At 36.9% G+C, this 72,089-nt stretch overlaps 3 protein-coding genes and 1 non-coding gene across 4 annotated transcripts; 2 read left to right on the forward strand and 2 right to left on the reverse strand.

The window, feature by feature from the left end:
* Positions 1 to 27,569: 27,569 nt before the first annotated feature.
* LOC145089004 (uncharacterized) lies at positions 27,570 to 30,743 on the reverse strand. Its single transcript, XM_079027509.1, has 3 exons — positions 30,720 to 30,743; positions 28,137 to 29,257; positions 27,570 to 28,023 (listed from the first exon to the last, which is right to left on the reverse strand). The coding sequence occupies exons 1-3, from the start codon at positions 30,741 to 30,743 to the stop codon at positions 27,570 to 27,572; spliced, it is 1,599 nt and encodes a 532-aa protein (XP_078883635.1).
* An 8,279-nt stretch (positions 30,744 to 39,022) lies between these two features.
* On the forward strand, positions 39,023 to 42,942 carry LOC145085944 (NF-kappa-B inhibitor-like protein). Its single transcript, XM_079023640.1, has 11 exons — positions 39,023 to 39,167; positions 39,343 to 39,424; positions 39,708 to 39,871; positions 40,005 to 40,109; positions 40,195 to 40,251; positions 40,339 to 40,419; positions 40,654 to 40,688; positions 41,683 to 41,772; positions 41,854 to 42,004; positions 42,275 to 42,471; positions 42,708 to 42,942. The coding sequence occupies exons 1-10, from the start codon at positions 39,123 to 39,125 to the stop codon at positions 42,392 to 42,394; spliced, it is 930 nt and encodes a 309-aa protein (XP_078879766.1). The 5' UTR covers positions 39,023 to 39,122; the 3' UTR covers positions 42,395 to 42,471; positions 42,708 to 42,942.
* A 3,252-nt stretch (positions 42,943 to 46,194) lies between these two features.
* Positions 46,195 to 50,811, reverse strand: LOC145085945 (U-box domain-containing protein 15-like). The gene is made up of 4 exons (XM_079023642.1): positions 50,127 to 50,811; positions 49,902 to 50,018; positions 48,336 to 48,764; positions 46,195 to 47,415 (listed from the first exon to the last, which is right to left on the reverse strand). Exons 1-4 carry the CDS (start codon positions 50,427 to 50,429, stop codon positions 46,360 to 46,362), a joined length of 1,905 nt encoding a protein of 634 aa, XP_078879768.1. The 5' UTR covers positions 50,430 to 50,811; the 3' UTR covers positions 46,195 to 46,359.
* A 17,497-nt stretch (positions 50,812 to 68,308) lies between these two features.
* Positions 68,309 to 68,415, forward strand: LOC145091155 (small nucleolar RNA R71). Its single transcript, XR_013702042.1, has one exon. It is a non-coding gene; the product is annotated as a small nucleolar RNA R71 (small nucleolar RNA).
* The last annotated feature ends 3,674 nt before the right edge of the window (positions 68,416 to 72,089 follow it).

Consider the following 72,089-nt stretch of genomic DNA (forward strand, 5'->3'; position numbering starts at 1 on the left):
CGGCCCATAACATACATAACACTCAATACAAATACTCTAACACATAAAGCACATATATCATATATCATACCTGACCTTTCTGTCACATAATACCTTGCCTTCCGGCCCATATATAAGCATGTATATCACGCATAGCAGCTAACTTTCCATTCATAGCATATAAACATAACACACAACATACTTGACCTTCCGGTCACACAATCAAACCCTTCCGGGTGAGGTATAGTGAGAAGACTCACCTCGCGGACACTGGAAGATAGCAACTCCTGAAATCCCTTGCACTTGATCCTCCGAGCTACAAGCTCCCTGTACCACCATATATCCCTTAGTAATTCTTCTATCTTCCACGTTAACTGACCCTAAGAAATCACACCGGTCAACTCTGGTCAACAGCCAGTTGTCAGCTCGACTGGACTCGGCGAGTTCCCTGGCGACTCGGCGAGTCTGGTCGTCCTTCAATCCTCTACGAGTCCCCTTCTACTCGTCGAGTATCCTCTTTGACTCGACGAGTTACTCCTGGAAGAATCGCGGGGCCACCCCGACTCTACTCGCCGAGTCTGAAGAACCAACTCGGCGAGTCCCAGTGAATCTTCAAGCTACTCGCCGAGTCTGATCATCCGACTCGGCGAGTCCACGCCATGCAGTCGATCCAACTGCTTCCTGAGATACGTATATTCCCGAAAAACACACCAATGGGACTTCTGGACCTCTAATCATCCTATTACTAGGGTATAAACTTTTGTATAACAACATAATAATCCACCAAATCACCAAATGGGTTTCATAAACCCTAATTCCATAACACATCAACATAGCAGAGGATAATTCGAAATATTACCTGAATAACACCCTCTCTGTGTCTCCAAACCTCAGAACTCAATCCTCTTGATATTCCTTTGGCCAAAACTCTTATTCTTCTTGCTTAACAAATTCTTCAAGGTTCTAAAAGCTCCCTCTCCTGCCCTAGACGTCCACAACGATTAAGGGTCCTTCTCAGTCGGCCAAAAGGCGAACAATGGAGGCATAAGATCCCTTAAGTACTTCCCAAACCGAACGGCTAGGGTTTTCCACTGAACAGCGTCGACTCGCCGAGTCCATACCTGGACTCGTCGAGTCCAGTCGCGAACCCGCGACCAACTCTACGACCCTACTCGGCGAGTCTGGCTCCAACTCGCCGAGTCTCCCCTTTAAAACACCCCAAAATGCAATTTAGCAATACTTGAGATTTTGGGCTGTTACAACTCTCCCCCACTAGAATTAGACTTCGCCCTCGAAGTCTCACTCTGAAAATAGTTCTGGATGCTGCTCCCGCATCACACGTTTCGGCTTCCCTAAACACTTCCGATATCTTCCGAGGTCGCTACTGAACCAATACCAGAGGTACCTCCTTGTTCCTCAGAACCTTGATCTTCCAATCTCCGACGGCCACTGGCCTCCCGACGTAACACAGGCTCGCATCCACCTAATCGTTCTCTAGTAGAACCACTGCTGACTCATCCGCTATACACCTATTCAACTGCGACACATACCAGTGTCATGGATCCGTCCCAATTCCGTTGACAGCTCCAAACGATAGGCGACCCTTCCTACCTTCGCACCTCCACGAAAAGTCCCAACATACCGGGGCCCCCCATATACCCCTCATCCTAAATCGAAACATCCCGCCAGAAATACGAAATCGCCAACCGGAATCGCATGCTCATAACGGCGTCTGCCTGCATAACTTTCCTGTTAACTCTAGACGATCACTAACTCTCTTTAACCTGCTGATTCCGCCCTGCCAACCAAAGTACGAACTCTGAACTGCCCATCACTCCCTGTAATCGGAAATTACCCAAGATGCACTCTGCTCTAAATCTCAACGATCACTCAACCCATAAGGGTTAGGGTACCCCGAACCACCGGATCCCCGATCCAAAGCCCACTTTGTCCATCCCAGACCAACTGAGAGATCCATTCTCACTCCCAGAGTAACTCTCACAAAGTCTCCTCTTGCCATCATATACACATGCTGAACTAGCCCCAACACTCGTAGGTTGGAAGACCCGATACACTGATGATATCCTCGAACATCTCCCAAGATGAACCACTACATCCACCCTACACTCTAATCAGATTCACACTGAAAATTTAAAATTTTCTCTCTCCATGCATCCCTTCTGAGCCTCAACAGACATCCCAACCGGATAGGCTCCTACTCCACTGCCGCGAACACGATGCTCAAAACCATACTCGAAATACTCTAACCATAACTTTGCTCTGCAACTTTCACTTTCGTGAACTTGCACCCCCTTCGGAGTTACATACCCTCCTCTTTTCCTTCCCACGGAACTCTCTTGATCATAATGCCACTCCAACCGGTGCCACGGTGCTCGCCCCAAGCGACACCACCCTTTTTGCGTAACTGCTATTCACATACTCTGATTCTCATTGCAGGGGCTCTCAATCCCATGCACTCTCTCCACTCATCAAAATCACTGCCTCCGCTAAACAAGATCAACAACCCAGGGCCAGACCTTCCAATGCAATCACACTGCAACATACGTGATCCGCAAATCCCAAACTAATCCAGCAATACCAACAGAGTCTCCAGTATGACTGGACCGACTCTCATAACACATACTAGCCACTCGAGGCTATATCTCTGTGGGTCCGTACACCCAACTCTGCGAACCCTCAGGTTCTAACTCTGGGAACCTTCCGGTTCCAGCTCTAGAAACATGCACAACATAATCCCGTGGGATTGATGCAGTACAACCATCACGTACCCCAAACGTACCAATACTCTGATCGCAAACTTCCGTTTACTTACTCAAGCTCGATCCCGACCTCCTCTCAGGCCTCCACAATCAAATGCCCTAGGTCTGTATCTCGCCCTGCATATCCAACACTCGCTCTCGTCGGCCTATACTTTGCGCTGACAAACACTGCTGAATCCCGGCAGCTAAGCACCCTCACATACTTATCGATCTCCCGGAGAATTTTCTAATTCTCCCCCACTAAAGCACTGACTAACTGCCACCGATCGTCATTAACGACCTCTCAGAACAATCCTGCACAAAGAGAACATTTACCCACTGGCTGCTTCCCACAAGCGTAAGCAACCCTCAGCAAAACACATCTCCTCCCTAATCAATCAGCTCAAAAGGATCCGATCTTCCAATTATCCACTCCACAACTGCAGATGCTACCCGTCATTCAACCCAGTGCCGCACCTCCACTATCAACCCTCACGAACGATAACCAACGGAATTCCCAAGCAATAACCCATAACCAAACCCACAACCTGCCAAAGGTTGAATATCGCATCGAAAACCGCACAAAGTTACCGGCACTAAAACACCAGACTATAACCATACCAAACCATCAGGGAACAACGAATGCCAAAACGAAACCTGAAGCACCAGTCCATAACCATGCCAATCCCGCGAAACAACGACTACCGCATCGAAATCCACACTTCCAGCACAAACAATACGCCACAATCAACGCAATCCACTCAAGACATCAAGACAGCATCATACCCGCAGCTGCCTCCGGCACTACTCCGCCTCCCCCTGCCGCAAGCCGATAAGCACAACCCTGAGCCCTTGGGCTCTACTCCATCCCGTCCTCCTCCTGAACTTCTCAAGGTGGCCGGTGCTAGAGCCTGCACCGATCCTGCAAAAGCTGTGGACAGTTGACCCTCAAATGTCCAACCTGCCGACACTGATAACAAATCCTGGAATCCCGAATTGGCACTGACTGCCGACAATCCCGTGCACCATGCCCCTCCTTTCCGCACTTGCGGCATGCACCACTGGGCCAACAAGCTCCGGTGCCATCTCCCTCACACTTCCCACAAGTGTAACCGCTCCGATCCCCCATTCTAACGTCTACGGTCATGGACCGTTTCGGCGCCGACTGCGACTGCATCGGGGCCTGCCTCATCTCACGCTACTGCAACTCAACCTCTAACTCACGCCACATGGCGGCCTCCTGCGATACCAACACGGTCTCGCGTCTCTGCGCAGACACGAACTGTCTGATACTCCCCCTCTTGAGCATGCTCGGATTTCGGGACATCTGAGCCTGCTCCGAAGCGAACTCAGGGCAAAACATCACCCTCTCAATAAACATCCCGGTGCTCTCAGTTACCGACTCCAAATCCTGTCTCAGCTTAAAGAACTTCCGAGCCAATTTCTCCTTTTCATCCCGCGGAACATAGCGAGTACTGAACATCCCTCTGAATTGATCCCATGAAACCGCAGCCCTCTGCGCATCGGAAAATGACCTCGTGGTCAACCTCCACCAATCCTTCGCCCCGAGCCTCAATAGGTTCAGAGCACACCCCACCCTCTGATCAGCAAAGCATAAACTCGTGGAGAAACACCCCTCCATGTCTGATAACCACCTCATAGCAACAATCGAGTCCTGAACTCTATCGAATGTGGGAGGCTTCGCATAATAGAAGTCCCGATACTGAAAACCCCGACTAGTCCCTTTCTTTGCCGTTGCTACAGCCGCTGTAACCGCCGCGGCAGCCGTCTCTGCGAAAGCCACATATCGCTCATCACCCTACTTCAATCATAATGGTCCTGATCGACCCAAACAATTCTGGCGACTCAGCCCGCAACACTACAGCAACCTCATCACACCGGATCTCGCGAATCCTCGCATCCCGCTCGCTCGTGCTCGTCCGATCGATAACCGGATAACAAGATAGCCACAAGCATCATCCACTACGAACCATGGTACTCATCCCATGACATCCTTCCTCAACATGCTTCGGTGTATGGTACCTGAACCATAGCACCATTGCTCAACCTGCTCCAATGTATAGCACTCGAACCACAACATCTATCTCAATCTGTTCCGATGTATGGTGTCCTGACCATAACATCACTCTGTATCCACTCTGATGTATGGTATCCGAACCATAACATCACCCCTCAATCTGTTCCTTAGGACCTTCAGAATGCCCCCTGTATCAAGTATGGGTCCTCTGCTTTCAGTAGTACGGGCCCATACTACCTGCCACATCTACCCATACTTTCCACATGGACCATTCCAGAGTTCCTAAGTAGCTGATAAACCTGCTCTTTCACCAATCTCATCGCGCGTGCTCGCTTTCCAGCGAAATCCTCTACTCTACCAGCGCACTCATCTGGCTAGGTTTACTCCCTAGTCCCTTCCGCTGTCCTCCCACTTCTTTGCTATCAGCTGCTGAAGAGTTCCCAATGATGCCAGCCCTCTACCTCCTGAGTATCGTCATACTCACTTGGTAGCTGACTCCCATCATCGATAACTCCACGAAGCACAAAGCAAGCAGCATTCAAGCATTGAAGCATACATAGGACTCCCCATTTGTGGTAGCTCCACCTTCTCGACTCACCCTCGGAAGTACCTCTGTACTCCGTAGCTTTACCCCTTGTGCGTTCTAACTAGATACTCTCACTCATCACATACACATAAAAGCATAACGCACATATAACAGCAAACCCTAGACTAAGGCATCACAAATCAGGCCACTCTAGTCCTAAGATGTGAAGTACCTAGCCTGTCTCTAGCATGCAATAATGTCTCATAAAGTGCATAATAGATGTTTCATAATACAAAAGTAAGGGTATTTTGGGAAATCACCGTTTGGCTCTGGCTGATTGTACACACTGCTCTTTCTTGCTTTCTCTTTGAACTCTTATTCACTTTTAGAAAACCATTTATTTGGAAAACTTTTTCTTACTTCCTCAGTTTGAGTCCAGATTTACCCGTAGGCGCGTCCGAATCCCTCAAACCAAGGCTCTGATACCAATTTGTAACACCATGATTTCCAAAAACAAAATTTTTATTTAAATAATCAATTTAATATTAAAACACTTGCTTAAAATCTTATTTACATTCTAATTTCCAAAACATAGTTTCTTTTTCATTATAATAGCAGACCAGGATCCTCCAAAACATAACTCTTTCTTCGGTGTGTACAATCGAACCGTTGCCATCCCGCGTTACTGTAAGAACCTGAAACAACATAACATAAACAACGTAAGCACGAAGCTTAGTGAGTTCCCCAATATACCTTACGCACATACGCCTTCCGGCCCGGACCTTTCGGTCCACATAACTTTGCCTTCCGGCCCGGATCTTTCAATCCACATAACATTGCCTTCCGGCCCGACCTTCCGGTCCATGTGTCTCAGGGGACTTCCGTCCCTGCTGGGTAAACCTTCCGGCCTTACCCACGCCGACCTTCCGGTCCATCACACATCATATCGCCTTCCGGCCCATAACATACATAACACTCAATACAAATACTCTAACACATAAAGCACATATATCATATATCATACCTGACCTTTCTGTCACATAATACCTTGCCTTCCGGCCCATATATAAGCATGTATATCACGCATAGCAGCTAACTTTCCATTCATAGCATATAAACATAACACACAACATACTTGACCTTCCGGTCACACAATCAAACCCTTCCGGGTGAGGTATAGTGAGAAGACTCACCTCGCGGACACTGGAAGATAGCAACTCCTGAAATCCCTTGCACTTGATCCTCCGAGCTACAAGCTCCCTGTACCACCATATATCCCTTAGTAATTCTTCTATCTTCCACGTTAACTGACCCTAAGAAATCACACCGGTCAACTCTGGTCAACAGCCAGTTGTCAGCTCGACTGGACTCGGCGAGTTCCCTGGCGACTCGGCGAGTCTGGTCGTCCTTCAATCCTCTACGAGTCCCCTTCTACTCGTCGAGTATCCTCTTTGACTCGACGAGTTACTCCTGGAAGAATCGCGGGGCCACCCCGACTCTACTCGCCGAGTCTGAAGAACCAACTCGGCGAGTCCCAGTGAATCTTCAAGCTACTCGCCGAGTCTGATCATCCGACTCGGCGAGTCCACGCCATGCAGTCGATCCAACTGCTTCCTGAGATACGTATATTCCCGAAAAACACACCAATGGGACTTCTGGACCTCTAATCATCCTATTACTAGGGTATAAACTTTTGTATAACAACATAATAATCCACCAAATCACCAAATGGGTTTCATAAACCCTAATTCCATAACACATCAACATAGCAGAGGATAATTCGAAATATTACCTGAATAACACCCTCTCTGTGTCTCCAAACCTCAGAACTCAATCCTCTTGATATTCCTTTGGCCAAAACTCTTATTCTTCTTGCTTAACAAATTCTTCAAGGTTCTAAAAGCTCCCTCTCCTGCCCTAGACGTCCACAACGATTAAGGGTCCTTCTCAGTCGGCCAAAAGGCGAACAATGGAGGCATAAGATCCCTTAAGTACTTCCCAAACCGAACGGCTAGGGTTTTCCACTGAACAGCGTCGACTCGCCGAGTCCATACCTGGACTCGTCGAGTCCAGTCGCGAACCCGCGACCAACTCTGCGACCCTACTCGGCGAGTCTGGCTCCAACTCGCCGAGTCTCCCCTTTAAAACACCCCAAAATGCAATTTAGCAATACTTGAGATTTTGGGCTGTTACATGGGAAAAGGACGATGAATGACCAGGTATGGTGGGCTGGTCATGGAGTGGGTGTGGATGGTTGTTTGTGTCATAAACTAAAGTGAAGTCAACACTCCACCTCAAGTACTTCACCCACTCTTCTTGGATAAGATTTACACCCAAAAACGTGATTAATTATGAAATAAGGGGTTTTATATGTTAAAATATGATTTTGGGTGAAAATCCCGTGTTAAAATAATTAAAAACGGACTTAAAATGCAAAACTAGTCGAAAACTGGGTGAATTTGGCCTACCTGCGAGACCTCTCGGTTCTGGGCCGAGGTTCGGTCCCTAATGCTACTGGGCCCGAAGGCGAAATGGAGCGAAAGGGGTTAGAAGCGAAGGCGAAGGTAGGGTTCGGTCCGAGAGGACCTTCGAGTTCAGTCTATGCGAGGTTCGGTTCTCCTCCTCAGTTCGGTCCTAGTGGTCTCGGCTTCGGTCGTCAGCAGAGGTCGGTCCCTATAAGGGACCTTCGGTCCGAAGAGGCTTTGCTTCTAATAGGAGGGTTTCGGTTCCTTAAGGTTATTTTACCCGTTTTTACCCCGTTTCAAGTGGTTTTTGACCCGGTTAAGGGTCAGGATGACCTGAAAGACTATAAAAAGTTAAAGGAACTTTTGAGAGAGATTAGGGAGAGATTTCACATACTTGGAGAGATTTCTCATACTTAGAGAGATTTGGGAGAGATTTCACATACTTGGAGAGATTTGGGAAAGATTTCACATACTTGGAGAGATTTCTCATACTTAGAGAAATTTGGGAGAGATTTTACATACTTGGAGAGATTTGGGAGATATTAGAGAGAGATTTTAAATAAAGAGAGATATAGTGAAAAAGATTGGGAGAGGCTTCTTTTGTGAACTTTTTGAGTGTTTGGCTTCGCAACGCAAGGTCCGTAAACCCCGTTAAGCTATATTTAAGGATCTTACACACTCCCGATGAGTATGCAACGTTGTTTTATCAGTTTAGTTCATTACTTACCATAATTTTAGGTTAAGGAAATCTAGATATACGAACTTTTCAATTGATGATTTCTCATTAGAATAGCGAGTTATATAGTAATTACCTAACGTAAGCCCTAGTACACAAGGGTTAATTGAGTCGACCGGTTTGACTTGTTGACTTTAATTGACTTTGACTTGACCGGAAATTGACGGTTGTCACAATAAGGAAACAAGAACATTGATTATCTTCGACCTTGGTGACGGTGGAAAACAATATACTTCACTAGGGTGAACTAATAAATGATAATGGAAGAAAGAAAACAAGGATGGTAAAACACTAATGGAGGGAAGAAATGTTATTAGGGACGATATATTTACTAAGTGAAAACCAAATCGAGTATAATTACTAAGTTAAAATGTCACAAATAGCAATCTAGCTAGGAAATTTTGTACTCTTGTAAACATCATCCGTTTTGATACATGTAATTTTTATTGATATCAAACATTGTGCTCAATCAATGACAACAAATTCAATCAAGGTTCTTCAAGTAAAGTTCAAAACTCTATACTAAACATTTCAGAAAGTCAATTGGGAGTTGAAGATTCTAAGAATCCCGGTTCAAGTTCATATGAACTAGGATTTTTTTATTGGGCCTAATGAACAATAAGCACTCAACTTGACTATTTTGGGCTTAGAACCCTTAAATGGGCTCTAAATGGACCTATATTCATAAAATGGTTTATCTTACCTCTAATGGGCCTTGTTGGACCGTAAATGAATTAATTAGACCTAATGGGCCATAAACCCATTCCTTTATACCATATTGGGCCGTGAACACTTACAAGGGCCCAATGGGCCAAAAATCGTTATTGGGCTCCATAAATTCGAACTAAACCAAGAAAGGGCCCAAATCATTTCTTCCCCACTTTTTTTAGCTCAAATTCTCGGCCCAAGATAATATATATATATATATATATATATATATATATATATATAATGAATGGATGGAGGTTGATTTAAACATTGCTAACACATGATTATCTAGCATGTATCTAGATAATCACATACATCTAGACTCTTATTACCCTTCATGCAAAGCTCCTTATATATTCTCTCTTTTTTCTTCTACCTCTCGGCCGAAACACACCCTCCCACCACCTCTCATTTTCTTTCAAACACTTTCAATATTCTCTCAAGAACTCCTCTCTACTTCTCATAAATTTCGTGACCTTTGGTGGGTGTTTTTAAGAAGTTGCATTAAGTCCTCATCCATAATTGGTAATCTACTCTTACTCTAACAAGTTTAACTTCACAATTTTGTTAAAACTTGTTACTAATTTGCTCCAAACCGTGAATCATACTTCACTAGGACCATCTAAATTCAAAAATCATTCCAAGGAGCTTGCTAGGGGTGAAAATCACATCACTTCCTTCCATATCTTCATCAAACCGAGAAACAACAAGCAATGTGAGTTCATAACCCCTTGTTTTCGGTTTTTACATGTTTTTGGAGGAGAATACAAGTGTTTATGTGTAGATCTATGTATTTATGTATGTTATGTGTGATTTTCTTCGTTTATTGTTGTGAATATGTGGTAAAACTTGATACATCTCGAAATCTCTAACAAAAACGGATGATACTCATAAACTAAAACACACTAGTCACCATACTACAAAGGTAGAAGTGTTTTATAAGTTTAATATGTGCAAAACAAAACAAGAATCTTATATAAGGATAATTTTGACAAACAAAGTAAAGTTTGGGACAAATGTGACATTTTCGATTTTATAAGGACCAAAACGGTCATATTTGCATAAAACTGATTTTTTATGATAATCACACTTTTCAAAGGCCCAAAAGTGTAAAATTTAGCATTATGGGCCTGAATTTGGGCTTTACGACTTTTTGGGCCCAAATTGCAAAAATATCATTTTTTAGGGATTAAAATGTTATTTAACCAAAACATGAGCCAAAAATGAAAGTAAACAAAAATAAGGGCTGAAAATTACACTTATTTCAAAATTGGGCCAAAGATGTTAATTTTATAAAAATTTGGGCCGAAATTGTCATTTTATTTAAATAAGGGTTGAAAATGTAAATTTTTATGAAATAAGGACTGGAAATGTCAATAAATGTATTTTCGACCGAAATTGTAAAATAAATTTATAATCGGGCCGAAAATGCTAATTTTAATGATTTAATGGCTAAAAATGTTAGTTTTCACAAAAAAGGACCAAAAATGTCATTTTATTCAAATAGGGGCTGAAAATGATTTTTTCTGTGAAAAAGGAGCTGAAATTATCAAATATATATATTTTGGGCCAAATTTATCATTTATTAAACATTTGGGCCGAAGATATAAATCTTTATAAGTTAAAGGTTAAAATGGTATTTTTTAAACTGAAATAAACTAAAAATATCGTTATAACCAAACATTGGATTTTTCATAACATTACCGGTAAATGTTTCGACTAAAAGTACCAAGCTATAATAAACATACGAAATACAACAACGTTACGACTATTAGGCTCAGTACTCCCTATACATGCTTATTGAGCCTTCGTGATCCATTTGCACGTTTATTGGTCCCAATATAATCATTACATGTCTATTGGGCCTTAGTAACCTAATTACATGCCTAATGGGCCTAAATTAGCGTTTACATGCTATTAGGCCTTATTGGCCCATTTGGATTGTTGATTGGCCTGGAATACTCATCAAATGTTTGATGGGCTATAACGTATCTGTCGCATATTTAATAAGCCTGGAAATAACATACATGACTAGTGGGCCACAATTGTCTTTTTTCATGTTTGTTGGGTTTTAACCTTTCACATTCAAGAACCATCTGGTGGACTGTAATCAAAATACATATAACGTTATACATATTCATGGGATAATAATTGGGATCTAGTGAGACCTGTCGATTGACACCACTGAGTGTATGGCCATAGCCTGTAGTTATAATCAGAGTCTCCTGGAGGGAGAGAGGGAGAGAGTTTGTGTATAGATCTATACGGGGGTGACTCCCCCACACATGAGTTGTTCGCTACAGTTAGACTAGGTCAGTCTAGGGTGACAAAATCTTGATCAAACCGGCATTTGAAAAAAAAATGCCAAGACATGCGAATTAGTCGCTATCATGCATGGTTATAACGACTCACATAGAGATCCATTACCATCTAAACATCACGAAAATCATATTGATACAGAACAATTCATACGATAATGCAAGGATTACAATGTTTTTTTATAAATCAGAAAATATCGGATTTTCTGGGAAAATACTATCATTCAGTACATTCTACTTACATCAGACATAACACAAGGAAATTTTGGATCTTTTACTTATGCATGTTTTTGCAATGGAAATCACACATACATTTATACTTGACCATTACAATCATTTTCAGACAATTTATAGAAAATATCGGATTTTCTGGGTTATACAAACAATACAAAACATTTCAATCAAACATGCTTATGAACTCACCAACATTATATATGTTGACCATTTTCAAAAGAACTTGTATTCTCAGGTAACCATTAAGCTGAAGAACCTTCAAGTGTATTTTGGAAATCTCTTTTCTGAAATGTCAACCTTCGTACATTTTATGTTTTTGAATATGTAATATTAAACAATGTACTTGATGCGAACAATGTCAGTTGTAATATGTAATGCATGATGATTTTTATGTTATGTTTCATGTATAATCATTGTGATGATATTTCAATTTAAAGTCACACGAGCCCTCGGACGTTTCCGCCGTTTGGTTCGGGGGTGTGACAGGTTGGTATCATAGTTTTGTTTATAGTGAACTAGCATATCTAACAATACATGATATGCAACTATAAACACAATGAGACTAAATAACTCTGAACAAAATAAATAAAATACACACTTATCTATGCATTTTAGAAAATCAGCATAAAAATATCCAACATAAGTCCTTAGGGAAATTCGACGTTGTGATTAAACCCGGACAACATGTAATTGTATTAAAAATGAATGTAGCCTGATCAACTACATTCCTTCAAAGTATGACCAACATATGTCGAGGAATGATTGCAATAATCAATGAACCAAAAGTATACCCTTTTAATACCCAAAAAGGAGAATATCAAACCAAACATAAAATAATTAAAAGTACGATAAACCTACTCTCTTTACACATTTCTCACCCCCAGTTTCTCGCACAGTCACCATGCATGAGGCACAACAAGGTATCCAATTTCATCAGGCCCTAGTGGCCTACGAGATGATTGAAGAAGACCCCGAGGAAGAACAAGAGGAAGCCCATGGCATTGAGCCCGATGAGTATATGGATACAGACTACAAGTTTGATGAAACCGATGAAGACATGGAGAATGGTAGGGACACTGATGAAGCCCCCGGTGAACCACCTACCACTGAGGCGCATCTGGATCATTCCGTACCATCAGGGGACCCCGTTAATGGAACTCGCTCCTTGGAAGAAGAAGTTGCCGCTCTTCGGCAGCATCTATTAGCTATGGAGGCACGAGCCGTGCAAGCCGAACAGGAGAGGGATGAGGTCATTTGAGAAATGATCGAGATGGCCAATTTATTGGCACAACATTTTGGGATATGAATTCGCTATCACTGTTAGGCACTTCTCAATATGATCAGGATCAGTAGTATCCCTTATTAGTGTTAGGTTTCTTACATGTATGCTACTTTATGTACTATCGACCATATGTCTAAGTGATTACATTATTCATGTGGTCGTTATGTTGTCCGAATTTACACTCTTTCCCTATGTATTGTATGCCTTCAAGGCAAAATTTTCATGTACGAAAACGGATATTATTAGTAGAAATATTACAGGTTTTATCGTGATGTGGTTATCTGCTATGTGACTTATTTTTTTGTGATATGATAAATTATGAAATCAATTATATGCATAAATCAAATCATTGAGGTAGTAGTACTCTAAATCCAATATACGCTATGCGCTCATTATCTATCTACTCTATGACAGAAGATGCCTCGAAGGAACCCGCCAGTGAACAACGATGCAACTCCACCACCACCACCGCCACCACTTACTGCAAAGATGAACTCAGCTAGGGGTGAGTGCGGTGCGGTTCGGTGCAGTTGTTGGCCAAAACCTCACCACTAACCGCAAATGCGGTTAATCCATTTTCAAAACCGCTTGGTGTGGTTAGGCGGTTATTTTTGCGGTGCGGTTACGCGGTTATTTTTGCGGTGCGGTTTATTTCTTTTGTGTTTCGGTTATTAACCGCATGGATTTGGTGCGATTATTTTTTGTAGTTTTTAACCGTAGTTTAGAGTTTAATCGATTTTAAGAGTTCTAATATATTACTTGTAATAATAAAAAACTATAAGATATAAGACAATTAACAATAAACATCTTAAATTTGTCAAAATTCACCATTTTCCAAAGTTAAACATAACAAAAAAAGTCAACACTGTTGTCTCCTAGAATTTTATCTTTCTTTCATCCATGAAACTTATCGTATCTTTAATATTTAATATATTAATACTTAATAAAAAAAATGTGTATATAATATATGCGGTGCGCTGCGCTTTTTTTTTGCAGTTTTTAAAAACCAATAACCGCACCGCAAAAATGTGGTTTTTGAAAAACAGAAAATCTCACCATCGGTTTCTATTGCGGTTGCGGTTTATGCAGTTAATTTTAGTTGTGGTGCGATTTTTGCTCAACCCTAAACTCAGCTGCTTATCAAGTAACAGTTTCAGCTGCAGTTGCAGAAGCTCTGACTCACATCCACAACGGAAACAACGGTGAAGGCAACGGGAATGGAGACGAAAGTTCCAATCAAGGAATGAATCAAGGGCCTATCAAGGTCTGTACTTACAAAGATTTCATCAATGCCAAACCGCGAACCTTTAACGGAACGGTAGGCGTAATAACCCTAAAAAGATGGATTGAGAAGGTTGAATCAGTCTTTGAAATATGCAGATGTCCAGAAGAGTGCAAAGTCAAATTTGCAGCATGCACATTTGTTGATCAAGCTCTTTCATGGTGGAATGGGCATGTGGAGGCCATGACACTCCTGATGGCAAACACTATGCCGTGGGAGGAACTGAAGGAAATGCTAAGGGCGGAATATTGCCCAAGAGGCGAAGTTTAGAAAATGGAGCAGGAACTGTGGAACCTCACAGTCCGCAACTCCGATATTGATACCTACATTTCAAGGTTCATTGAATTATCGCTTTTATGCATGGGAATGATACTTTGAAGGAAAGAAGATTGAACGATTCGTTTGGGGATTAACCTCCCTGATTCAAGGAAATGTGATAGCCGCGAATTCGGAAACTATTGACAGTGCCAAGAGGTTGGCTAAGAAGTTATACGACTACGACAACAAGAAGTGTGACAAAGCAAGGGAAATCGAAGGCAAGAAGGAAAGTGATAACAAGAAGGGTAAGAAAAACAAACGGAAAGGACGACAAAGCTCAGAGTCGTCAAAGAAACAGCAAACGGTAGCAGTTCATGCTGCTACTACTCAAATCCCTTCCACACCACATGCTCCAGTCTCATCCACCCCAAGTGCCCCTAGGCAGTACTCCGGGAACCTCCCAAAGTGCAACAAATGCGATCTCCATCACCACGGTGAATGCAGGGAGATGCATGGCACCAGTTGCAACCGAAAAGGTCATACAACAAGATACTGTAGGACTTATCCCCCACAGAACCAACCACAACAATAACAACATTCGTAACAACAACAACAACAACAACAACAACAACAACAACTACAACAACAACAGCGCTGGGGCCAGCCACACCTGCTATGGGTGTGGGAGAACTGGACATTTCCGTCAGAACTGCCCCAACGTTAATAACCAAGGAAACAGAGGATTGGGAAGGGTTTTGACTTTGGGACAAGGAGAAGCAGTCCAGGACCCCACTGTTGTCACCGGTACGTTCCTACTTAACAACACTGCGACATCCCCATTTTTACGGCCAGAAAAGACCGATTTTGTTTATGCTTTATAAAAATCAGAGTACCTCTTTTAATAAAAATGTTGCAGAATTTGTTCCCAGTAAAACATGATAAATACATTATAAAAGCGTTTCTCAAGAAATGTAATTTTTATTCATTTTAAAACATTTAGGATGTCATCGTCAATACATAAACATAAGCATAAACAGAACTTACATTTACACTAGTGATCTACATCTTTTTTAAATCTCTCAGTGCAAAGTAGCTTCGTATCGACACCTGTGATACAAATAAGCTGGAGTTGGTCAGGTTGGGAAACCTGGTTAGTACATAGGGTTTTCAACCCCCAATAATATAATTATTATATTTAATCATCAAACAATTAACCCAATTACCCATCCCCATTATCTTCCTTATTCTTAAGGGTCTAGCCTAAGAATAAGCTATTCCTCATTCATTCATTCTTAAGGATCATCCTATGGAATCGGCACGAAGTCCATTTTTGCCACGGTTTACACAACTGGCACTAAGTCTGCATAGTCGCCAGGGTTTAGGCACCAAGTTTGCATGATCGCCAGGGTTTAGGCACCAAGTCTGCATGATCTCTAGGGTTTAGGCACTAAGTCTGCATAGTCGCCAAGGTTTAGGCACCAAGTCTGCATGATCGCCAAGATTCGAGCACTAAGTCTGCATAGTCGCCCGTGTTTAGAGTACACCGGGTGAACACATCGTTCACAACACCTACAGGTTGCGAGCTTGCTAGTGTTCCATTGGACTACCTGGAGTAGTCCATGGTTGTCATCCATACTCTGCTAGATGACGGGGCCATCATTTGGGAAAAAGGCTTCTCACATCGTTCACCTCTCACCCTTATCTCATGTTGTATATCATCTCTCATCTCATCATCCGACTCACATTTCATCTACCCATGTTTTACCCAACATATTATGTAGATATAAATACATATACATTTTAAATCATTTAAAACTTGTATAAAATCATTCATCCAACATAGATAGAAAGTATACAGATAATATGCACACGTAGCACATAATTTATATAAAATACTTCATATCTATGTGTAAGATGAAAGTAACTATGCACTCACCTGATAAGGTGGTGACTCAGCACTTGGACAACGCTTCGTTACTCTTAAAACAATTTTCCTCGACAAAACCTAGTATCAATATCACTAGGGTTTAGTCCAACGTTAACTGCGACTAATTAATAGTCTAGCTATTATTAATATTATATAAGCGCGACACAATACTCTTCACCCACTATGTACAGACAGGGGCCAAACATGAAACACCGGAGGGTAGGATCATTTTGGCATATAAGCACTTCTGAATCCAGCAACCCAAGCGACCCTCCAAACCAGATTCCCCGTACCGTAAGTGGATAAAAAGATACTATGACGACACTTATATAACCCATAATAATATCCCAAATTATTATTATAAGGTCCTAATAACGTTACTATAATTAAATAAAATCTATATTGAAAATAGCGTAGGCGTAGCTCACTTACATTGAGTTTTATAGAAAATCGGTCTTTGCTTAGAGCAGTGTTTCCGAACCAAAAGACCTTTTTTCTCGAGACTCCAGGAGCCTCGGGGCTTCCTTCGGGTGCTAGGGGGTTTACCTAGGCTTAGGGGGTTAGGGAGGTAGTGAGAGAGTGTAAAGAGAGAAAAAGGGGTTGAAAAGGTGTGAGAAATCGGCAGACTCTCGCAGCCCTTTTATAGGCACTCAGCACCTCGGAACGCTGGGCGTTCGGACTTACTACGCTGGGCGTAGATCGGATAAGGACTACACGTGGCGAGGTCTCGGTGGGGCGACGTGGGCGAAGCTGGATCGAGTAAGAGCTCTTGTACGCAGCGCGTTCTGAGTTCGGATGCTGGGCGTAGCGAGGGTGACGTGTCTTCATCCGAAGCGAGCCTTGTGATCACCATCGAACGGTTGTGGTTCGGCCACGTCATCATCTTCGCACCAGGTCTCGCAATTTCACCTTCCGACTTCTAAAAACCATAACTCTCGTATACGACCTCCTTTTTCGACGTTCTTTATATCCACGCATAGGCGGGAACGTACTCTACAACTTTCGTTTAAACTCTGTCGGCTAATTTTGACTTTATTTTAAAAGTTATCTTACTAACAGGCCGGGATAGGGTTGGTCCGTTAAAAATTTGTAACTTCTTCCTCCGACGTCCGTTTTCATCTATCTTTTTATCGATATGCTACTATTAACGAGATCTTCGCTTCTCGTTTAGGTTGTGTCGGCTAAAAACCGCTCGATCTAATATTCGAACTCCAGGTTGTATACTGCTAAGCCAAAACTTCGAAAAATCATAACATCCTCATAGGAAGTCAGATTTTGGCGTTCTTTTTATGGACGCTCTCAGTTTAACGTATTCTACGACTTTCGTTTAGATCGCTAAGTCTAAAATCCGATTTATCGTAAATTCACTATTTACGCTTCCTGGTGTTGTGCCGATTCCGTCGCGAAACTTCGATGGGTCATAACTTCTTCGTTATAACTCGGATTTCGGCATTCTTTATATGTACAGAATCCTTGTAACATATGCTACAACTTTTATTAAGACTATTCCTTATAAATAATCTTCTATCAAAAAGTCGTTTTAAACGCTTATTGTCTCTAAATTAGCCCGGATCTACGGACGTTACAAACACATATGCATGCATCTTGTTTGATAATGGGGTAGAATGAAGTTTTGTGAGTAATAAGTTCAAACATTTGCTAAAACAACAACCCCAGAAGCTTAATGAAGCCTTCACTGTGGAAATGGCTAATGGGAAAACAGAATCAACTAAGGATATCTATGCCCGTAAATATTAGGAGTTTTGATGTGATAATCGGCATGGATTGGTTGAGCCCCATCATGCTGATATTATATGCCACGAGAATGCCGTTTTCCTTCACCTCCATAACCACGAAATCCTAATTATTTACGGAGATAAACCCGACGTCAATCTTCGTCTTATCTCATGCATCAAGGCACAGAAGTGCCTACACAAGAAGAACTACGCATTCCTTGCCCACATTGTAGATAAGTTCAAAGAAGAAATAAACATTTGAGATATCCCAGTGGCATAGGATTTTCCAGATGTATTTCCCGATGATCTTCCGGGAATACCCCCAGAAAGGTAAGTCGAATTTCGAATTGACCTTGTACCAAGAGTCACTCCAATTGCCAAATCACCCTATAGGTTGGCTCCCGCGGAAATGCAGGAACTATCAAGCCAATTAAGCGAGCTCCTGAATTAAGGATTCATCAGACCCAGCTTCTCGCCATGGGGAGCTCCGATTCTTTTCGTTAAAAAGAAAGCCGGATCCTTCAGGATGTGTATCGACTATAGGGAACTAAATAAGCTCACTATCAAGAATCGCTACCCACTTCCACGAATCGATGATCTATTTGACCAACTACAAGGGGCTAGCTACTTTTCTAAGATAGATCTGAGATCTGGATATCACCAACTCAAGGTCCGAGAGGAGGATATCCCAAAGACTGTTTTCTGAACCCACTACGGTCATTACGAATTTGTCGTGATGCCCTTCGGTCTAATGAATGCCCCCGCCACATTTATGGACTTAATGAATCGAGTCTGCCGCCCATTCCTTGATAACTTCGTAATCGTTTTCATCGACGATATTCTTGTATATTCTTGAAGTGAAGAAGAGCATGGTCAACATCTTCGTTAAATATTGGAAACCCTATAAGCTGAAAAGCTATATGCGAAACTCTCCAAATGTGACTTTTGGCTCCGCAATGTAAACTTCTTAGGTCATATTGTCAGCAAGGAAGGGATACATGTGGATCCTTCCAAGATCAAAGCCATTGAAGGCTAGGCAACCCCAACAAACCCACTAGAAATTCGTCAATTCTTGGGTCTCGCAGGCTATTATCGTAGGTTCATTCATAACTTCTCCAAGATAGCCAAACCTCTCGCAGCACTAACACAAAAGGCGTACCTTTCCATTGGACCGAGAAGCAATAGGTTGCCTTCCAAACCTTGAAGCGAGCCCTCTGTAGTGCGCCCGTACTCTCATTACCGGAGGGAACCGAAGACTTTATAGTCTACTGCGACACCTCAAATCAGGGTTTAGGTTGTGTACTTATGCAGCGCGGGAAGGTGATAGCATATGCATCCAGACAACTAAAGGCACATGAGCTGAATTACACCACACATGATCTCGAGCTGGGAGTTGTGGTCTTCGCTTTGAAGATTTGGAGGCACTACCTTTATGGTACAAAGTGCATCATCTACACCGACCACAAGGTTTGAATGGGAGTGGGTTTGTCACTAAATTCTTTAGATTCTAAGTTTTAACTGTCACTAAATAGGGAGACCTCGAGGGAGAGCATTGATATTGTGTTTTCGGAACCATTTGTGAAAACTACATATAGTGATTATAATCAATAATATCCTACAAAAGACAAAATTGGTAGTAGGCTTGTTGTACCAGGACATTATTATATTCTTGTTGATAGTTTGGGTATTATGGATATTGTGTGTTTTGGGTTTCCTGAAAAGGAATGGAAAATCTTGATTGGTGTTTTTGTTTTTCCAGATGCATCTTTGGCTAGAACCACCATGTTGGATTTGCCAGGAGAATCCATAGAGTCGAATTGGATTAACTTAGAATGTAATTGGAAAGGTGTGAAATGCAATTAAAGATGTGTGTAATGGAACTGGAGAGGTGTGGAATGGAATTTGAGATAAAATGGAATTATTTGTCGTTTGTTTAAAGATTGATAGGTATTTATATTGGTGGATTTTTTTTAAAATAATAATAGTAATGATATTTTTCAACTTTGACATTTTTTTTGAACCAGCAAATACAAATATAATAATCACTCATAAATTAACATCTAATTCCACCTATTGTCCACCACGAGACTTGAACCCTCAAGGAGGGAGTGCACCACCTGATACCGCTGGGCTAGAATCCCTTTGGTAACTTTGATTGGTTAATGGTGAAAAAGGTAGCATTGGGTACAAAGACAATGAAAAAAATATCACATTTTGAGTAACCTGCGAAAACTCCCCATTCAAGGAACATATCCATCATCTATTTCATTCCCATGGAGGTATTAGGGTATCGTTAGCCACCTTTCCTAGCCAGAGACCGACTCCGTCTACCCTTATGTTTGGAAAATCAGGGTAGAGTATTGCTATAATTGACGAGAAACATGTGGAAAATGATCAAATCGCAAGTAATGTAGGTTTTAACTATTTTTTGGGCCAAACGTTCAAGTTGAAACCTTCGTCTAGTCATGTATTTACAAAATGTGTATGTTAGGAAACTTTCTTGTGACTAGTAGATATATATGACTCATCAAAAAAGTCCTATAGTGCATAAAGTTATAATAGTTTTATTATTTAAATGTCTATGGATGGTATATAAAATCTATATATAAGTGGAATCACATTATTTGGGCAATCAATACATAAGTTGGTTGGAACAAGTTTGATAGATAGTTAAACATGACTTAAGTGTCAGGGAAAATAGAAAGGATGTGTACCGAACAAGGTCTAAATTAAAAAAATAGTCTCTTAGGTTGTATATTTTCCCGAATTTCCACATAAAAGGAAAAGTTGACTTTATCTTGACCATCAATTCCACGGACAATAAGCATACTTTTAGTTTATACCACCCCATACTAGTGTATGCAATAAGGTATGATTCTAGTGTTTGTATTCTTAAGAAAATTAAGAGGAAGAAATAAAACACAAATTACAAATGGGATATCATAAAACAAGGTAAAAGTCTATAACTCATGTTGTGATTTTAGTGTCATCTATATTTTAGCATAGCCAAGTTTCTATTTGAGACAAACTGAGTACCTTTTTGTTATATTCCGAAGAAAAAGGTACATACGACACACTCGAATAACTTAAGAAGAATCGGAACACAGTGGTCCGGGGGCAACGCCCCTTGTAGGATTCTAAGAGGCATCGTCAATGGCGGGGTCTAAGGGCAACGACCTTCGCATGATCCAAGGGGAAGATATCCTAGCGCGGGTTTAGGGCCCAAAATATAATCTTTATAGGGTGAGCTGAATTTTCTAACCAAAAGACCCAATGTTTGTGTCCATTAAAAAGAGACTTAGTTTCACCCCTAAAACCATCATCTTCTACATATAAAAGAAGAGTTGAACATTGCAGAACATTTATAACATACAAAAAACTGTTTCTTCTCTCTGCGATCATTGTCTCTACATAACACAACACAAGTATGGTATTTAGTGTTTTCCGATTTAAATTAGGCCTGTAAATTCAAGTTGATTTTCTTGGATTATCTCAAATTAGGATTTTGTGATACTCTAGTTTAATTGGGTTGCAATCACAAAATTTTGAAAGTATTTTGCATACACGATCCTTGAATCATCCAACTTTTTATATTGATATTCAAAACTTAAAATATAACAAATCATCTTCATGTTGATATTCTAAGCAAGGGTTTAATAATGCCGCACCCCCAACCGACGGCGAAAACGTCGGGTTGTGTGACGTTAAGACGTTGGATCACAGATACAAATATGTGTACACGAAAATATCATACCAACATTACTTCTTCTTTATTAAGTAATAAATATTACATAGATGTTCGAGGTACATGTACATCACAAAGGCAAAATACAACAACATAACACATAGTTTTCCGGTCGTTCTTCCGTCCTCTTCCGAACTCATTGTCCTAAGAATACATGTGGTTTTGAAAGACCAATATAATGTTGGTGAGTTAATAGGTTTGTATGCTTTAAAACATTTTATAGGGTTTTTTGTTGTGTTAGTATTGTTATAATCCTAAACTCACATCATTGAGTTTATGTAAGCTATTACTACTTTCTTAGCTTTATTCCTAGCAGTAGTTTTTAGATACTTAATGCCAACAATGTTACGATGAGTTCCTGCGATTGAGCTTATAACTGTTTTACTCCTCGAGATGACACTTCATCAGAAGTCGCCAAAGTTTAGAAAGTTATGCCTGCTTCGACTTGACCTTCAGGTTATAGCTAGCAACTATAGGTGGATGTGTCAACCTCGTATAGATCTATAAATATCTTTTCCTGTTCACTCAAGATTTAATGATTATAGGGCGGGGCTAGCTAAAGGTTATTTAGATAAAGATGAAGAGTGTCTCATCTAACCATTATGTTGTCATCATATCGCGTATTGTTGTTTTACTCTTGTTATTTTATAAGTTATACTTATTTTATATATATATATATATATATATATATATATATATATATATATATATATCCCTCTCTCTCTCTCTCACTTTCTCTCTCTCTCTCTCTCTCTCTATATATATATATATATATATATATATATATATATATATATATATATATATATATATAGGGGCGGAGCTACTATGTAGCCCGGGGTATCCCGGGCTACCCCTCCAAATTTCCCGTCAAATGTAAATTTCGTGTTTTTTTTTTCGAAAATCCGTCACAAATGTGTTGGTAATCCGTCACTAATCCATCAGCAATCCATCACAAAGACCGATAATTTTAAAATTAGTGTAAATTCACCGGTTTAGCGACGATTTTGTAATGGAAACTTCATTTGGAAACAATTTTTTTTAGTAGTTCAACCCCAAAAGAATTTGTGCTACCCTTAATTTTTCTTTCTGGATCCGCCAATATATATATATATATATATATATATATATATATATATATATATATATATATATATATATATATATATATAAGTTATAGTAATTTGTTTCAGCTAGATATTTTATGCAGAGTAACCAATAGGTACTATGTTATCTAAAAAGTTTGGTGAGGGCAACAACTAGATATGATGTTCCTTAATAGTTTGGCTAGCGTAACGACTGGGTATTATGTTTCTCAGGAGGGTAAGTCAGCATGATAACTGTCAATATATTATCCATAAAAGTTCGACAGGGTAACTATTAGGCATAACATTACCCTAATATACCATGGATAATTTTATAAATAACGTTATACAATTAGTAATAATTATGAAATCCGTAGTTGTATAACATGTATTCCCTGTAAAATGTTTACTAACAATATGAGAACATTATAAAGCCAAACTAGATTGTCGTTCACTACATACTACAATATTTAGACATCATGCAAATAAATTTTGATATATGTGTTTACTAACAATAATTAAACATGACATTTTCTCTTTGTTCTAAAAAATCAATTGTTTTCTTTGGATTAAAAACACCACCAACAACAACAACATGAATTATGAGTCAAAAGAGAAAAGTTAATTCAAAAGAAAAGTTTGTGATATGTGATAGTGGTTAGGTTTTGGCTAATAACTGCATCAAGTGGTTTTGAAAATGGATTAACTGGTTTTGAAAATTGATTAGCTGCATTTACGGTTAGTAGTGAGGTTTTAACTAATAACCGCACCGAACCGTACCGCGCTCACTCATAATTAACGGTAAAAATTAACATGTTATAAACCATCGATATCATATAAAAGCATAGAAAATCGGCTATGGATACTTTATGCAACTTATATTCTAATCATGTTTGTTATTAACGATAAAATTATGGATCATCACTATGATCTTGAGCACCAAAATTTCTACTAAAAGACAATAATGGAATAATCAGCATCTCCATTTACTGCAACAAACGGAAAATGACATTTTCAAATCAATTGGCCTAAAAATGCAAAAATTAAAATGAATGTTAAACCATCACGCAAACATCGACTGCACACTCTTCTCTTAACCTATTTTAGTCAACTTCTTAGGAGGTTGATACATTATACACGTTAAAAGACAGTGAAAGAATTATTTTTTTCATTTAACACATATTTTCTTACATAAACCACACATCATTTATTTATATAACAACTGGATAATAATATGTTCATAAATACCATCGAAACTCATACTTCCCAAAAATCTACCACCACCCTCGATATATACCAAGATGTAATATTATTATCTTTTAGGCTAATATCATAAAATTCTTCATTAACAAGCATACAATATACATATAATAGAGCATCCAATATACTTATAATATAACATAGTTTTTAACATGATATAGTTGTTCGTAAAATATCTGTTATACGATCTCCTAATTATTTATTTATTATCATAATGACTTCATTAAGTTGTTTATAATAGTAATTGGGTGTGATTTCGGGGAACATGTCTATGAAGACGTGTGCACTAAGTTCATCAAGTTGTTAATCTCAATAAAAAAAATCAGTATATAAAATTGGAAATTAAAAATGCTGAAAGAATCCTCCATATTTAATCTTGGGATTAGGTGTACTAATCCTCTAGATTAGCTACTAATCTCTTTTATATTGATTTTTTATGAGAAAATATATTTTATTCAAATTTAAAATTGAATAGAATTTATTTTAATAGTAGAAAAAAAGTTTATAAATATGTCAAAGTACCACCAAATAGAATATGCTTAGAGTTAAATATTATAAATATATAAACATTAATATCATATTTGAGTTTGTAAGTATTAAGAATATTATTTAACTAGTAATAGAATAGCTTTCATTATTGAGATCACCATAATCAATTATTAGTTACTATGATAATTATATAAGGAAGATAGATGATTCTTGATTCATAATTTCATATGTTTACGTAATCATATAGAAAATACTTGATTTTACATGAAAATTCTACAAGTACGGCTGTGAATCTATATTTATGCATTTAATAAACTGGTGAGACTTTCATATGTGAACGATCTAACAACTGAATATTTTTGGTTAATGCACCATTATGTATAAATGACATCATAAATTTTCTATTTAGATTTCTTTCTGAATTGACATCATAATCTTTCTATATTACATTAAAATTTAGATTTCGGCTCTAGAATATATTGAGGTTACATATGTTAGTCAAGTGGTCGTTAGACGAGGGACATTTTTGTCAATTCATAATCATTATTTATTTTTTCAACTTCTCTTCACCTTGCACCTTCTTCGTAAACTGAGGTTTCATAAACTCAATAATATTGTAAACAAAATTGAGAAATCTAGACAACATATTAAATCAAACCAACGATAAATAATGTCCACCATATGCATATCGAAGACTTTGCAAAGCCTTCATGAACAAATAGGACAATAACAAATTAATGGAGAAAAAACATAACTTAAAAATGTACAATTTTTTTGTACCCATTAGGGGTTTGGAGGTCCGTTTTATACTATTAGAAACCTCTCAACGGACAGAATCCCTATCAATTAGCCGAAAACGGTTTGACAACCCATCGTCATAGAATTTCAACGTTTAACCCGTCAATTTTCAATTTTCTCCCATTTCAACTTAATTGCTTATTTCATTTTATTCTGTTTTTTTATAGAATATTTGATTTTAATGATTTCCGTTTTTCTCATATTTACTTAGAATGATAATTAGGGGAATTTGCCACCATTTTTTTTCCCGGAATCTAGCAATATCTGCCAAATTTTACATCCCCAATATATTGGATTATTGTAAGTTCTATTAAACAAATTTATTTATCCGTTTCTTGAACAATTATATCCTTATGCGTCAATAATATTTGAAACATATATAACAAATCATATTCTGAATTTTACAAACAATAAAGGCAATTAAATTTGCATATTATCATATATTGCCAATAATGTTTTAATAAACATACAGGCGAAATTTACCATTTCATCATAATTAACTAGTTTTTTAATAACCAAAAAAAATCTAGAACGAAGTGGTCCATTGTTAGCTCACTTTTTCTTGGATGTGCACCCAACCACAAAATATGGAAACCAACCATCTATCTATCACGTTCCACTGGAATTTGTGATCTGTTTACACATTTTCGTTTTTTTATGAATAATATAAATATTATTTTAGATATGTTATGACTGTACAGTATCTTCCTTCATAGAAAAAATTATATTAAAGTTATATCTATATGTCAGTAGTTATCGGAACTGATAAATCGGTTGAACCGAATATAATACATAAATTTAATTTAGCTTAGTTTTGTTGAGTTTTTAACCATAATAGGATGGATAGAAATTTTTTTTTACCATTTTACTATTCTTTCAAAACTATTTATCATTTTAGTGTTTTTCTTATTTTTCTTTATTTTTTAGTTTTTTTTTCAGTTTTTTTTTTTTTTTTTTTTTTTTTTTTTTTTTTTTAATTTAAATATCTTATTTTTCTTTTTTATTCCACCTTTTAATTGTTTTTCTTATTTTTCTTTACTTTTTAGTTTCTTTTAAGTTTTTTTTTTAATTTAAATATCTTATTTTTTTTCTTTTTTATTCCACATTTTTATTGTTTTTTTTATCCTTTTTTTACTGTTTTTTAAATATATGTTTTTTTTATTTATTTTTTCAGTTTTATTTAAATATCCAATTTTCTTATATAACCTTTTTACCATCAAATTTTAGCCTCAACATTAAAAAATAATCAAAAACCACCACTATAATCAAGTTTTAAGATGCAAAAATTCCAACATTCACATACAATGTTTTTAAAGTGAAAAAAAAAATAAGACATCTCAACATTGTTTCTTACAAAAAAAAAACACCACAAAAAAAAAACTCCAACATTGTTTATTACAAAAAAAAAACATCACAATTAGCTTCATCTTGAACCAGTAAAAAATCATTACCCGTAAAAAAAAATAATAAGAGAATAACCATAACAAATGCCATAAAAATATATATATATTTTTTAAATTGCCTTGAGATAGACGGACATCGTTTTCGATGATGTCCCGGTTGCCTACAAATTCCACAAAGATTGACATTTCTTCCTTCTTTAATATCCATGCCATTTTTTAGTCTTGTTGAACGAGGACGACCTTTTTTATTTCGTAATAGTTCTAAATTTGGAAGTAATTCATTAAATTGTGATTGTGGCCGGTACGCTTCATGAGGAAGCTGGGAGAACTCAGATGCCCAAGTAGCATAATAGTATTCAATCGAGTAACATCTATCAACATATTGCCAACTATTCAAAGAGAGTTTGGCATATACACTCAAGACATGAGAACAAGGATATTTTAATGCCTCCTATTTACCACATGTGCAAGTTTTTTTATCCAAATTAACTACTTGTACGTTTCGACCTCTTTGAGTTATCAACTCAAATATACCTTTTTCTCAGTTAAAAGATCTTAAGGAATGTGCACTTGATTTTGCCATCAAAGCTAGTTGTTTTACAACAACATGTGGAGTATGTGCATCTCCATGAGCTTGAGAGCTAGATCCTAAAGGACGTCTCACCTCAAAATAATGCACCATTCTATAAAATGTAAGTTGTACACAAGCTGTGATTGGTAAGAAACGGGCACCTTTAAGTACACTTATGAAAATCTCTGACAAATTTGTTGTGAGCAACCCATATCTTCTTCCACCATCATGTGCAAGTGTCCATCTATTAAGTGGATGACTCTCCAACCATTCTCGAGCATGTGGATTTAACTTCCCAATTCCTTCCATAATGGAGTTGAACTTTCGAATTTGATTCTGACTCCCGGCACGATAAGCTAAAGCTTTCAATTCTGAATTACGAAACTTGTCATAAAAGTTGTTGATGAAATGTCGTAAACAATACCTTTAAAATTAAAAAAAAAAAATAATGTAAGTTAATGAAGCAAGTTATTGAAATGTCCTAAAATAATAGTTAAAGAAATATAACAATACTTATGAAAACCATGTGGCTCTAACCATGGAGATCCATGCTCATTGACAGCCTTAAGAATTCCACCATGACGATCAGATATTAGACATATGCCTTCACGGTCTTTCACCACATGATTCTTAACATGAGAAAGGAACCAATCCCAAGTATCATAAGATTCATTTTCTACAATAGCAAATGCAAGTGGCAAAATTTGATTATTGCCATCAACTCCCATTGCAAATAGCATCTTACCCTTGTATTTACCATACAAGTGTGTACCATCAATGGTAATCACTGGTCGACAATAGTGAAACCCTTTGATAGAGGGAGCAAAGGCCCAAAAAACACGCCTAAATTCAACTTCATCCACATCGTTCGATCTTGAAACACACCATTCAACTATAGTCCTTGGATTGAACTTTTGAAGTGCGCCTAGATATTTTGGTAAAGCGACATAAGACTCTTCCCAGTTTCCAAACACATGTTCAATTGCTTTTTGCTTTCCAACCCAAACCTTCTTATATGAAGGAGTATAGCCCAACTTTTCAACTATTTTAGCTCTCAAAGTCGGAATACTTATAGAAGGTTGCTCTTTTATAAGGTGTCTAGTTTCCATAGCAATTAAGGTTGCATTTAGGTTCGGATAGTCTAGAGAAAGCTTAGAGTGTAAACAAGTGTGCGGACCGGTATACGTTGTGATTTCAAAATAACCACTACGTTTACGTTTACTTGCATGAAGCTTCCATTTGCAACCAGATTGTAAGTACAACTTGCATCTTAGAGTCCAAATAGTTGGGCGTGACTCAATGACCTCAAATTGTCTATGTGTCCTAATGCTATGGATCTTGATTGCTCTAACAAGTTCCTCTTTATCCTTGAAAGAATCTTTTCCCAACTCTCGGGTAAAATCATTCTTACTCATTGATTGTGTCATACTCCAATTTTCATTGATAGTCAAGTTTGTTCCTTCCATATTAGTAAAAGTCGAAGGTAATTCAACATTATTGTCAAAAGATGCTTCATCATCATCTTCATCTCCAATTTCATCTTCCAATATTTCATTTAACTCAACATCATTGTCTATATTCATCACAGTAGTCACAACAACAGCTTGAGAAATTATAGAAAAATTCTCATTGTCAATCATGTCTATAATAGAATTCATCTACAAACAAATAAAAACAAGTAAAAATTGATCAAAAAATGATCATATGAATTTGTGATAACAAGAAAAAAGAAACATAATAATATTATTGCAATCAATTCCATCAAAGATTTTGAAAAAAAAAAAAAAACAAATTGTGACGATAGAGGAGGTTTCCAGAAAAACAAGCTATAACATTATTTCAGTCAATTCCATTCACAGAAGGAAAATAACATTATTACAATCAATTCCATTCACAGAAGCAAAATAATCAAAACATAAATTGATCAAAGCAAATAATCAAAACAAAAATTGATCAACAATTCGTCCTAACTAGAAGAAAAATCGAGACAAATAAGAATAGTGAAGCAAAAAGCAACCATAAACTTAACAATTGGAATCCAGAAGCAAATAGAAAACTTAAGAATCGGAAACAAAATCGATAATTTTGCATACCTTGCAGGTTGCCGGCGAAGAGGGAGGATACGCAGGCAGCCGGCGACGATGGAGGAGGTGCAGCAGCCGACGATGGTGGAGGATGCTACGACAGAACTGGAGGTGGAGCCCTAGTTGGGTTTACGATTTTTTTCTGATCTCGTTCCAACGTTCCAGGGACAAAAAAAGAGTTTTTTTAAAAAAAAAAACAATAATATTAGTATTAAAATTAAGGTAATACCATTTTGGTAAATATTTTTGAAACAACACTAATATGGTAAATATTTTTTCCATTAATAAAAACTCTAGTTTTGTTAGAAAGCTAGGTAGGCACTCGTAAAGTAATATTAATTTTTTTTATAGAATTGTGTGCCACATCAAATGTTACATACACACCTTATACTAGGGTGAGTATTTTTTTTCAGTTCAATTTTGTCTTAAACGAAAACATATACATTTTTCTTTTGGCTTTTGGGTTTAAATGAATCGGTTTGGAGTTGCTAAATGTGTTTAAACCTATGTTTCTCTCAAAATAACAATATAAAAGGTCGTTTGATAGTTGTTGACTAGATTAGAGTTAAATGTATTAACTTCTAACCGAAACTTTTTGTATGATTTTGTATTTGACTGACTATGCAAAATGACTATATTATATCCAAACAACATTTTTTTATAATAATTTTTTTATGATTTACCATTTAATTTATAAAATTATATTTTTTATAAAAACATTCAAAATGATGTAATTTACATCAATTCTTTAAAAAATATGCATACAAGTGTATAAACATATAACACTTGGATAAAACCATAAAAAAACTTTCAATGATGGATAGTTTCATATTAATAGTATGGTTTATTTTTACCTAATAATCAACAATATATTACATTTATAGATAAAGATCATGCTATTGATTTCCAATTTTTCAAATATGATCAAATTATTATGACATTGATTCATCATCACAATAACAACACATTCAACCACTGCTAAATGGAATTTCTTCCGTGATACACAATGTATGGAAAATATCACCTTAATACTTACACATTCTTTTCCATATCCAATCATTAATCTTATCATTACCCATGACAACTTGTAATGAACAGTGCTAAGAAGTTAAAATTAGTAAAGGGAAAACTGAAAAAATTGCATCATATTGAAACCATTAATCTTATCATTCGATTAAGTAGAACAAACAAAAATCATGGAAAATAAGCAATACTTGAAACATATTGAAACAAAATTTTATTTAGCATTCCTAAATCTTAACAAACTCTTTTAACTTAAAATAACTTATTTCAATTAGGCATTTCATTAAATACTTTATGTGTTGTACAACAATGCAACCCTTCATCACAATCAAACACCCCTTGAATATCGAACCCTTCTAGAACTTATACATCGTCTTCTCCACCAATTAAACCTGCATAAAACATGAAAAATAAGAGGAGTAGACGCAAAAAAAGGAAGAACATCAAAATATGATATAAAAACAATCTTAAGATAGAGAAGTAATATCGGAAAAATGAAGCATGGTTTTTTTCTCCGATTTTGCATATCAAGGAACCGAAATCAGTTACAATCGATCAAGTTGTTTAAAAAAAGACGAAACAGATGCTTACATGTTAACGCAGCTTTGGTCGGAGAAGGACGAGGTTTGACTGAATCGTCGATCTATGTTTTGTTCTCTATCTGAGAAGGGAAGCTGGAGTGAAAGAATTGTGTTTTGCTGTTGCATTTTTTCTTTTAGGTCATGAGGGAAGATAAGGGAAGAAGAGGGTAGCAGGCTTTTTTCCCCAATCAACCACATATTTGGAGTAGACCGAGTAAGCTCTTTGGGCCAGCCATGCTGACTGAGTCAGCAAAATTTCGGATTTACCAAAAAGCCTGATTGCTGACTGAGTCATCAATCAACTCTTACTGTACCTAGTAAGTTTAAATCAAACAACCCCTAATACAATTGAAACATATATAACAAATCCAAGTGGGCAGCTCCACAAGGTCCAATCTGTTTTGGATATATTTTTTTATTATATTATATTATATTATATATATATATGTATGTATGTATGTATGTATGTATGTATGTATGTATGTATGTATGTGTGTGTGTGTGTATATATATATATATATATAGAGAGAGAGAGAGAGAAAGAGAGGTAAAAGATCAAATGAGAACCATACACCTGCTGTAGATCCCTATGATGCAATATTTTTTGTTTTTGATTTTTTTTAAGGTGTGAATTTAATGTTTTAATCTCTCATTTGTTGTTTAGTATTGATAATCTTAGTTTTAGCTGTTATAAATTGTGAATACAATTTTGTTTTCATATTTGAATAAATTGTTGTCGCAGCTTAGGGTCTTTATATTGTGTGTTAATATTTGTTATATTATTTTCATAGAACGGTTCTGGTTATTTAGAATGTGTGTCATTATGTTAGTGTTTTTTCAAATGATGTCAATTCAGATTTTTTTAAGTTGTGAATTGTGATGTTTTAATGTTTCACTCAAGGTTGTAGCACTCGTTACTCGGTATCTGTTCGGCCGATTACCGAGTAGCGAGTACTCAAGAGTACTCATAGAGTACTCGAATTCGGTAATTCATGTAGAAATAGTTTTAGGGAAATTATATATGTCAAAATCATAAGTTAAAATAATAAGTTGATTAAAATATATAACAAAGTTAGATACATGAGAATACACAAAAGCTAAAAGACACATAATGGTTTCACTTCGTGAATAATTACTGAAAGTTTAAGATATATATATATATATATATATATATATATATATATATATATATAGTAATAATCACATGTGCATGTTAAATAATAAATCATTAAGTAAGTTATACATATTAATCACCGAGTTGACCGAGTTTTACAACACTACTTAGTTCAACGAGAGGTTGATCGGGCTGTACTCGGGATTCTATAACTCGTCTAGGTAATGGGCCGTGTAGCAAGTACTCGGATAAGTTGTAACATCCCGAGTTCAGGAGTGCAAGTTCAGGGTTCAAAGTGAAAATGTGGATGGTCAAATCGGCGAGTAGGGTCGCGATTCTGGTCGCGTGTTAAGTGGCCAACTCGGCGAGTTGGTGCTGTGTGGAGAAAACCCTAATCCCGGGGGTTGAGCCCTATATAAAGAACATAATACCCTCTCCCCAGCCTCTTTACTCTCCCTTGAAGTCCAGAAACCCTAAAATTCGTTTGTGAGAGAATTAGAGAGCATTTGGATCTTGAAGGAGTGTTTGTTGAAGAGATCCTTGAAGATTAAGAGGCTTGGCGCAAGGGGATTTACAAGGTTTTGGCTTATTCTTCTGTTGGAGTCTTCTCTTGAGGTAATGATTCGTTGCTTGAGCTGTTATCCATCTAGATCTATCATTTGTGGGATTTTTGGGAGTATATCTAGTGCTATCTTGAGTTTGAAGGTTGGATATGAGGTTGCTACCTCGGATCTAGAGTAGTAATGATCCAAAAGAGCATAAAGTCCCTATTCAAGAGTTGTTGATGAAGCCTTGTAGTCCCAAACCCTAGCCCTAGAGTGTATTATGCTTAGATATCCTTGGATTCACATAAAGTTTGCCACTTTACATGATGTATGTCTTGTATAAGAGTAGATCTATGGATTGGAGACCCTACATGGCTTGGAAAGCCTTTGTATGGGTTAAGAGCTAGTGGTACTCGGCGAGTCACATAGGTGTACTTGGCGAGTTGGTTGAAGATAGGCAGCAACTCGACGATTTGGAAGAACAACTCGGCGAGTTGGTTGAAGATAGCCTTGGACTCGGCGAGTCTGGTCGTGAGGTCCTAACCTGTCCTGGTTGAGCTGTGAATCGGTGAGTCAAAGGATGACTTAGTGAGTTGAGTACGAATAGACTTAGAGTTCTGGGACTCGGCGAGTCTTGGGGCGACTCGACGAGTTGAGTCGTGGATTGGGAGTTCTGAGTATAGGGACTCGACGAGTCAGCGGGTTGACTCGGCGAGTAGAGTCATTCAGGAAGTTTGGCTTTGACCAAGAGTTGACCAGTTGACTTACAGGGGTATTTTGGTAATTGTTGGCATTTATTTTGAGTTTAGTGTCTTAGTGTTGGCTAGTGGTGGAGATCATGTCAGTGGTCAGAGCAGCTTGGACTTATCTTTTCAGTCGGCAGTTGCAGGTGAGTTATCGTCACTATATCAACAGGGTCTAAGGCACCAAGGCTGGCCCTTTATCGGATTGTAATCCAGGTATCGTTGTTATGTTATTGCTTTGCTATGTTTGCATCCTGGTAGTTAGGATGGTATATGTTAGAGACCTGGTTAAGGTCGGTATCCTGGTATATAGGATGATGCTATGCTAGTGACCGGTTAGGTCGGTATCCTGGTTAGGATGATGTTATGTTATGTGATCTGCTAGATCGGTTTGATTGGATGCGAATTGTTATATGATTGTATGTTTATGTGCGTATGGTTGTTGGACTGGGGTTGGGTTGAGGCGGGTCCTGCTTTATGCTATAGGCCAACATACCCATGGCGGACCGGTTATCCCGAAGGCCCAGCGAGCGGTCCGGATAGGTTGTAGGCCCCACGAGGGCGGACCAGACGTGCCAAGGCTCGGAGAGTGGATCAGGCCGACTGAAGGCCCGATGTGGGTGGACCAATCATACTGTAGACTCAGGGAGTGGACTAGGTGGATTGAAGGCCCGATATGGGAGGACCAATCACACTGTAGACTCGATGTATATGGCTAGACTCGGAGGGTGGAGCAGGTGGGCTGAAGGCCCGGTACGGCGGACCAGTCACATAGTAGACCCGAAGTGCATGGCTGTTCTGTTTTGTTATGATATGTTATGTGGTTGGTATTTTGGGGGTATCTCACTAAGCTTTCGGGCTTACAGTTGTGGTTTAATGTTTTCAGGTACTTCAGGAGACCGTGGCAAGGCGAAGGCGTGATCGTACCGCTCCTCCTGTTTATGTTTTATGATACGGTTCTGGGAAGACTCTGATAATAATTGTTTTGAAAACCCTTTTGTAATGACTTAACGAACTGGGTTGTTTTTGAAAAGTTTAAATTGGCTTGAATTTTTAGAGTGTTACATAAGTAATCAATCAACTCGGCGAAAGTTTTACAACATTGGTTTCACTAATTGTTTAGTTATGTTAATGTTAGTTTTAACTGTTACTAATGAGAAATTATAAGTTTTCTGTAGTGAATACATGATTTTTTTAAGTTTTAAGTTGTGAATATATATATATATATATATATATATATATATATATATATATATATATATATATATATATACTCCTCCGTCCCAAATTAATTGTCTACTTTTGACTTTTGAAGTCTTTTTTCTTCAACTTTGACCTTAAATATTTTTATTTGTGTTATATATTACATGATAAAACTTATAACAATGAAAAGAGATTTAAAATACAACTTATTCATATATTTTGCATCAAGTATTATCAATCAAAAACAAAAATATTTAAGGTCAAAGTTGAAGAATAAAGACTTTAAAAGTCAAACGTGGACAATTAATTTGGGACAGAGATAGTATATATATATATATATATATATATATATATATATATATATATATATATATATATATATATAAGGTTAGGATTAAATGTGAATCACAAATATAGTGTGAATGTATGACCAATTTGTATCCATTAGATTAAAAAAATTAGTGGTTAAGATGATGTTGGCATTATGGTAATTAATGTGAAAAAAAATATTAATTGTTTTAACTTTGAAACAACTAGTAAGGGTTCAATAGTCAAATCTGTTTAACAGCAAAATACGAAGATGCATATTTTAAGGAATACATTTTAATTACTGTGAACGTTTTCATCTCTCTGCATTTTTTTAATTGTTGTTCCTAAATTCTTTAAGAATATAGTTTAAAATTCTTCATATTAGAAATTTCTTACACCTAAAATTCTTTAAGAATACCTTAATCTAACAAAAGAAATATCATATTTTGCAAAAGAAATAATACAATATAATTCTTTACGCATAGAATTCTTTTGAAATACTCATTCTTTAAGAATGTGTATTTTAATATCGAAGTTAGCAAAAAAATTACACTTATTACTAGGTACTATAAAAACAACAATTTGTATATAAACAAAAGGATGTAGAAAATGAGATTGTTGAAAATAATATAATATTATTGAAAAAATAATAAATGTGAATTACATACAACATATGTTCTTAAAGAATAACATTGTTCATTTTATAAGAATAAGAGTATTACATATGGGTATGTGTTCTTGATATTACATTCTATAAGAATGACAAACAATTTTTTGTTAAAATCCAACAATTCACAAAAGTTCAACCCGCATTATTCTTTGGACTTGATGTATTTTGACAGGAATATCTTGTTCCCATTTTGATGGTGTAGAATTTAGTATAAAAGATACAACATGCCTGCAACCAATAGTGGCAAAAAACACATAAACATTATTTGTGAAAATGAAGTAAAATAAGAAAAAATAATATTTGAAAATATGATAAAGTATCATAAAAAGGAACAATTATCATCCATTTATTAGCAAAGACGAACAGAAATAGCAATAACTACCTAAAACTGAAAGTATAAATATGCTAAAAGCCATTTATTGGTTTCAATTCTCCTACCAAAACTTTGAGGGTTGTTGACTTCTTTGGGCCTACGAAGGCTACCTGGAAATTATCGAAAATGTCAACAAATAAATCAAAATTGCATAAATATTAGGAAATAAAAGCAACAAATAGTTAAAATAAATCATGTTTGTTTAACGACAAATCATTATATAAGCAAAAAAAACAAAGAGCGAGTCAGGGGCGTAACAAGGAACATTACAATCATACACTAGAAAGTAACAACAAAATAACTAACCAAACCAACAACATGAGCTAGAGAACCACCAAAAACAAAACCTACCAATGGCAAAACAACAAATCAAATCTGACTAGGGGCAAAACCGTCAAAAACCACCAAACATAATTTAGCATCTTTGTAACTATTATATCATCTAATGGCAACTCAACATTCTTTAAAGAAATTTAGGGCATAATTTGTTGTAAGATAAACGAAACCTACATGAAATGTTTCAAAGAATATCCCATTAGGATAACCACAAGAGAAGCAAATACATTGTGTTGTGTTGTTTTTTGCAGAAGAAAATGAGAACAGCGCTCCAGGTCTTGTTTGTGCGTTTTGGTTTTCCTTCTACTGTGTGCTTGTTCAAATCACAATAACTAAAAAGAATAAAAAGTAATAACCATGTAGATGATAACAATTCATCTCATAACATATACCCCTAAATCATAACCTATATAATCACTTTTGATATAGAGGAATGTGAAGCAAAGTTAATGCATATTCAAGAGAAACTATGGATTAATAACTGAAAAAATACCTTAAACTTAAAAATTGATGTGAGAAAACTTACATAGAGAGTCGTAACCCAAAAAATTTAATTTTGACTTTTTCATAGCTTCTATTTTCGATCCCAATCACAACAAGTGTAACCACACCTTTCATTATCTGCTCATTATTTGAAAGCTTAATAGTTGTCTACAATATTCATAGTATTCATTGCACTAATGAACTGGTAGAATCAAGACAAAGGAGAATCGCGACAGGTAATATAGGGAGAAAGAAACATACCTCAATTGATTATATGACTAATTACCACAAAAAACCCTCGTTTCAATAGTGGTCGATTTCCTAAGGTCATGACTGGCGGCGACAACAATGGATTCCAGACGGCGGTGTTCAGTTTTAGTGAAACGATCGACGAAAGAGAAACAGGTCGGTGAGGACAACCGAGAAGAGGGGAGAGATAAAGAGGAAGAATGTTGCTTATTTGGGGTTTCATTCCACAAAATATACGTTTATAATTTTGAGCATTTAATTAATTAATTATTAGATTTCCTATAATACCCCTAGATATTGATTGGTCAAGAATTGGTTATACATTCATACAATATTTAGGGTTCATATATGAACCTAACTCTCTCTCTCCCTCCCTCTCTCTCTCTCTCTATATATATATATATATATATATATATATATATATATATATATATATATAAGTTTTAAAGTATGAATATATGATTTTTTCAATTAGATTTGATTTTTCTTTTGTAGAGCACACAATGTGTGTGATGATTTTCTTTAATGAAATATATAAGTTTTAAGTTGTGAATGCATGGTTTTTATAAGTTTTATACTACAAATGCATGATTTTTTTTAAGTTGTGAAATTTGTCTATTAAATTGTGAATTAACTATATTAAGAGTTTTAATTTGATAATATGGTCGTGAATGCATACATTTGTGTACTAAACTGTAAATTTATTGTATTAAGCTTTGAATTTTGTGTAGTAAGCTGTGATTTTTCGTTTTAAATTGTAAATTGATTGCATCAAGCTGTGAGTTTTCTATTTAAACTATAAATTGTGTAACACCCATTTTAGTATGAATCGAATTAGGGTTTCAAGGAGTCAAAAGGTTGGATTTTGGAAGAAAAAAACTGTACGACGTGAGTAGGGGTGTTCACGGGGTGGTTCGGCTCAGATAGTAATAAAATTGTGAACCGTGAACACGGGGCGGGTACCTCACATGCACTAACCAACACTAAACCGAATTGCTTAAAAAACTGAACCGAACTGAACCGTATAAACATGGGTAACCACAGTTCGATTCACGGATAACCGTTAAATGTAAACATTTAGTAAAACTATAAACTAAATATAAACCAATTATATATTCATAAATAATTGTTCAACCAATGAGTAAATTAGATATGACTTGTGATTTGCCAATGTTGAACTTTGTGTGGACACAAACTCTCTAAAATACTTTGGGTTACAATCACCTTCTGATATAAAGAAAATAAAAACAGACATGGGGCTAAGTTTTTGGTGCTCCACATCCCTACTTTTTTTAGTCCCTACAAATCAGAACAAATGTGAAAACCACAACCTATATCAAGTACCCAAGAATTAGCATGTGATGAGTTATTAGACATAATAGTGTAAATACCTGCATGGGTGGACTTTATTTTCCCATCCTTGACATCTTGCAAGTATTTGGGACAGCTTCGCTTCGAGTGCCCTTTATCATGACAATAGATGCCCTTTATCATGACACACCACATCAACAGTTAACTCAACGCAAACATCTAAAGACCCGAGATATTAATGGACACTAAAAAAACGTGTTAACAAGCATCGGTGACCTGAGACATTAATAGACATAAAACCAACACAAACTTAAGTTTTTTATTATTTTTTTTAATGGTATTTGCCTATGTGAATTTATTCATTAACATGTTATTATAATTTTTTATTTTAAATTGCCAAATATCAACACTCAGCTCAAGATGAGATATCGGTTCCTATCCGTCTGCATACTGATCTCTCTGCTGGAAGCAACACTTGGCTACCATCGCATCTTCTACAATGGCTTCTCCTCTCCCCCTTCCCTCTGTTGCCCCTAATTTCAAGGTATATATATATGCACACTCTTGCTTGCTCTACATATATATGCGTAGTACGCAAATTGTTGATAAACTCCCTTTACCTGTTACCCCTCCTCGTGTGTTTTGGTACCACAATATAAATGAATACGAATTCTAAAGAGCTCCATGCGTTTCTCACTTTCTCTCTCAATTACAACCAGGGTACTTGTGGTTTCGGTTTAAGGGGTCGTAAATCGAGATTCGGTGTCAGCATTCGTAAGGGATTAAGGGTTTCTGCTGGAGGTAATACAAAAGATTCCTCCATATTTTTTTTTGGCGTAATTCGAACTCTCATACTCGTTTTTGTTTATCTTCTATGAATAAAGGTTAATTTTAATCATTATTTATCTTTGGTGGGATTTTAGTTGCAATGTGCTTATGCCCACCATGTGTTTGTGAAAAATCTAGAAAAAGAAGAGATGTATTTTGAAATGTGCTTATACCTTTGGACCCTTTAAGCTCTTCAAAGCCTATCTTGAAGGATCTTAATTCTTAACCATAGGCTATACCTGATCTTTGTATGCAGATTTGATGATTGAACAAGATGATCTTCTTCTTACATTTTTGAAAGACAGAGAGTTGAATGGAGACTTTATAGCAAAAGTAACTGATAAACTTTGGATGAGGAAGTCAATAAAGATTGATAATATTGAAACAGACTTAACAATTGATGCTAATCAACTCAATGAGGTACTACTGATCATCTAAAAAATGCTATCTTTATGCTATCTTATTTGTCATTAGTAGGTTTGAAGAAATTGTAGCACCAAATTGTGAAGTAAAAACTCAATGATTTGTTTAGAATCATGTTTGATTACTGTAGCAATTGGTTGAAGAAAATACGGGTGGATTCCTCAAACTGACAAGAACAAATGAGTGGCTATTAGGGGAAACCACTGCACCAATAAACAAAAAGATGAGAGCTAAGGTATTGAGCTTTTATTTCATATTTCCAGAATTATAAAAAAATGATGGATAAAAATATTTTTCTAACTTGTTTATATTTATAACAGGAACAACGTGATGATAGTGAAAGAAGAACTAGACTTAACCTACTTCAATATGAAGCTGTATGAAATATAGATTTAGCCACTAAAGTATTTATTATAATAATCATAAAAAATAATAGTAATTGAGTGCATATTGTTACTTTTCAGATTAAAAGGGAACTTTTTCTTCTAACAATTGCTATTGGAACTGCATGTAGTGGATATTGTTTAGTAACTTTTTCCATCCAGGTATTCAAGTAGAGGTATAATTTCAGTCATTTCTGATTTTTCATACACATGCTTTTTAGGGCAAGTTATATCACACTTGCATACAATCACAATTATAGAAAAACAAAAGATAAAGCTTAGCTTACATTATTTTCTTCTAATTTTGATATTTCTTTATTTGGTTCATGAAAAAAGAAATTATGATAGCTTATGGATGAAATGAACTTATGAAATCTTCCTCCTTTTTGCTTATAGGCTGCTGTGAGTTATGCAACAGGAGTACTTTTCAGGTTACTTTAAAGTAATTTAATTGCTTGATTTCTTGTTTTATCTTATTTCTTAGAGAAACACACTTTGTAGAAAAAAAAATATATTTTTGTGATGGATTTTGTAGCCATAAAGTGACCTTTACAAAGTATGTTGCTATTTTTAGCAGGTTTGGCTAAAAATCAAGATTCAAAATCAGCTTAAGATATTAAAAGTCTCTACCTAATGTAGTGCATAATGTGCTGAAATCCTTGATTGAATAGGATTTACATTAAAAAAAAAAAACTAAATAACCAAAAACTAAAAGGATCTTCAAGGTTAAGAAAAAGTCAAAAATGAATCCCAAAATGATCTTCAAAATTCCTTGAAACTAAGGGAAAAATACAGAAAAGAACTTGTACTCTCACATTTTTATTAATTTTAGCCAGTTAAATATTTATGTAATGATCAAACCATTATGCATTTTTTTAGGGTTAATCTCAAAAAAGGCCTTATATTTTGTGTTTTTTCAGTATTAAACCTCAAATTTACCTTTTGCCTGAAAAAGACCTTGTATTTTTTTTTCATTTTTTCCGAAAAAGCCCTCAACTTTGTGTTTTTTTTTTCCGAAAAAACCCCTCAACCTTCTAAATGCTTCCAAATCAACCCTCAAATTTTTTAGTTTTTCTCGAAAAACCCTCACATTTTACATTTTTTTTTTTGGTAAAAAATAAATTTGAGGTTTAATCCGGAAAAAAACAAAATTTATGAAGTTTTTTTTTTGAGATTAATCCTTTTTTTAACCTTTAAAAAAACAATTGTACCGATTATCCTATATTTATACCAGGAAAAAAAAATACGAAAAAATATGTCTTTTCACCGTATTATCAATTAAGCCACTGAACTATTCTTATAATAATTATTAAAAAAAATATAATAGTTCAGCGGCTAAATCAATAAAATGATAAAAGTACATTGTGCTTTTATGTATTTTTAACCCTTAAAATTATTACTTATTTAGATGATTATTGTATGCAGTTGCTTGTATCTTCAACTTTTGTATCGATATGTTGACAACCTTTCAAGGGAATCAATTCCTAAAATTTTCAGAGAAAGAAAGATCAAAAGGTACAACTATTCGACTTTTTGTAGCTAAAGTCTTCATCTATTTACTCTTACAAAATCCTCCTTTTTGGATATGAAATTTAGAATTGGAATAAGAAGTGATGACGTGGCGGATACTTTTGAGAAAGTGGTGAAGGGTTGCAGCATGGTTTTGTCATCACCACGTCTTGTAATCCCAGCTGCCATTTATGGATTGTGGGGCATCTCTCAACATTTTGCAAATGATTTTTTTCAGGTTTTTAATTTTTTATTTTAATATTTTTACACTACAAATCTTTTTTAGGGTGTGCACTTGCTCTTTATTTTTGTAAATGTATGGAAAACTCAAGGACATTTCTGTCATTTTGCACCCAATAGTGCTTTCTAAAATTGATTGTAATCCCTCAATATAACATATGGAAAACCTAATGCCTACTAGATTTTCGAGAGTCAACACGTTATGTAGTCTAATGACCAAATTGCCCTTCTGATGTAGTTGTTGTTATGGATGTTTTTTTATGTATAGCTTACACCAGCAATGGTAGGGGTGTTTGCATATAAAGCTGCTGCATTGGTTCAAGTTTACAGAGACAATGAAGATCTTCAATTAATTTTTCCTGGAAGTGATGAAGACATGTTTGACTAAAGCTTTTTGTCAAACTTTAATATTTTTTTTTGTTGACTTTCAAGTTGGATGCTTCCCAATGGCTCAACATCTTTGAGGTAATTCAAGTTTATAGAGACAATGAAGATTTTCAATCAATATATATATATATATATATATATATATATATATATATATATATATATATATATATATATATATATATATATATACTCCTGTTGCATGAAAAAAAAAATTGCAACATTTCTCATTATTGCTTGTTTTTCAATAATATTCTTCTCACAAAAAGACTAAAAAAACTAACTGCTTGTTTTTATATATTTCCCTCTTGCAGATCTTTTACATGGAAGAGTGAGAGGTTGCTTGTGGAAAGCCACCGATTACATGTCAAATAAAGTCTTTTGCAATGAGGTTTAGTTGTATATTACTTGTAATTTACATGTTCTTGTGATAATATCAACATCTTAAAACCTTGTGAAATAGTTAATAGGGTTCAATAAACTGCTTCTGAATTCTGTCATTTATGTAACATTGTAATTCATCCATCAATTGAATTGTTCTTTGCGTTATGTGTTGCTTTTTGGTTTCTGACTTTCTTCTCCATGTGATTCATGATAAGTTTTTTGTGACCTTTGTTTTTGGGAATGTTATGCTCTTTAAGCTTGTTTTGTTTGTTGTATATTTTTGGTTTCTTATATTCTATGGTATGTTAGTTGATGACATTTAGTAATAATCTTGTCTTTTTGTAAAACTGGTCATCTATTACTCCAAAATTTGTGTCAATATATACCAGATTTTGTTGACATCCAGTTTCTGGTTTCTAGTTAAGTTAGCTGCATAATGCTAGCATGAAGTCATGAACCATTTCTTTTTGTTATGTTTCTTTTGTGCTTCATAGGTGTGGACAATATGTTAAAAGATCACCGAAAAGATGTCAATCTCACATGTTATGTCACCATTGGTGTTATAATACCAATGGAGGAAAACAATATGTTATAACAACCATTATTTTTTATTTATTTTATTTTTTTGATTTTTTTTATCGATTTATTTCTTTTCTATTTTCTTTTTGATTTATTTCTTTTTTCTGTTTTTTTAAGAATTATAAAAACAAATATAAATTAATAAAACATGCTATTTAAATAAATCCTAAATTAAACATAACATTTAAATATTAACACCAATATTACACGAAAAAAAATATGATAGTCCTAATTTTAAAAACAAAAATAAAAAATAAAAATAAAAAATAGGTTTTTCCCTAAATTATTCATCTTGGTTACCATCGTAAATTTAATGTCAAGTCTTCTTGAAGTTGCATGTGTTTTCGCGTGTCTTGAATAACGACTCTATGTAAATATTTCATTGTCCTTAGTTTAAATTGCACTTGTTTGGATTCCATAGTCAAATACTCCGCAATATTTCATTATTTATCTTGAATCACCATGTTCAACATTATGATACATGCATGCATACTATCTCATAATATTTCTTACTGATATGGTTGTGCCAAATGTCCAACTATGTGCTATTTTGATTTTAGAACTCTAAAAGCACGTTTCACATCCTTACTTGCTCTTCTTGTCGTCTTTGGAAAAAAATTTCTCTCGGTTCTACTGGGTGTCCGTCTTCACGGATGTGGAATATGGTAGATATATTTCATCCATAAGGTAATACCCTAACTTATATTCATTTTCATTTACTGTGAAAGAAGCATCCAATGCCTTTCCTGACAAAAGATCGTTAAATATGGTAACTGATCAACAACATTGGCGTCGTTGTTAGTACCTGCAGCCTTGAAAAAGGCATGCCAAATCCATAAATCTTGGGAAGCAACAACCTCTAATACAAACGAAGGCGTTCCATGATGACCACTTGCATACTAGCCTTTCCATACCACAGGACAATTTCTCCAATTCCAATGTGCACAATCAATGCTTCCAAGCATATCTGGAAAACCATGTCTTTCTTCACTTGACACATATAATTGTTTTATATCATTCAATGAAGGTTTGCACAAATAAACATCACCGAAGGTTTCAACAACACCTCTCGTCCCTTTATACAAACTTTCCCTCGCAGCTCTCTCAGACATTCTCATATAATTGTCAATAGAATCGGGCAACTCCCTCATAAGCTTAATTGACGCAACACATTTATGCAATATTTTAAAAACCGGTTTTTTAGTTGGACCGGTATGGTGACCGGTTTCCGGTTCAACAGCGAGGTCAACCGGTTTCAATACTTTTCATGTTTTTTCTTATTTTCCTACACATACATACATATATAAATCATGAATTTTATTTTTACAAGTTCAGACATTAAAAATACATATAAAAATAAATTGTAGATGAATCCAAATACATTAAAATAACACATAACCATAAGTTTTAGTGTTTTATATCAATCTATATACGTTAAAAAGAAAATAAAATATAATACCGAAACAAAATATAGTTTTAGATGAATACAAAAACACTAAAAAACTTTATAACATTTATCATATGTTTTTATTTAAAGAAAACTAAATAGATTTGAAAAAAAAATCACCAAAGTTTATTATGTAAATGGTTCTATTTCATGTGTTTTTATTTTGTTTAACCGGTTCAACCGGGTTTTTCTGAAAACCGACCGACTCAATTCGGTTCAGAAATCGACATAAAACCAGTGATAGTTGAACCGCTCCCTCCTCTGGTTCCTGGTCCAACCGGTTCGACCGACTGGTTCAAACCGGTTTTTAAAATATTGCATATATGCAACCCTGTGAATCCTCGCTTACCTCTAGCATAATATCTCAATTGAAAAAATTCATGCCTAAACTTAATAGGTAAAAAAATGTATTTATTTTATCTAAAAGCTACATTCATAAATTACAAAAACAGAAAGAAATGATACTTATTTTCCAAGGTGTTGGCTATTCGTATAAACACTTTTTCGCGAACGAAACCTTTTTTTTTAAATCTCTTGCATCATTTTCCGCAAAATAATCATGAACTAGACATCAGCACCTTCTTCGCAATCTATGTTTAAAATCGCACATTGTGTTAGTGGTGGAACTGAATTTGGTTGTAGCAGCACGTTCGTACAATACTCGTACATCATACTGACGAATATATTATCATCGTCATCATCGTTCGATGGGGCGAACAGATCAAACTGATCCATTTTTTTTAATAGAGAAGTAATGAAATTTTATAAAATGTAGAGAAAAAAAGAATGAGGTGAATGAATATGATATAGATTGTATGTATTTATAGGTAAACAAAAATTAATTATTATTACTTTTTTTTAATCTAATATAACCGTTAATGGTCAAAGTCAAAGTCGTTGGAAAAATGTCAAATTTGCCGCCCAAATACGCGTTGCAGCTTGAACAAGCCGTGTCAACGCCAAACACCATAATGCCACCATGGGGCAGTGTTCCTGGCGTTACAACACCGTTGAGGACCCTCCACGTTGACGGCAACAACACGGGTTAACCGTAGTCTTAATTTGTTACATGGGAGAATACATGATTATATCGGATTGAATTGTATAAGAGGGACAATACAAATTTTTTGAAGATATTTTCGATTATGGGAATGCAAAAGGAATTCACATATTTTGTAAATACGACTATCCCATCTTGTAAAGCTATAATTATACTTTGTAATTGTAAGTTATATAAAAAGTTTCATTTTTTTATCAAAAAAATACCATCACTATAAAAAAACAAAACGAAATGAAACTCATCTGTAACTGAAATCGGTCTTTGTCCATTTTTTTGCTTTTTGACCTTTCATCTGCAACCATTTGTATTTTTCTGTCTTATTCACACACTATAATTGAATTTTGTAATACTATTATTCATTTTTACACAACAAAACACTACAATGTGGATCCACCCCTGATCTACAATATCCTCTTAAGTCATAACTAATGCATAACTAAGGCATAATTTCACACCTAAAACATAACTATAAACAAGGATTTGATATTTCACCTCACTACGTTCTAGAAAGAAATCTGTCACCTTTATTCATAAGCTGAAAAATCGCACCCGCCTTTTTCTGCCCACGTTTTGTCCCATTCTGCGAAATATCCACCACGTGCTCATAAACCCCATACTGAAGTGCAGCCAACAAAAGGTTAGAATTGTTCAAACAAAGTTTTAGAAGGACTGCACTTGCACATTCTTTATTCTTCGGGGTCCCTTGTCGCATAAACTTCACAAGAGTTTCAATAAACGAAAGTTGCCCCAATTCCTTCCTCCCATCAGGATGCGCTGCAAGTAGTAAAAGCACCGAAAGAGCTTCATCAACCATGTCTAACCTCTCGTTTTCAAGCATTTTCAGTAAAGGTTTAATGGCGCCACCTTCGATTGCTCTGACTTTGTTTGGATGCGAAAGCGTTAAGTTAAACAAAGCGGTAGCGGCGTCTTTTTTGCCGCGGATTGTTCCTTCGGTTAACAAATTGATCAATGGCGGAATTCCGTTTGAAGCTCCAATCAACGTTTTGTTTTCGTCGATCATCGATAAGCTAAACAATGCTGCGGCGGAGTTTTCTTTAGCTCCGATGGTTCCGTTTTGGAGGATTTCGATTATCGCCGGAATCGGATTCTCTTTTGATACTTGTTTCTTGATTTTGTCGTCGATTGAGAGGTTTAGTAAGGCGGTGACGGCGTGTTCTTGGATTTTGGAATCGGGGTAGGAAAGGAGCTGGACGAGCGGCGGAATTCCGCCGTTGTCGGCGATTAAAACTCGGCTTTCCGGGGATTCTCGAGAAATCATACGGATTTTGGTCACGGCTTTTCGTTGGATTTGTAATTGGCTGGAGGAAAGGTTTTGGATTAGGGTTATGACTTTGTCGGCGCGGGTGATTTTGGGCGGCGGCGGTGGGTCTTTTTTGGGGAGTTGGTAGTTGTTGGTTTCGCACCATTGGAGGATTAGGTTGTGGAGGGCGACGTTTGGTGCTAAGGCGGTGTGGGTTAAATGTAGGCCGGTTTTTGGGCAGGTTTGGTGGTCGGAATCCAGCCATTGTTGTATGCTTGCTCTCTCGTATGTCTGCAATGAAAGATCATAATACAATCATCAATCACCGGAAAATACATCAAAAAATGACAAAAAATTCAAGACTTGGATTAAAAACGACAAAAAATTCAAGACTTGGATTAAAAACTTTAGGTCAAAAAAGTAAGAAAAGAAAACACATGCGAGGGTTGGGGAACGGTGGTGATGGGGTGGTTGATGGTGGTGGTTTGATACGGTGGCGGCGAAGGATTGTTTTAAAAACTTATATAGTACAAGTCATCAATACATTAACTTCGTTAACTTGCATCATTCATACCAAGTATAAATAAAAAATTAAAGTATTGATTTAACTTTGTAAGATTGGCAAAAAGTACCCCTGAACTTTATACCAGATTTGGTTTAATTATTTTGAAATGGCAAATAACGATTATTTTATTATAAAGTTGGATGCCCTTTGTTTTCTTTTGACTTTTTTTTTTCTTTTTCTAGTTGTGTGACCTACTTGTAACTATTATGAAAGGTGAGAGCCTCTTGGAAAGTATTGAGAGCCTCATCTACTAATTTATATGACAAATCGGATTTTTTGTAACTAATTAAAACATGATTACATAAATTCATAAATAAACTCGTTTCATACTAAGTCATTAACCCTAACAAGTAAACATATATACAAAATACAACGTTTTTTTTTTTAAATGTTTTTATCGATTTAGCCACATAAATTGACCGGTGACCAAATCAATAATAATTTGTGAAAGTGCCTTGTACTTTTCTAGATTTTGCCTCGTATCAAAACCAGTAACCAAGAAAAATGTTTTTATAAGTAAAAAAAGAACAAAGTTTAATCACAAAAACTAAAAAATTATGAAAATACGTTGTGTTTTTCTGTATTTTTCCCTGACAATACTATATGACAAAGTAAACATCATAATGCATGGATCATGTAAACTCACCTGACCCGTTGCGACAATGACAGGATCCCTCATCATTTCCAAAGTGATCGGACACAAAAACTCAAACGGAATCGTAATAGACGCGCATTTTTGTAGCGTTCTATTACATGGAGCAGGATCATCAAGAACATTAGCTTGTTCAATTCCTGCAAATCTTTTAAATTTATCAAGAAGATTTATAATCTTTTCAGTTCCTTCAGCGTTTTGTCCTCTTCTTTCTTTCACAAGTTTCCTTATAACAATAGTTTCAACCCTTAATTCCTCAAGAGTGTTTAAAGATAACTTGTTTGCCAATCTTTTAATAGCTTCACATTCAGATATTCGGTCAGTGTCGGCTAACAATACGGTCATCATGTCTGTGGTGAGTTCCATGTCTTGATTATCCATTCGGGGTTTGGCTCTTTTAAGTTGCATACACATTAGCTCCACCTGTAATAATAAGAATATAAGGTTATATTTATTTAATAAATATTCATTTACATTTTTTTTATCTTGTGGATCTCATTTTTATATGGTTGTGGGATGAGGAGAATATTTAGGTCTTTTGCACAAACAAGCCTTATGCATGCCAATTCAATCGTGATGTAACAAATGGGGCATTTATGACAATAATGACAAGCATATGTCTGTTCAAATATAAAAAATGATTTTTTCGTTAATTTGGGCAAAATGTTAAACAATCTGCACTTTTCTGTTTAAAAAAAAAAAAAAAAAACTTGTTGGACTTTACTGAAACTTTTCCCAAAAATTTGGGACTTTTCTGTAGATTTCTCATATTGTACTAGAAAAAATCTACTCAATTATAGCAATGAAATTTGTTTTGCTATAATCATGTAGATTTCTCAAAGTACTATGCTATAATGGGAATAAATGAAAGTATGATGTTATAAATAATTAATGCATTAAATTTAACTACATAATCTCTAGTGTTAAATTGGCAATCAAAGAATAAAATGATTTAGAAAGTTGTAAGCATTATGAATACAATTTAGACGATTTTCAAGTCATTTCACCCTATTCTTTTTAGCCAGCTTTATATCCCTCTTCTTAACATGTTACATGTCACATGGAAAGAGAGTAATATTAATTTAGTATTTAAAATATTTTTCCGGTGAAAAGACCTTGTAATTACCATGGCATAGTTGTAATACCTAATCAGAGGCTACTTTAGCTTTTGAATATTCATAATACTGTAATTTTACATCAATGATATAGATTTTCAGCTAAAGCGTTTTTCATAAATTAACATTACTACTTTATGAAAATTATTCTTATGGATATTGCAGTTAATTATAAGTCATGATAGTCAAAAAGTTAGTCTAATTATGAGATAAATATTAAATCTTTAACTTCAAGATCAACAAGAATGGTTTCAGATTAGAAAAAAGATTTATGACATAATACAATTTGAGCTAAAGAACTACAGAAATCAATACAGGTAAACTTAAATGCAATCACAAAACCCTTATGATATATTCACATATTAAAACTATATTTGAATCAAAAGAAATCAAAAGTAAGACCAAGACAGCAGATAATCAAAGATTTAACAGAAGAACAAATTACCTGTTCTTTAACTTCTTCTGAAATTCCAATTTCTTTGTATGGAAATCCGTCCATTGCATGATTCAATTTATCATAAACACTGTTGAATCTGCTTAGCATTGCATCTGTTTCCAATACCTAAAACAAAATCAAACAACATAATTACATTCACTAGCTGAATTTCAATTTCAATTTCAAAACCTAAAAAGTACATGACACATAAGAAAAGAGGAAAAGAAAGCTAACCAGATAAATTTTGCTTCCAGCATGACAAGTCTTCAACAATTTCTTTGCCAGAATAAACGCTCTTTTCAATCTATGCAAACATGATATACAATCTTCTGGAATCTGTGCATCAAGATCACGAAGCTCTTCCAACAATGGCAGACACTGCCTCAATCGCCTTTGGAGCATTTGGCTCTCTTTCTTCTGCGTTCCTCGAAATTCTCCCATTGATTTAGCAGCTTCGACAATCCCAATCAACTCTTCAACAACATCCCTAACGATTCTGCAATTATTACACTTCGATAACTCCTTTTCTTCTTCCATCGGTAAACCCCCCTTTCCCGTTCTGTCACCTTTTGGATTTCCGATTACTCAAGAAAAAGACCCATCTCGTCATCCAATAACTTAGGGTTTTCATCATGTTTGCAGATTACATCGAGATTATAACGTTTGATTTTGGATTGGAGATTGAGTACGACAGGATTGAGATTGAAGAACAGGGGAAAACCAAACCCTAAGTTGTGTGAATTAATTTCATAATGCAATCATATGAATCAAACGTTATTTTGCGGTCTATATTTTAAAAGTTTGTTATATACGTGTGTAACCATCAATTGTTAATACACAATTACACAATTACATATGCATGCACCATTTACTATAAAAGATGGCAAAACTACAATGCTCTATGTGTTTCACGATGATCCGTAAGACGAGTGTTGAAAGTATGCTCTATGAGGTTGTTTCACTTGTTTGCGAGTTGTAACTTGTAACCAAACAATTTTTGGAGTCTCGATTAAAAACTAATTGAATAATTATTTAAGCTATGCATGATATTTTTGAAAAAGAAAATGAGAAAATTCTTTTAGTTAGAATACTAAATCACACATAGACATGAATGAATGACTGAGTTAATGATAAAAATGATAATTTTATATTTTTGATAGATAGATTGATTATAAATGAGAGAATTATTTTAATTGACTGAGAGAGAAAGAAAGAGATCATTAATCAAGAGAGTGATCATGATTAAGAGATAGATCGTTGACTAAGAAATAGATCATTGGTTTAGATATAGATTATGAATAAGTGATAGATTATTATCGAGAGATTGGTTATGAGAATACCATTAATTGGTAGAAGTAATTGCTACATATGTGAGAAAATGAGTTATTATGTGATTATATGATTTATCTTATTATGTTTTAATAACTGTTATTCACCAAGCCACGAGGCTTATATTTTTGTGATGATCTGTTTTGCAGGTAGATTATTTATGACGCCCGATTTCATCATGTACTTATGGACAATACGACTCTTATGATAACTTCTTATATGCCAATTCGCCAATATACACCAAATTAAATTGTAAATTTTAAATGAGAAATGAAATTTTATAGGGTGTACTTGGTATGAAAACCTAGGTGTTACATGCAAGCTCCTTGATGAAAATTTATGTGTACTGAAAAGATGATGAAACATAAACACCTTAATTTTGACAAAAAAAATATGATCATGCACAAAGTAGTTATATCTTAAATATGATCGGTTCAGATAAGTGGATCTTAAATATGATTGGTTCACATAGGTAGATGTATATTGTGGAGTAGAGTGGCACCCTCTTAATTAATATCGAAGTATGCAATAAGAGTTATCGTGGATGAGGCATGAAGTTATAAGCCATGGTTTATAGATCATCAAGAAATAGAATAATATGCTTTATGTTTAAATAAGAAGGGCCAAGGAGATATACTTGATTTCAGGATGTTACAATTGATATGTAATCCAAAATATCTTGATAAGTCATCCAACTTATGCTCTGGTGCCACTACCTGTAATACAAAGAAAACTGAGTGGGTCAGACTTGGGAGCCTAGTGAGCATATAGGTTTTCAACCCACAAATAATAAATTTATTATGTTTAAACATTAAACAATCAACCAAATTTCTCATCCCCATTATCATCTTTATTCTTAAAGATCTTAAGAATCATCTATCCTTTACTCATTCATTCCTAAGGGTTATCCTAAGGAATATGCACAAAGTCCATCTGTTCCTATGGTGCAGCTGCATATGTTATTTATTAGGCGCAACTACCAATATCATCATTTATTCTCTAATTGGTATAGTTGCTAACATTATTTATTAGGCACAACTGCTACCAACATCATTTATTCTCTAATTGACACAGTTGCCAATATTATTTATTAGGCGCATACTGCTAAGCTGAAACTTAGAAAAATCTTAACTTCCTCATACGAAGTCAATTTTAGACGTTCTTTTTATGCGCATTCTCGGTTTAACGTATTCCACGACTTTCGTTTAGATCGCTAAGGCTAAAAATCGTTCTATCGTAAATTCACTATTTACGTCGCGCTGTGTCGTGCCGGTTCTGTCGTGAAACTTCGACATGTCATAATTTTTTCATTATAACTTGGATTTCGACATTCTTTATATATCTGGAATCCTTGTAACATATACTACAACTTTTATTAAGACTATTCATTCTAAATAATATTCTATCAAAAATTTATTTTCGACACTTATTGTCTCATAATTGACTAGCCCTGATCTACGGGCGTTACATTTTAGAACACATTTTCTCAATTCCAGACATTTAAAAAAGTGTTATAGTATCAAATCATCCAACACATATCCCAAAAACTGAATATATAACAAATCTAGAATCCTCTCATACATAACTCAAATCTCGGACGTGTGTACAATCAAGCCGATGCCTTCCCGTGATCCTGAGAAGTACCTGAAACACATAACATGGTAAGCACAAAGCTTAGTGAGTTCCCCAAAATACCACACATAACTCATTAGCCTCTTAGGGCTATACTCAGATAAGACCCTCCAGTCAATGTGTCTCAGTGGGACCCTCTGGTCCCACAACTCAATTGGACCCTCCGGTCCCTTAACTCGGAAACTCAATATAATACACAACATATAAATCACAAAAGACAACCAATAGGATATATCAATACATAATATATGTACATAAGACCCTTCGGTCACACATAGAATACCAGTCAAGGTAAGTATAGTGAGAAGACTACCTCGTAGAACTCAGATAATCTTGAACTCGAATCACCGGTCTAGCCTCCGCCTAGCACAACGATAATAATCCCTAATTAATAAGGCTCTCAATGAAGCTAAATCAACCCTTCTACAATCTCACAGAAGGGAAAAGACCATTTTACCCCTCTATAGCCTTATAGACCACAAATTAACCAACCCTAAAAGTCATTTGAAAGTCAATGGAAGGGAGTATGATGTGCGTACCAACCTTCTACATTTTGCGTACTCGGCTGCCATGCAGACATCAAGGATGCTCGACCCCTATGATGCACATACTGTGATTACGCCCAACGTACGTCCCAGTTTCACTCTCCTCACATTTTTGGTCTTAATTAGTTAAGACAGTGACTCATATCACAGATCTGGACTCTCTAACATCTCTTAATCCATAAAGTCAGTGACTTTAGGCCTTTGCATGGCTGATTAGGTCACAAACACTCAAAACATCCATCCTCTTTCCTCATGAAGCTCATATCTTATGCATGGGTTACTTCTAATGTCCAAGATTGGATTTTTATGACTCTACTCCACGAAATACACTAAAAGGGGACATATCTGTTGGGTTTTGAGCATTCTAACACTCCTAAGTGTACATGCAACCCTAAATACCTTGGATCTATGTTTTCTCTATTATATATGCAATTATGAACATCCAAGGTATTATCCTAATCTAGCATACAAAATAATGAATATAACAAGATTGAATACATACCTCTTTGATGTAGAATGTCTTCATGAAGCTTGAGTGCCTAGTGCCTCAAATGTGACACCTCAAATGGTTACATCAAATACACTTGGAATAACTTGAGAGAAACTTGAACACTACTAAAATCAGCTAGCCCTTTCTTATTATTCATAGTGGCCGATTTTTCCCAAAGAATATGATCTTATATAGTTGTTACAATTAGGGTAAACCCTAATTGTCATGACCTTCCATTTCCTTGGATCCATGGGTTCAAATACACTATGGAGCATCCATGGACCATCTTATGGGTTTTAGCCCAACTTGATTATCCATGGAGCATTAGCCCACTATACAAGTATGGATGATTTACACAATCAACCCATATATTTAATTAGTCTTCTTTTGATGACTTAATTAATTCTAGATTAATCCTTGATCAATACTAATTAAATAATCCTATTAATATATTAGAAATTATAATATATTAATCAACCTTAAGTGTTATTTCTCTTATTATAGTCTATCCAAGTGCATGATGCCATGCAACCCAAATGGACCATGCCGGGTCGGGTCAAGTCTTACCAATTATAGTTATGGACTTAGACATTAATCCAACAGTCTGCCACTTGGATAAGTCTAAAACTATTATTGCGAATGACTTCAAGAACCGACCGACAATCGTAGCTCTCAAAAGCTTCTGTCGAACTCTGACCTTGCCGATGATCTCTAACCTTTGTCAATGACTTGTCCATTAGATAAGTAATCATACATTCCTCCATTCTAGATATCATATGGACTGAGACATGGATTGTAAATCATTCTCTCTGTCCATCTGTTGTTTCCTGATTTCCGATTCATGATGACTGACTGATTGAACAAATCAAATCAGTCCTGGCTTGGGCAAGCACTCACATGTATCATCATTAAATCATCGATGGGCCTACAGATATCGCTTTTATCCCGAAGGTAAAAGGAATGGATAAACTTCGACTCATATGGCTTGTTCTGCTACTTATTGAATCATACACAAAGACACGTTTTATAACATCGAGTTACCAATGCGTTTTCGTGCAATCAATGTACTATCAACTCATAGTAACAACTCATATCTCTTGGTTTGAAGAATATAAGATATTATCGTCTCATGATCACTCGTGATAAAATCCACGAAGTGATTCAAATGAGCGTGGGTTGAATCCAATACTCAGAACTTATGAGCACTCATGAGTGTTGTAGCACAACTTTGTCCACCAACTTGGACCTCTACAAGCCAACCCATAACAGTCTTGATTCATATCTACTTCCAATATATGACCGATTGTGGATGGTTTGAATAACTTAGTTATTCCGGAAGAATAACCTAGTTATTATGGAAGTCAAAACATGCAAAGTGAAATGGTGGTTGTCGAGGCCAACACAAATAATAACCCTAAATATCACACACTAAAATAGTGTATAGTGGTAAAGGGATCGAATCCACGAAGATTGGTTCAATTTGATAATCTATGAACAATCTCTTTGTAAAAATACGTGGAATATGACAATAAATTAAAAATGAGGGTTTTGATGTTTTGAAATACTTGAAACAAACTAGAATTAACTATGATTTAAATAGACAATTGCAACAAAAATAAGAGTTTGATGTAAAATCAATAAGAGAAAGATGATTGACTTTGGACTTTCATCACTTGAACATTTGGTTAAATAATCATGAGAATACCAAGGTGCAATACTTGTGTTTAAAATCTAACTTGGCTATAGCAATTTATAAGCATAACTTGCCTCAACTCTTCTTTTATATTAAAATGACTAGAGAAGCTCGTAACACATTTCCTAAATCAACGTCACAAAACTAATGAAGCATGTAATTTTGTGAAAATCAATTAGCATTAGGTTTTAAGAGTCACCAAATTCAAAGAGTAATCTATTGCTTTCATTACCACTATGGAGAAAATATTTTCTTAGTCTAAATGAAATGAAAACAAACATTTAAACTAATTGTTGCTTGTTAAATTGAAGACCTATTACTTAGTCAAGAATTTAACCAACAAAGATGACATTCATATATCAATATTCATGACTAGAGATATATAAACATGAAGGAATTTTTCATAGAAAATATAATCATAAATATTCAACACAAGTTCATGGAGTTCTTCAAAATAACCAAAACATTCAAGCAATTATATCCAAGTCAACCAAATGAAAATCTAGCCAAGCATGGCTAAGATTAAACAAAAACAAGAGGGATTAGAGATACCAAACATTATCTTAGATGCAAGATGTAAGGAAATTACACTAATCTTCCAAATATTCTTCAAATCTTCCCAAAACTTCTTAGAGAGAAAAATGGAATGTGTTCTTCAAGTTCTCTCCCTTCAAATGAGCCTCCAATCTCCAGCTAAAGAGGGTCAATTTCCGGATTCAAAAAGAGACCAAAAGCTACCCACCAAACTTCCACAAATAGAGTCAACAAGTCAAAACCCGGAAACAACTCAGCACAATTCACGCGGACCGCGTATGGATCCACGCGGACCGCGTGGGTCACACTGAATGTGAGAGTTGGGCCATTTAACATGCATTTAAGCCCAATCTTCATTTCTTCAACTTCAGCCCATAATCATAACTCTTTAAGACCCATTTTCCATTCCAAAGCCTTCTAAAAATTGACCCAACACTCCTCCAATTTCTTGTAGCTCGATTCCGCGCCGCTTAGATCCAAATTGATTTCTTCTTTTACGCATGCACCTAGCCCAATTGCACCACCTCAAGTCCGCAAGCAAATCACATGCCTCCATGAGACCCGCATCCTTCTAAGCCTCCAATAACAAATAGTCTTCGGAAAATCCTGCAATTAAGCTCAAAAACTAGAAAGTACCCGATGAAGGAGAAAAATGACAAAAAAAAAAGAAAATATGCATGAAGATTGACTAAAATAAGATGGATTGTGCTAAAAAAAACTATAAAAAGAAGTAAATAAAATGAAGCTATCAAATCACCCCAAGCTTAAACCTTACTTGTCCTCAAGTAAGACAAGACTAAAATGAACTCGGGATGAACTATCCTAAGGAAAATAAAAAGAATGGATTGAACCGCGGAACCTGTTCGATGCTAGTCAACATGGTCAGAATTGATTTCGCTGCTATCCCACAACTTTTTCATCCGATGACAATGGAACCATAAACCACAGCCAGGACAACTCCTTTAGGTGAGTAAGGAGGGATGAGCAGTCGTAGCCTCAATGGAACATGCATACAATGAAGAACATATATAGTAGGGAGAAAGCAAATAGATGGGCTCGGGTGGAGCTCTTCTTTAAGTGTACACTCTGATCTCACATCTTCCGGTTTCTCTCATGTGTAACTAGGTTTAATCGCTCAGGAACCGTTGTAGGAATCAGTTCACTTAGTGTTGGCCCAAACCTCCCATAGTATCCGACTCGACAGTCTCCCTAACATCACCAATTTGCGAGAAAGAAAAAAAATAACAACTCGATCTATATACAATAAAACAGACCTATACAAATGAATATCAAACGTTGGGTGACCAAGATGTTGGGAAATTAGTTCAATAATTGAACCGGCCACCTATCTAAGATAGTTGCAACTGAAAATTTGCATGCTTTTTTTTTCTTTTTTTTTTAACATGAAGGAAATGTATTAACTATCGAATTTTTTTTATTTTTATTTATTTATTTATTTTTTATTTATTTTTTTTAAACATGAAAATCCTTTGACTCAAAATTTGGTTCCCAAAGGTGTGTAAGTGGAACCGAAAGGGTAATGATATAATCCGAATGGCCTAAGTGTGAAAATGACCATGTGTGGAGCATAAAGATGTAATGTAAGCTCCTTTTCAAACTTGTGGTTTTTCAAAGATAATGAAAATGTCAAAATGTGGACTAAAAGACTCTCTAAAATTCTAAGCAAATCGCAAAAAGATATGGTGATGTAAAGAGACCGGATATAGATTCTACTCGGGGACAAGCACCAATGCTTCATCCTAACAGTTCAAACATGATCAAGTGTGATCCTCTCCGCGGTAGTGACCGCAAGGCTAAGAACACCCATTGCTATAGTATATCCTACAGTTGTTAGTATTGTATGCATAATTGTTCATGAAACTACCTGGCCATGATCACTTACCCCTTTAAGCTACTAGCATCTGATCCCAAGTATGAAATCCCAAGCTGCAGCTAGTGGTTCCGGTTCGATGGGTGAGATAGCAACAAGATCCTGGACCAATAATGATACAATAACTGTGAACCTGTCCCATGGCATCCAAGAGAGGTGAGAATAAACAGACAACAAAAATGCATGAATGCTAATGCCTTAAGCTAAATGTTATGCAAAAGTATAAAAGGTGAAAAAGAAGAAAATAAAATCTTTTTGGAATTTTAGATAAATAAAAAAATGAATGAAAATTAGCTTAATACTAAAATGTTATGCAACCTAGTTAAAAATGCATGAAAAAGAAAAAAACAAAAAGGGAATACTGATGTGTGTAAAACCAACTAGTTTTATCCCTACTTTTAATTAATAAATTGAGCACACAAAGGCAGTGAACCTGTCTTTAAGTGGTATAGATTGATAAGTAAGGTATCAAACTCAGGGAACGGAAAATTAAACTAATAACTAATTTTAACTAAAACAAATAATAAAAGTAAAGGGTTTTTCTCTAGTTTTGCAAGACTAGAAACTTAGACAAACTAAATTAACTAATTAACTAAAGCAACAACTATTCACCAAATTTGATAAAGATGTTTCTATTTAGCTTCAACCAATTCACTCCTATGGTTATTTAAGTTTAAGGTAGATTAATTGCTATTGGTTACCAATTATAATAGTTAGGTTCATATTCATTACTCCTAACCCTTAGACAATTAACTAATTTAAGCGTTGATCAAGTGTTTAAACTAATTAATTCCCTAGATTAATTATTTGGATTAAATAAGATTTGTAATGGTCAATTAAGTTATTAATTCAATTAACCTCTTGTTGATAGTTTCTCAAACAAGCTCACACATTAATCTTCCTATTTTCTTATTAATCTTAGTTTCATAATCATTACTTCTAAGCATATGGTTTAGCATTCACATAGACATATGAGGTTAACAATTAAGTGATGTTCATGCAACCTAATTGCCTTCCAATTAACAGAAAATAGTAGTGATTAATACATAAGGTTCTTTAACAAACTTAATTTAATAAATCACCAATAGACAATTAAGCAAGAATCAATAATCAAACCATAGGAGTTCTTTGGTATTCCCCAAACAGAAACAAAAACGAATTTAGCTCATAATTGCAGTAGAAACAAACATAAAAACAAAGTTTACTAAAGCAAACATATTCAATTCCTAAGTCTAAGTGGTAGAATTAACCTAATTGCTTGAATTCTTCAAAATATTGAAGCCTAGGGTTCCTTAGCGTCTTCTGAATCTCTTAGTCGCAGCTAAACCTTCAAAAATCGCCAGGAGTATGATCCCATGAGATAAGGATTCGTATTTTATAGATATCCCAAAACAGGGTGTACTCGGCGAGTAGCAGAATCAACTCGCCGAGTAGATCCATACTTATCCGTCTTGAATCAGCAGTCGTATTTATCTTCTGGAACTTCCTCATGTACTCGCCGAGTATGGTCGATCTACTCGCCGAGTATATCATCTTCTTTCACTCTTTGATCTTCAATTGCTTCCCTTTTCTCCTTTTTGCTTCCAAGCATATCTTTTGGACTGAAAACAAAATTCACAACATTTTAAGTACCTTTTGTCCACATTATTCACATAATTAATCAAAAATAACTAAGAATATATGCTAAATAATTAACTAATTATGCACATATCAAAATACCCCACACTTGACTTTTGCTTGCCCCCAAGCAAAACTAAATTTTAAACATATTAGAATCACATATAATAACTCCAATCCAACCCAGCCATTATGCCAAGACCGCAACGCATGCATTTGTGTCTAAAATTTCCTAAAAACACCCCATACTTCAAATACTCACAATCCTCATAAACATTTGCCCACTCACCCCGAACCATGCTCATTTTATGCAACCCTCCGAATCCATCCTCAGAAAATCTCTTTACCCTCAAGGTATTTTTAATTGAGCAACCCAAGCATACATATTCTAGAATTGCAACTTTTTGATACCACTATGGAGCTCTTTGAATTCTTCACTTTCTTGATATTTGATCTTTGATGTCTTTGAATTCACCAACTTGTATTGACTTTTGGTATCTTCAACTTTTTGGATTTCTTGGAACTTTGATCTTTAGATCTTCACTTCATTTGCTCCAAAATTCTTATAACTTTCTCTAGTAATTCTTTTCTTTTTTTTTTCATGTATTTCTCAATTTTTTTTTTCACTCAAATCCCTACATGCTTAAGCAGGGGCGCTTAATCTCAACCTTTATTGGCTAATGATAAAAATTTTCCTGGATACATTTCAGGTTTAGGCTGCTAAATGTATTGCATCCCTCAGGCTGAGCAAGGTCGTGTTTTTGTCTCATGATTTCACTGAAATAAGGAAGCCACAAATGCACTAGAACGTATATAGGCTCAACTAAACATTTGGGTTTTCATGCAATTATTAACACAATTCTAATTTGGAATCCTAATTTTTTTACCAAAATTTTCTAATTTAAGACCTAAGCATTTTTGGTATGCAACAATTTTTAAAAATTAGCCTAAATTAAGATTCTAAGTGTTCTAAGATGTGACTAACCCCCTACCCCACACTTATTTTATGCAATGCCCTCATTGCATATTATACCAACTAAAAATGCAAATAGAGAGAAAGTTGGAACAAACTCCCCTGGGGTAGCAGTCGCTAGGTTGACACTCTCTTCTTCAACTCCTTCTTCTATTGACTTTAACCATGGGAACAGCTCATCCATGGCACGGGCGTCATACGTCCCGTGTGGTTGATAGCTCGAAAAACTCCAAGGTACAGGGGTGTTGAAAAATCTTCAGTAGTAATTCATAAAGAGTATATGAATGGTGCAGAAAAAATTAGCCAGAGCAATTCAGAAACTCCTCATGCAGCAGGCTACTCGGCGAGTAGGCGTATAGACTCGGCGAGTAGAACTCGATGGCAAAGCAGTTCGTGTAAAAGCAGATGTACTTGCCGAGTAGTGTTAGTGCACTCGGCGAGTAGGGCGTATATTTCCAGATTCTTTGAACTGCTGTCTCTCTTGACTTTGGTGTTGAAATGAAAATATAAATGTTCTCTCACGCAAATTTCCTAAACAACAACACTCCATAAGACTCTTGACTCGTACGGACTCAATCCTAGGAACAAGACTCCATAATCACTCAAAAAGTCTCTCTTTCCTCCCTTGACCCTTCCTAATTAGCATGCTTCCTAGCTTCAATACCTGAAAAAAAAACTAACAGTAACACTAATATTTCAACCACATAACCAAATCCAACATGTCCACAATTGTCTTAAAACAAACATCATAAAAAAACAAAACAAAGCAAAGCAAAATCTTCAATCTTCCTCTTCCATTCCGGCTCCTCCAACTCCACTACCTCCTTCTCCACCCCTTCTCCGCATCCTCTCGTCCCAATCCATAATATAAGGGTAGCCGGGTCCAGGCCTCGGGGCAATGTGCATTTGTTGGAAAAGATACTCGAAGGATTGGTTGGTGTAATTAACCCCTCGCCCAATATCATCCAAGTAGTGTCGGTACTCTACTTGGTTCCAACCCTCGTTATCCTCTACCGGAATAACCAGTGGGTCTTCCCGTACCCGTTCGCTCCTTGGCCGAACCCGCCTTCCCGGCTCCTCGGGGACCGCCAGATCATCTTCATTCGGAATAGTAAAGGAATCACCAAAATTTTCAACTATCCGAGCCCTCCTATAAAGTGCAGTGTTGAACGGAGGAGGGTGGATAATCGTTAGCGCTTGAGCTTGCGGCAACTCCAAAATCCCAAATGATTTCGCAAGCCGAGTAATGAACATGCCCCCATTTATCTTCGAATTTATCTTCTCCTTGACCGCCCCCTCCGCAAGAAATTTAGCAATGCAGTACGGAAGGTTGCAGAAGACGTATGGAGTGATGATACTCCACAAGTAGAAGATGTCAAGGGTGGGAACTTTGTCCCCATCCTTCCGCATGTTGATCGTGCTTGCAACGAAACGATGAATGAGTCGATGGATCGGAGAACGGATATGACCTTCTTGAGAAGTGGAAGGTATGTAGACTCGGTTAGCAATTGTACTCCACCATGTCGATGCCACCACCTCCTCGGGAAGTTCTTTGTAGGTATTCTCCAAGAAGGCTTCAAAATAATCCGTCATCGCCATGTCTTGGTCATAGATGCCCAACCGCCAAGAGAACTCAACCATGCTGCATTGTCGCAGCTCCCCACCCAAAGAAAATGAGATCGTGTTAGGATTGTAAAACTCACTACCACCTCGGAATGAGATGGTAGCAAAGAATTCTCAGCACAACTCTGCGTATACCGACTCTTGGATTTTGAACAGTTGCAACCAACCATCACAAGTGATGTTGGCATAGCCCAAGTTACAATCTTTCACCAAGTATGGGGTGAGTTCTTCTTCCAAGCCAACATTGCCCATCCATCCCCAATCCACTGCATTTGGTAGGTGGATTTCTTTATGTCAAAGTGCTTCCAACCTGTTTAGGGCTCGAGTTTTGGATGATTTGGAGGTGATTTGTTGAAAGGCTAACCATGGCATATCACCATGGCTTCCCCCATGTGAAGATTGACCTCTTCTTGCCATGCTACCTGCATACACATATCAAGAACACAGCAACAAACAACACCCAGTAATTAAAACAAGAAAATATTTGATCTGATTGTGACCTACTCGCCGAGTACACGAACCTACTCGGCGAGTAGTATGAACTTCTTGACAGATCGAGATCGGATCTGTGTAATCTGTGCAATAGTCCAAATTGTTCATAGGGTTTTGTTGTAATTACTTATCTAACCATAGATCTTGAAGAAATTACTCCTAACAACATCTAACTCATGACTAAATCAAAACCCTAGAAATTGGGAAAAACTCCCCAAATCCGAAATCACATCAAATATGGGCAGATCTGTGATAAAGATTGAACCTTTCATGAAATTAAAGGGTAAATATGTTACCTTGTTGCTTGAATGAAGAGAAAGGAGTAGAAATTTGAAGAGATCTTGAAAAATGCTTAGAGAGGCGGCTGAGAGGAAGTGCTCGGCGAGTGTTGGGATGAATTGGTGAATAATAACATTTTTTACAGGCTTTATTTTACCGAGTTTGAACCGGCTACACGCCGAGTAGAATGGGTCTACTCGTCGAGTAGACACGCGTGTTATCAACTTTTGGCTGCAATCGGGCATTTACTCGCCGAGTAGATGTCACAGGTTGAAAAAATTTGTAATTTGGCCAAATTTAATGTATCAATTCATTTGTTTTGCCCCTCCACCCCACACTCAAAGCATAGCTTGTCCTCAAGCACTTAGAGACATAGAATAAACGAAGAAGAATGAAAAAAAAAAACAAAATGAAAAATAAAGAAAGGAAAGAAAATACAAACTTGAAACTCGGGTTGCCTCCCGAGAAGTGCTTCTTTTGATGGAGTCATTAGCTGGACTCCGCCCCGTCTACGTGTTTGCAATTCCGCACAGTAGCAGCTCATCCAATCCTTCATTTCGGGGGACACCTTCTTCATATTTCTTCACTCTATGACCATTGACTTTGAATGGTGTGCCGTCTCTTGATATCAATTCTATAACCCCGTGTGGAAACACCGTCTTGACCAAAAAGGGACCATCCCACCTTGATTTGAGTTTGCCCGAGAAAGGTTTTAATCGGGAATTGAAAAGCAATACTTTTTGGCCTTCATGAATGTCTTTGCTGTTGATTCTTTTATCATGCCATCTCTTGGTCTTTTCTTTATAGAGCCACAAACTAGAATAAGCATCATTTTGGAGTTCTTCAAGGGCATTCATTTGCATCAAACGGTTGGTCTTCAATTCTTCTATATCGAAGTTGCACCTCTTTAAAGCCCAATATGCCTTGTGCTCGATCTCGACCGGTAAATGGCATTGCTTTCCATAAACTAACCTATATGGTGTAGTACCAATAGGTGTTTTGAAAGTGGTACGAAATGCCCATAGCACGTCATCCAATTTATCCGACCATTCCTTGCGGTTGCTTCCCACCGACTTCTCTAAAATACGCTTCAAGGCTCGATTGGTCACTTCAGTTTGTCCACTAGTTTGTGGATGGTATGACGTGGAGAACTTATGGGTCACCCCATATTTCTTGAGCACCTTTTCCAATTGATCGTTGGCAAAGTGTGTGCCTCGGTCACTAATTAGGGCCTTCGGAACACCAAACCGGGAGAATAGTTTCTTTAAGAATCGTACCCTACCCGTCCGTCATTTGTAGGTAAAGCCTGCGCCTCCGCCCATTTTGAGACATAATTGACCGCCACTAGTATGTACTTGTTTCCTTTGGATGTGGGAAAAGGTCCCATGAAGTCAATGCCCCATACGTCGAACACCTCGCACACTTGAATGCTATGTTGTGGCATTTCATTTCGAGATGAAATGTTTCCCACCCTTTGGCAAGCATCACATTCTTTGACATATTGGGCTGCATCTTTGAAGATTGTAGGCCAATAAAACCCAATGTCAAAGATCTTCTTTGCGGTATAGTGTGCTCCATGATGTCCTCCCGTGGGCCCGCTATGGCAATGTTCTAGTATTCTTCGGCTTTCCTTCACGAACACACATCTTCTTATAATTCCATCCGCACAGCTTCGGAAGAGATATGGATCGTTCCAAAAGTAATATTTGATCTCCGCAAAGAATTTCTTCTTTTGTTGACTACTATAATCCTTCGGGACATAATTTGTAGCTAAATAGTTAGCTATGTCTGCGAACCATGGCTCCTCTCCCACGGACACCATAATGTATTCATCCGGAAAGTCGTCTCCATCCTTATCTTCTTGCAATTGCGGGTTCTCGAGCCTAGATAAATGATCGGCCGCTACATTCTCCATTCCTTTCTTGTCTCGTATCTCTATATCGAATTCTTGAAGAAGCAGCACCCATCGTATTAGTCTTGGCTTGGCATCCTGTTTGGAAAACAAATACTTGATAGCCGAGTGGTCAGTAAAAACAGTGGTTTTAGATAAAACCAAGTAAGGGCGAAACTTGTCAAAAGCATAAACCACAGCTAACAATTCTTTTTCAGTAATAGTATAATTCTCTTGGGCGGGGTTTAAGGTCTTGCTAGCATAATAGATGGGTTGAAAGTGCTTATCAACCCTTTGACCAAGGACCGCTCCTAATGCATAGTCACTTGCATCACACATGATCTCAAAGGGTAAGTTCCAATTTGGTGCTATAATGATCGGGGCATTAGTTAATTTTTCCTTTAGAAATTCAAATGCCTCTAAACACTCTTTAGTAAAATTAAAGGGTGCATCTTTTAGTAATAATTGTGTTAGAGGTTTCGTGATTTTGGAAAAATCCTTTATAAAACACCGGTAAAAACGTGCGTGTCCCAAAAAACTCCTAATGCCCTTCACATTAGTTGGTGGGGGTAGTTTGGCAATGGTGTCTATCTTTGCCCGATCCACCTCAATTCCCTTTTTAGAGACTTTGTGTCCCAAAACTATACCCTCCTTGACCATGAAGTGACATTTTTCCCAATTTAGGACCAAGTCGGTTTTCTCACACCTAGCAAGCATTGAGTCAAGATTTGTGAGACAGTCATGAAAAGAAGATCCGAATACAGAAAAGTCATCCATAAAGACCTCCATGAATTTTTCCACCATATCATGGAATATGGCGGTCATACACCTTTGAAATGTCGCAGGTGCATTGCATAGTCCAAAAGGCATGCGTCTATAGGCGAAAGTCCCACTTGGGCATGTAAAGGTGGTCTTTTCTTGGTCCATTGGGTCTATGGGTATTTGAAAATACCCTTAAAACCCATCTAGAAAGCAGTAATAGCTATGGCCCGATAGTCTCTCTAACATTTGATCTTTGAAAGGAAGGGGGAAATGGTCTTTGCGAGTGGCATCGTTTAGCTTTCGATAATCGATGCACACTCGCCAACCGGTTACCGTTCGCGTCGGAATTAACTCGTTCTTTTCGTTGGTGATGACCGTCATTCTTCCTTTCTTGGGCACCACTTGGACCGGACTCACCCATGGACTATCGGAAATGGAGTAGATGATTCCTGCATCTAAGAGCTTGACCACCTCCTTCTTGATGACTTCTTGCATGTTCGGGTTCAATCGTCTTTGGTGTTGCACCACCGGCCTTGCTCCTTCTTATAAATTGATTTTGTGAGAGCAATAGGATGGGCTTATTCCTTTGATGTCGGAGATGCTCCATGCGATGGCTCTTTTCCTTTTCTTCAACACATGTACAAGTTCTTCCTTTTCCGTCTTGGATAGATCCGAGGCTATGATCACAGGCTTCTGATTTCCTTATTCCAGAAAGGCATACTCCAGATGGTCAGGTAATGTTTTAAGCTCCATTTGGTTGTTCTTAGTGACGGACTCGCTGAGTGCAGGCATGGTACTCGGCGAGTTTGCAGCTGCATTCACGACTTCTGGCTTTTCTTCAGATGTACTCGGCGAGTAGATTGGGTCTACTCGGCGAGTAGGGCTCTCAGATTGCTTCATTATTTCTTCATACTCTGCTTCTTCCAACAGTCTTTCAATCTCTAATAGGTCCTTTTCTAGGTCAAATGCTTCATCTAAAGCTGCAAACTTGCTGCAATCTTCAGGTATGTCTTCCTCCAATAGTTCATCGAGCATGTCGATTGAGAATGCCGTGTCGTCACTACTCCTAGAGTACTTCATGGCTTGGTCTACCCCGAATGTTACTGAATCGTCCCCAACTCTCAAGGTGAGCTTAGAATCTCTCATGTCTACGATAGCGCTAGCTGTGTTGAGGAAAGACCTTCCAAGGATAATTGGCACTTGCGGATCCGACTCCATGTCTAGAATGATGAAATCAGCTGGAAAGAAAAATTTGTCCACTTTCACTAGCAAATCTTCACAAATGCCTCTTGGGAAGGTGACAGTCTTGTTTGCCAAATGAATTGCCATGCGAATTGGCCTTGGCTTCGGGAGGTCTAGCTTCTTAAAGAACGAGTAGGGCATAAGGTTCACACTTGCTCCAGAATCAGCTAAGGCATGAATTGCAGCCAAGTTGCCAAATTGGCAAGGTAAAGTTAAGCTCCCTGGATCACCCTTCTTCTTTGGTAACTTGTTTAGCATTGCGGCGGAGCAGTTCTCATTAAGCACTACCTTCTGCACTTCCTCCATCTTTCTTCTATTGGTGAGGAGTTCCTTAAGGAACTTAGCATACTTGGGCATTTTCATGACGGCTTCAATGAAAGGAATGTTGATTTGAAGAGTTTTAATGTGGTCTAGAAACTTCTGATATTCCTCTTCTTGCTTCTCTTTCTTGGCTCGGGCTGGGTATGGCATTAGAGGCTGGTATGGCTTCAAGGGAGGCTGTTCATTCGATTTTGATGGGGTACTCGCCGAGTCCATCGGCCCTACTCGGCGAGTAGAACTCTCAGATTGTGAATCTTGGTTTTCTGCTTGTTCTTCCGTTCCTTCCTTCTGCGAGTCCCTGGTTGCTTCAGTTCGAATGGGGGCCAGGGGAGTGATGATCTTCCCACTTCTCGTTGTGACAATGTTTATTTGTGCGCCTCGTGGGTTGTTCTTGGTTTTGCTAGGAAGCTCACCCGGTGACCTTTGGTTAAGTTGTTGAGCAAGTTGCCCAAGCTGCGTTTCTATGTTGTGGATGGATGCTTGCTGGTTCCTGAGCATGGTTCTTGTTTCTTGGATAGCAGCATCATGGTCACTATGTCTTTTCTCGGAAGCAGCCACAAATTTAGTAAGCATATCTTCCAAGCTTGGCTTCTTCTCTTGCACCGGCTCCTCCTTTTGATAAAAGCCTCTCCCTTTTTGTCTATACTTCTCCTCCTTGGCCTTCTTGTACTCTTCGTAAGGCAGCCACTCTTTCTTTTGTTTGCGCCAGTCCTCATCATACCGATCACCGCTCGAATAACATGCTTGTGCCTTCTTGTTGCCATTCTCATCTAAATTGCAATCTCTAGTGAGGTGAGGTCCATTGCAGTTTTCACAACCCACCCGAATAGAATGGATAGTTTGATCCATTTTGTCCATTCTCCTATCCATGGTTTTTAACATAGCCATGACTGCGGATAAGTCTTCAGTAGCAGCATACGCGGCTCCCCTCGTGACATCAAGCCTAGGGTTGTGGTATTCTCTAGAGTGTTTAGAGAATTCTTCAATCAATTCTTTAATCACCGGGGGTGGCTTCTTTGTAAGTGGGCCTTGCAAGTCTAGCAACTGCCGGGTTGTGACATTGACTCCATCATAGAAGATGGAAACTTCTTGCTGGCTGTTTAGATCATGGTGTGGGCAGTTTCTTAGCAGACTTTTGTACCTTTCCCATGCTTCATATAGAGACTCTCCAGCTTGTTGTTCAAAGTTTGCAATGGCCTTCTTCAGTTTGGCTATCTTGGATGGTGGGCAAAAGTGATCAATAAATTCTTCCTTCATCTTGGCCCAAGTAGTGACTGATCCGGGGGGAAGTGACTTGAGCCAGTCTTTAGCAGCACCCTTGAAGGTTACCGAAAGCATACGAAGTAGTTGAGTTTCGCGTGTTACATTTGGAATATTGAAGTAATCAGCAACATCATTGACTTCATCCAAATGTTTGTAGGCATCTTCATGATCTTTCCCGTAGAAAGGTATTTCCTTGAGTGAAGCTAGGATATGACCTTTTAGCTCAAAGGTAGCAGTCGCGAGAATTGTGGGTTGCACAAGTCCTGGGCCATGGTCGTCGCGCATCCTCTTCTTCCGTTCTCCCATGGGGATTTCATCAATGTTAGCCATAGTGAACGCTAACTCTTCCTCCGACTCGGTTTCTTGCTCGTACGTTGCCTCCTCTTCTTCCTCGGTCTCGTACCTAATATCTTCTTGAATTGGCTCCTCAATTATCAAGGAAGTGCTAGAAGCTCCTGATTTACTGCTCTTCTTATTCCCGAAAACAGTCTTCAAGTTGGACAATGGTGATTTCTTTGGTGTGCTTGAACTCTCCACGTCCTTTCCTTTGTTTCTTTTCAATGCGGATTTGGGGTCTTCAAACGGGGGTACCAGTGGTGTGTTTGCTCCTCTGGTCATGAAAGTCCTGAAATCAATCAAATAAAAAGCGTAAAAAGAACAAAAAGATTGTAAAAATAAAGAAAATCTACTGCTGACTAAACTGCTACTCGCCGAGTAGGTGCGATTGCACTCGGCGAGTATCGGTGGTATTTCAAAAAAATTTCTAAGTTTTAAACTAACTAAAATAGATACTAAAACCTAATTACTAATTACTAAATTGCAATAAATGAACTTTATGCAAGTAAACTCACACAAAGGATTGAAAAAAAAATTTAGGAATTAGCTTAATTATTTAGAACCGTTCCCCGGCAACGGCGCCAAAAACTTGATGTGTGTAAAACCAACTAGTTTTATCCCTACTTTTAATTAATAAATTGAGCACACAAAGGCAGTGAACCTGTCTTTAAGTGGTATAGATTGATAAGTAAGGTATCAAACTCAGGGAACGGAAAATTAAACTAATAACTAATTTTAACTAAAACAAATAATAAAAGTAAAGGGTTTTTCTCTAGTTTTGCAAGACTAGAAACTTAGACAAACTAAATTAACTAATTAACTAAAGCAACAACTATTCACCAAATTTGATAAAGATGTTTCTATTTAGCTTCAACCAATTCACTCCTATGGTTATTTAAGTTTAAGGTAGATTAATTGCTATTGGTTACCAATTATAATAGTTAGGTTCATATTCATTACTCCTAACCCTTAGACAATTAACTAATTTAAGCGTTGATCAAGTGTTTAAACTAATTAATTCCCTAGATTAATTATTTGGATTAAATAAGATTTGTAATGGTCAATTAAGTTATTAATTCAATTAACCTCTTGTTGATGGTTTCTCAAACAAGCTCACACATTAATCTTCCTATTTTCTTATTAATCTTAGTTTCATAATCATTACTTCTAAGCATATGGTTTAGCATTCACATAGACATATGAGGTTAACAATTAAGTGATGTTCATGCAACCTAATTGCCTTCCAATTAACAGAAAATAGTAGTGATTAATACATAAGGTTCTTTAACAAACTTAATTTAATAAATCACCAATAGACAATTAAGCAAGAATCAATAATCAAACCATAGGAGTTCTTTGGTATTCCCCAAACAGAAAAAAAAACGAATTTAGCTCATAATTGCAGTAGAAACAAACATAAAAACAAAGTTTACTAAAGCAAACATATTCAATTCCTAAGTCTAAGTGGTAGAATTAACCTAATTGCTTGAATTCTTCCAAATATTGAAGCTTAGGGTTCCTTAGCGTCTTCTGAATCTCTTAGTCGCAGCTAAACCTTCAAAAATCGCCAGGAGTATGATCCCATGAGATAAGGATTCGTATTTTATAGATATCCCAAAACAGGGTGTACTCGGCGAGTAGCAGAATCAACTCGCCGAGTAGATCCATACTTATTCGTCTTGAATCAGCAGTCGTATTTATCTTCTGGAACTTCCTCGTGTACTTGCCGAGTATGGTCGATCTACTCGCCGAGTATATCATCTTCTTTCACTCTTTGATCTTCAATTGCTTCCCTTTTCTCCTTTTTGCTTCCAAGCATATCTTTTGGACTGAAAACAAAATTCACAACATTTTAAGTACCTTTTGTCCACATTATTCACATAATTAATCAAAAATAACTAAGAATATATGCTAAATAATTAACTAATTATGCACATATCAAATACCCCACCCCAAGCTTAGAAATAAGCATTGTCCTCAATGCTTGGGGCAAGGCGAAAGTACCTAAACCGGCGGATCGGGAGGAGGATACGGGTATTGGGGGTAGGGGTAAGGGTAAGGTGGAGGGGGATAAGGATGGGTGGGTGGGGGGTATGGGTAGGGAGGCGGAAGTGGGACGTTCTCAAAATGGTTTTGGGATTGGTGTCATCCCCACATATGGTGCGTTTGTTGGGACATGATTTAGTGTGAGACACAGAGCGCATCGAATCGCTCAGCAAAATTGGGGGGAAGCGGGTAATACCCGGGAGGGGCTTGAGGCTGGGCGGGCTGTGGACCATGGGTGGGCGCATCGCCAGGCTCGTCATCCATAGGCATCTCGTCATCATCTTGGTCTTGGAGCACATCCTCATTGACTGACTGAGTGATGGTCCTTGCGAGTCTCCATTGAGTGCGATCGTGGAAGGTGAAGTTGGTGACTCGAGGGTCGGGAAGAACGAGATACCCGACCCCTTGAGGAAAAAACCACGTGAAGCTGCTCCTGTTCCTGCGATGGATGTGGTGCATGTTTATGAAGGCGCGCTCATCCAAAAGATTTTTGCTGTCAACGGGCTGGAATTCCTCAGGGAGCTCGATGTCAATATCACCGGACGTCTTGGATCTCATGTGGGCACATTTGTGGAAGAAGAATGAAGTAAAGTCTGGGATTGGCGGCCTTTCACGCCTCGATATACACCAAAGGAAGAAGAGTTCATTTTTTGTGACATGGCCGGCTTCTTTGCGGGCAAAAACCGTACACACCAGGATGCGATGGGCAATGCAGAGGCATGGGTGGATGATAGATGTTGCTTTATCCCGACCGGAACATGAGAAGATACCCCCAGTGATTTCCGTCCAAAATGTCTCGTGATTGAACTCAGCAGGTAGGACGTCAAAAATCGTGGACGTGTTTGAAGAAGGCAAGCCCAAGATGTCGTTTATCGTTGCAAAATCGATGTACCTTCGGTCCCCTAGAAGCTGGAATGCGGCTTTCTTTTTTTCGCTGTCGTACCCACTGTCGGCGAGAAACTATCTAGTGGGGAGCTCGTAAGTGTGCGCCATGAGGTTGAGAAGGTTTTCCCACCCAATGTTACGAAACAATTGGGTGACCCCTTCAAGAACCCCAAGTGATATAAGCGTGGTCTTAGACACGAATTTGGTAGATGCAACTTTTCGAGGTAAGCTCTTTGTGTAGTTTTCAGCTGCCTTGGCATCCCGAAACCTTGGGACATCAGGAGCATTGCTTTGATCTCTTGCCGGGGCTTTACCTCGGCTAGCAGCCGAACGCTTCCTAGAAGTAGACATGG

The sequence above is a fragment of the Lactuca serriola genome, chromosome 2, assembly GCF_051521515.1.
Source record: "Lactuca serriola cultivar US96UC23 chromosome 2, Lser_US96UC23_V15, whole genome shotgun sequence".
Taxonomy (NCBI): domain Eukaryota; kingdom Viridiplantae; phylum Streptophyta; class Magnoliopsida; order Asterales; family Asteraceae; genus Lactuca; species Lactuca serriola.

Coding starts and splice junctions, on each gene's coding strand:
- LOC145089004 (XM_079027509.1), bottom strand. CDS start 30,743: ATGATTGGATATGGAAAAGAATGT. Junction 29,258..30,719: donor TTGGATATGGAAAAGAATGT/GTAAGTATTAAG, acceptor ATTTGTTTGTAG/ATGAATTCTATTATAGACAT. Junction 28,024..28,136: donor AATGAGCATGGATCTCCATG/GTTAGAGCCACA, acceptor TTAATTTTAAAG/GTATTGTTTACGACATTTCA.
- LOC145085944 (XM_079023640.1), top strand. CDS start 39,123: ATGGCTTCTCCTCTCCCCCTTCCCTCTGTTGCCCCTAATTTCAAG. Junction 40,689..41,682: donor GCAACAGGAGTACTTTTCAG/GTTACTTTAAAG, acceptor TATTGTATGCAG/TTGCTTGTATCTTCAACTTT. Junction 42,005..42,274: donor TTGCAAATGATTTTTTTCAG/GTTTTTAATTTT, acceptor TTTTATGTATAG/CTTACACCAGCAATGGTAGG.
- LOC145085945 (XM_079023642.1), bottom strand. CDS start 50,429: ATGGAAGAAGAAAAGGAGTTATCGAAGTGTAATAATTGCAGAATCGTT. Junction 48,765..49,901: donor CAGAAGAAGTTAAAGAACAG/GTAATTTGTTCT, acceptor TTATTATTACAG/GTGGAGCTAATGTGTATGCA. Junction 47,416..48,335: donor TCATTGTCGCAACGGGTCAG/GTGAGTTTACAT, acceptor CTTTCATTGCAG/ACATACGAGAGAGCAAGCAT.